This window comes from Hydra viridissima, unplaced genomic scaffold (assembly GCF_058129835.1).
Source record: "Hydra viridissima isolate aposymbiotic clone 2 unplaced genomic scaffold, HvirCarnegie_v1 scaffold_5, whole genome shotgun sequence".
In the NCBI taxonomy this organism is placed as follows: domain Eukaryota; kingdom Metazoa; phylum Cnidaria; class Hydrozoa; order Anthoathecata; family Hydridae; genus Hydra; species Hydra viridissima.
This window is the reverse complement of record NW_028324304.1, coordinates 11,769,919-11,842,007: the sequence shown is the minus strand read 5'-3', so window position 1 is coordinate 11,842,007 and position 72,089 is coordinate 11,769,919. Positions and strand designations below refer to the sequence as shown.

The 72,089-nt window shown below is 30.6% G+C and overlaps 6 protein-coding genes, 2 long non-coding RNA genes and 4 pseudogenes across 13 annotated transcripts in view; 1 reads left to right on the top strand and 11 right to left on the bottom strand.

Annotated features, from left to right (window-relative positions):
* LOC145189436 (inositol polyphosphate multikinase-like) overlaps positions 1-15,257 on the bottom strand; it is a 15,685-nt gene extending 428 nt beyond the window's left edge. The window contains exons 1-6 of one of the 2 annotated variants that reach the window (XM_090087863.1): positions 14,968-15,211; positions 13,320-13,490; positions 12,620-12,792; positions 12,357-12,456; positions 1,947-2,033; positions 1-471 (exon numbers count right to left, since the gene is read on the bottom strand). The exon at positions 1-471 is cut by the window's left edge and continues 428 nt beyond it. In XM_090087863.1, the coding sequence (XP_089943989.1) occupies positions 1,981-2,033; positions 12,357-12,456; positions 12,620-12,792; positions 13,320-13,490; positions 14,968-15,046 (576 nt within the window). In that variant the 5' untranslated portion in view covers positions 15,047-15,211 and the 3' untranslated portion in view covers positions 1-471; positions 1,947-1,980. Of the gene's footprint in view, positions 472-1,946; positions 2,034-12,356; positions 12,457-12,619; positions 12,793-13,319; positions 13,491-14,967 lie in introns of both variants that reach the window. The other variant, XM_090087862.1, reaches the window with a different exon arrangement.
* A 4,213-nt stretch (positions 15,258-19,470) lies between these two features.
* On the bottom strand, positions 19,471-24,438 carry LOC149888711 (uncharacterized). Its single transcript, XM_090089112.1, has one exon. It carries the CDS (start codon positions 24,436-24,438, stop codon positions 19,471-19,473), a length of 4,968 nt encoding a protein of 1,655 aa, XP_089945238.1.
* A 1,736-nt stretch (positions 24,439-26,174) lies between these two features.
* On the bottom strand, positions 26,175-29,619 carry LOC145189248 (peptidyl-prolyl cis-trans isomerase FKBP14-like). Its single transcript, XM_090088659.1, has 4 exons — positions 29,464-29,619; positions 28,372-29,299; positions 26,834-28,062; positions 26,175-26,539 (listed from the first exon to the last, which is right to left on the bottom strand). The coding sequence occupies exons 3-4, from the start codon at positions 27,333-27,335 to the stop codon at positions 26,235-26,237; spliced, it is 807 nt and encodes a 268-aa protein (XP_089944785.1). The 5' UTR covers positions 27,336-28,062; positions 28,372-29,299; positions 29,464-29,619; the 3' UTR covers positions 26,175-26,234.
* Positions 29,620-30,257: 638 nt separating this feature from the next.
* LOC149888710 (uncharacterized) lies at positions 30,258-32,301 on the bottom strand (annotated as a pseudogene). Its single transcript, XR_016452900.1, has 4 exons — positions 32,180-32,301; positions 30,882-31,034; positions 30,672-30,740; positions 30,258-30,526 (listed from the first exon to the last, which is right to left on the bottom strand). The product of XR_016452900.1 is annotated as an uncharacterized LOC149888710 (transcript).
* Positions 32,302-33,196: 895 nt separating this feature from the next.
* Positions 33,197-36,144, bottom strand: LOC145186763 (uncharacterized). The gene is made up of 3 exons (XM_090088656.1): positions 35,682-36,144; positions 34,997-35,303; positions 33,197-34,813 (listed from the first exon to the last, which is right to left on the bottom strand). The coding sequence occupies exon 3, from the start codon at positions 34,629-34,631 to the stop codon at positions 33,642-33,644; it is 990 nt and encodes a 329-aa protein (XP_089944782.1). The 5' UTR covers positions 34,632-34,813; positions 34,997-35,303; positions 35,682-36,144; the 3' UTR covers positions 33,197-33,641.
* LOC149888708 (uncharacterized) lies at positions 36,133-39,807 on the bottom strand (annotated as a pseudogene). Its single transcript, XR_016452899.1, has 4 exons — positions 39,234-39,807; positions 38,991-39,056; positions 38,708-38,795; positions 36,133-38,387 (listed from the first exon to the last, which is right to left on the bottom strand). The product of XR_016452899.1 is annotated as an uncharacterized LOC149888708 (transcript).
* LOC149888707 (uncharacterized) lies at positions 36,133-40,795 on the bottom strand. Its single transcript, XR_016452901.1, has 4 exons — positions 40,587-40,795; positions 40,038-40,208; positions 39,806-39,868; positions 36,133-39,661 (listed from the first exon to the last, which is right to left on the bottom strand). It is a non-coding gene; the product is annotated as an uncharacterized LOC149888707 (long non-coding RNA).
* LOC149888709 (uncharacterized) lies at positions 36,238-38,163 on the top strand (annotated as a pseudogene).
* A 6,436-nt stretch (positions 40,796-47,231) lies between the features above and the next one.
* On the bottom strand, positions 47,232-54,297 carry LOC145189528 (uncharacterized). 2 transcript variants are annotated; one of them, XR_016452897.1, is made up of 7 exons: positions 53,888-54,297; positions 49,690-49,770; positions 48,399-49,139; positions 48,195-48,306; positions 47,831-47,931; positions 47,552-47,633; positions 47,232-47,441 (listed from the first exon to the last, which is right to left on the bottom strand). XR_016452897.1 is itself a non-coding variant. In XM_090088655.1 (7 exons), exons 1-7 carry the CDS (start codon positions 54,224-54,226, stop codon positions 47,362-47,364), a joined length of 867 nt encoding a protein of 288 aa, XP_089944781.1. In that variant the 5' UTR covers positions 54,227-54,291; the 3' UTR covers positions 47,232-47,361. The 2 variants fall into 2 exon arrangements, 1 of the variants encoding a protein (XP_089944781.1); XM_090088655.1 differs by having other exon boundaries at positions 48,399-48,470; positions 53,888-54,291.
* On the bottom strand, positions 51,239-53,129 carry LOC149888706 (uncharacterized). Its single transcript, XR_016452898.1, has 2 exons — positions 53,015-53,129; positions 51,239-52,354 (listed from the first exon to the last, which is right to left on the bottom strand). It is a non-coding gene; the product is annotated as an uncharacterized LOC149888706 (long non-coding RNA).
* A 5,696-nt stretch (positions 54,298-59,993) lies between the features above and the next one.
* Positions 59,994-60,506, bottom strand: LOC149888705 (uncharacterized). Its single transcript, XM_090089111.1, has one exon. It carries the CDS (start codon positions 60,504-60,506, stop codon positions 59,994-59,996), a length of 513 nt encoding a protein of 170 aa, XP_089945237.1.
* Positions 60,507-68,283: 7,777 nt separating this feature from the next.
* On the bottom strand, positions 68,284-71,704 carry LOC149888704 (uncharacterized; annotated as a pseudogene). The gene is made up of 5 exons (XR_016452832.1): positions 71,312-71,704; positions 70,842-71,191; positions 70,493-70,670; positions 70,052-70,404; positions 68,284-69,786 (listed from the first exon to the last, which is right to left on the bottom strand). The product of XR_016452832.1 is annotated as an uncharacterized LOC149888704 (transcript).
* Between the last annotated feature and the right edge of the window lie 385 nt (positions 71,705-72,089).

Here is a 72,089-nt window from a genome sequence, read left to right as displayed (position 1 = left end):
CAAGTGCAGTGGGTTCCATATCTATAAAACTATGACCAAAATCAATCATCCGAATAGAAGAGCAATAATCCATTTTATTAGTTAAAGATGTCACAGGAGTTTTTGGAATACTTGTAAATAAATTATTTCTGACTGTTTCTTTACTGGCATTCTCATGACAACGATGTAACAGTAAAGGTATAGTATTATGGTTTAAACAAACATTAAAACATCCCCCATGTTGATGCAATGGGCAGTGTGATAATTCATAGAACTTCATGGAGTCATATGCCACCAAAATTGAACTTGAAAAAAGGTTTACACGCTTTTCATTTTTCATGTACTCCAATAGTACTTTTAAGAAACTAATTATTTTTTGTAGCAGTGTATGGGCAGCCAATTGATGTTGATGCCAGCAATCAGAACATATTGAGTTTACTAAACTTCTAGACATGTTATTGCGTTGATCTTTATAACCAAGAAATATTTTCACTAGAATGCAAAAGCATAAAAATTTAAACCAATAGTAAAGACCAATTTATAATCAAAAACATATAAAGTTTTTTTAAAAACTAACCTTTATTAAACATTAAATATTAAAAATTAATCTTTATTAAATAATACTTAGGAACCAAACTATGAATAATTATTCTCCTCAAAACTAATAAAGACCAAGTTGAATTGTTAACTCTTCAGGAATGGAATTCTTTAATAGCATTGTTTTAAAACATGCTATCAAAGCTATTAATAAAAAAATCCACTATAAATTATTTTGGTTACATTTTTTATAATAATATCCATCATAGCAATTCAAATAATATTGACTACTGTTACTAAGATCTATTTGCTACTAAAAGAAAACATGCTAAAATTATGTTTTGTTTGATTTTAAAGACCTTGGAATATCTTTGAAGTGGTATTTGACTTTATCTGTAATTTTGACCACATAGCATATGAAACTTGTGACATTCAGCCTCTAAAACTGCTGTAAGTAGGAGAATTTTTTATCTTTATCAAAGAGTAAAAAAAAAGTTTCACTAATTTTTGTTAATAATAAATGCTGTTAAGATAAGGGACTCAACTTGATCTGAATTAAAAACTATAACACAACTCTTGATTGAATCCATTTTTGTTAAAACGAGATAGTAATAATAAACTTTCAAAAAATCATATTAATTTTTTAAAATCTTTGCATAAATCTTTTTATAAAAACTTTCCAGGATAATATTCCTCATAGTTAAAGACCCATGAAAGTGGTTAATAATTGGTAAAAGTGAAATAAAATCTCAATTTTGAAAATGAAGCTAAGTTAAAGCAGAAATCGCAGACTTTCATATAATAAGTTTAAAATAAATAAAAAAACTAGACCAAAAATTTTTATTTGCTTTACAAATTAGAAATTCACTTTATGAAAAAGCTTTCTAGACATTTAAAGAAAATCATTTTGTTTCAATGCAACTTTTTTTGGCTGTTTTATGTAAATTAAAGCAAAAGCTATCTTTGAATAATAAACCACTCTCTTAAAGCATAAACAAAAAAGTAATCTCATTTTATACAAAGGGTTAATGAGAATGTTGAATTCCTTTTAAGCATGTAAAAAAAATTAAATAACTTACAAATTTAATGATGAGTAGGCAAACAAAAAATTGGGTCATAGGAAACAGGTATTATTGACTTATAATTACACTGTTCATTAAAGCAAAGTAACTGCCTTTGTGAATAATTTTGCGATTACTGCTCAGTATCTTATTAATTTGATTCACTATTACTAAAATTAGTCCACCAATACAAGAAAAAGCACCAACACAATAAATAGCATCAATTTAAAATTGAAACAAAAAACTGCTGCAACACATGGAAGCACATTAGAGTATTCAGAAAATAAAATTAAAAAAATTAGACTCAGAATCCCATTCTCTAGGCCCTTTTACTTCTTATAATAAAAGAACAGAGCTAAAGTCCTTTACCTCCCAACAATGGACACCTATTCCCAAAAATAAGTTAGGCATGGATGTCCCCACTCCTCGCTCTCTGTACTCTCTTCCCTCTTGTGTCTGTGTAAAAATAGTTTATATTAAAAAATTCACAAAAAATTACAAAGAAATTTTTTTATTTTGAAATGAATTTATCACCTGATCTTTGCCATTATAATACTCCAAAAATTTTTTTAATGAAAACAAGTGAATACTGAAGTATTGTACACTGTTTGTTCAATAAAAATACAGGTATAGAAGAAAAAACCAGTTCTACAGTTAATTCTGCAAGTAAAGGAGTTTACTGTATAGTATACTGTATAGTAGGGTGTCCCAGCTGCCCCACAAAAATCAAAATTTGGTCCTGGATAGCTGTTCAAGTTTTTGGTAAGGCATTTGGGCCAAAAAACAATAGCTATTAATTTTTTTCTGCAATCTGATCACATATGAGTTAGCACAAGCAACATAAAGTTTGATAATGTGAAAAATATACATTTTTTGTAATAATATCTTATGAATATTTATTTTATCTTTGTTTAGTATTGTTATTTAACTAACTTTGATTATTTTTCAGATTACTAATGATTAATATATAATATAAATGTATCATAATGGAAACTAGACATAAAGATCGATATATAAAAATGATATTAGGGACCATTCCTGGTATCAACGATAAGGAAATCAAGGGACATAAACTACCAACAAAAAAGCAAGTAATTCTTTGCCTGCTTGCAAACCTTAAGGGTTTAAACTTTAATGATGCATTATCTCTTACAATTGATAATGTCCTGAAGCATTATTTGAAGTTAAATATCCCTTCAATAAGTGGAAGAAACAACATTGGCAAAATAATTAAAGGAGAATATAATGAATTTATGAAGTTAATGAAATACAATGAAAATCGAAGACATTTGGATAACCCAGGAATCAAGATATTTATGTCAACATTAGATGCTACCATGAAATTTTATAAGAAATCTGTTCTCCAAGATATGAAAGTTCAAAAACGACATAAAACAACAAAGGAAAAAGTATCCATCATTGCAGACATTGCTTTCATGAAAAGCATGATAACTGATAGGAAAGCATCTTGTTCAGGAATTGACAAAGCCCATTCAAAAGTTTTTGAGAAAAGGCAGAAAAGAACCTATGATAAAGCTTTTCCCAAAAGAGACCATTCAATAATGTTCAAAGAAACTGATGAGTTTGAGTTAACCAGTAGTTCTTGTGATGAATTGGTTAGGGCAGAGGTCGGCAAATTGTGGGCCGCGACCCAATTGTGGGCCTTTGCTACACAATTTGTGGGTCCCAAGCCACCTAACTGCATAATATACAAAGTAGTGTAGTTGTGGGCCTTTTAGTTGTTTTCCAGGCTGTAAAAATTATAAAGCCTCCTTATAAAATACTCCCTAACACCAGATCTTGTCATTTTAGACAAAGTAAAAAAATAATTTTAATGCACTCTAACACTGTAGCACTTTAAGACTTCAAATAAAATCCTTATACTTAAAAGTTAAATCATGCTAAAATATTACTCTACAAAAATAAAAACATTCGAAAAACACGTCAAAAATAATTAGAACATTCAAATTTGTTCAGATGAAGTAACTCAAACAACAATTTAATTAATTTAACGCTGTAAAAACTATTTCATATCAAATATACCAGTGGTAAAAGTTATTGTCTTTAGAATGTTTTTCATACTTTTCTTGAATAAAAATACTACATTGTTTATATTTTTTACGAAATTAGTATTATAAAAGAAATAGTCGGCAAATCTTTGATGTTTTAAATAACCGGTTTTTTAAGACGCAATATTTGGAAATTGAATAACCAAAAATTACTCGAGTATAACCAGTTATTGAGTAACCGGTTATCGAGTTTGGATGCTTTACTTAGAAGTTGCAACTCTGATAAATACACACATTAACTTGCAAAGATATGCCAGGTAAACATGACACGAAGCGTAAATATGCACGTCAGTGGAATGAAAAATGGGAGCTGATTTATTTCTTCACTGAGGGACCAAGTAACAATGCTCTATGTTTAATATGTAATGAGACTGTTAGTGAACTGAAAGGAACCAAGCTTGAACATCATTTCGTACAATACTGAATTGTACAATACTAAATATCCTCTTGATTCAACAACCAGAAAAATAAAATATGACTCATTGAAAAGCTGTTTAGAAAAAAAGAAAAATTTTTTTCAACAAATGTCTAGCAGTGTTGATTGTGAAACTCATGCCTCTAATATGGTGTCATGGATATTAGCAAAAAACCTGAAACCATTTACTGATGGTGAAATAATCAAAGAATGCATGATTGAAGCATCAAAATTTCTTTTCCCAAATGATAAAAAAATTCATGACAAATTTCAAAGTATGCACTTGTCCGCGCGTACAGTTACTCAAAAAATTGAGAAAATGGTTGTTAATGTTTATGAACAATTGTCAAACAATCTGTCAGAAGCTGAATTTGTGAGTATCGCTCTCAATGAGTCTACTGACCTTGTCGGTAAAGCACAACTCTGTGTTTATGCACGTCTTATCACTACGAATTGTTGTTTATTTGAAGAACTGCTTGGAATTGAACCACTGGAAACAACTACAACTGGACAAGACATTTATGACAAATTGTTCAAAATATTAAAAAATAGGAAAGTGCCTCTTCAAAAAATATCTTCAGTTGTCACAGATGGCGCTCCTGCTATGATTGGAAGAATTCGAGGAGTTGTTACTTTGCTGAGAAATAGTGGTGAGTTTACTAACAAATTTATGTCATATCACTGTGTGATACACCAGGAAGCACTGTGCGCTAAAGTTGCGACAATTGATGATGTAATGACAGCTGTAGTAAAAACAATCAATCATATACGTTCCAATATACTCAAACGGCGTCAATTTCGTGTGCTAATGGAACAAAATGAAGATTAACATGGTGATCTTCATCTTCATTCAGAGGTATATAGACAAAAAATAAATAATTTACCATTACAATCAAAAATAAATGTTTGTCTATTTTTTGCAGGTTAGGTGGCTATCAAGAGGAAATATTCTTAACAGATTTTGGGAGTGTTTGCCAAGTGTACTGCAGTTCATGGTAACTCAAAAATTTTCATTCATTACAATGTCTATTGAAGAGTTTAAGTGTAAACTGGCTTTGTTTTGCGACATCACAGCACAATTCAATGTTCTGAATAAGAAATTACAAGGCTGCCGTGTGCTGGTTTGTGATTTGATCAACCACATCACTGTGATGAAGCCAAAACTTAATTTGTACAAAACTCAATTTGCATCTGGTAGTTGTACTCATTTTCCTACTTTAAATGAATGTCAACCATCAAGGGAAATGTTATCGTCATTTTCATTAATAGTGACTGCTCTGTATGATCAATTTGAAAACAGATTTAATGAATTTGAAGACTTAAAAAAGCATATGGTTTTTTTGTGTTATCCATTTGACTTTGATATGAATGATATTAGTATTCTAAAGGACTTTGAAGAAGTCCTTTAGAATACTAATATCATTCATATCAAATAAAATATCATTCATTTAAAATATCATCCTGATATTTTAAAAGCAGAGGATGAACTAATTAACTTTCAATGTGATGACGAGTTGAGAAGAAAGGCACCAAAAAAAGATGAAGCAGGCACTTTTGGTGAAAATTTAATTATTTTCTGGCATGCTGTCATGAAGGAACGTTTTCCAGTTCTTAAAAAACATGCAAATAGACTTATCTGAATGTATGGCACTAGTTACCAATGTGAACAAACATTCTCAGACATGAAAATAATAAAAAATGTTTACAGAACAAGACTGACTGACACTCATTTGAATGACCTTGTGCTAGCTGCAACAACAAAATACTCACCAAATTTTTAATTGTGTTTTATGTGTTTTTTTTCTTAAGTATGTATTTTGTATTGATACAATTATTAGTTCTATAATTTAATTCTATACTATATTCTGTTATATAGGTAATATAACCTATTTTATATATAATTTATTTATTGCTGTGGGCTGAAACTAAAACAAGAATTTTGCAAGTGGGCCCCTTTGGAAATATGGTGCCGACCACTGGGTTAGGGGGACTGCTGGACCCAGCTCGGCCTGCTCTGAAATCGAACGGCAACACAAAAGGCAAATTAAATCTGGTGAACACATATTTGTCCCACATGATATTTTCAAGAATTCAAATGTTATTGCCTGGAGTGTGAGGAATAACATTAGTAATACTAAGATGAATTCATTCCTACATTTGATGATATCTGTCAGCGGAGGAGATGTTTCAAAAAAAAATCTAAGTTCCAGTTCAGCCCATCGATATCGAACATCAGTACTGCCTCATCAGCCAACAAATAAAAGACAAATGGAATCCATCTCCAAAAATGGTGTTACATTGGGACGGAAAACTAATGGCTTCCTTAGACTACAAAGACACCGATGATCATCTACCTTTTGTTTTAGTATCGGGAGTAAATGGAATTAACTTTCTTAATGTGCCAGCCCTTCCAAGTTCAACCACAAAAGCTGATCTGAAACATGGTAACGTTGTCTCTGTTGCAACAAAAAATCTGCTTGTAGATTGGAAATGCGACAAAAACATCATAGGCATGGTCTTCGACACAACATCCTCGAATACAGGTTAGGCTTTAACATAGCAACTATTGATTAAATTTTGTGAAATGTTAATAATTTATTAAATTTCAAATCAACAAATCATTTTTGCACAAACTCTAGGATTACAAATACTGTGGAGGTTTTAGTAATGGACTAATTGTAAGGCTATTAGGTATAGTTTTATTAAAGAATTAATTAATTCACTCTTTACATCACAGGACAGCATACTGCAGCATGTTAGGTTTTTATCTTCAATAAGGTAAGCCTAATGTTTTAACAACATCATTGAAAAAAAAGATTTTTTTAATTGATTAAATAGACTTGCTTTAATTAGTGATGATGATTATAATTTGTTGCAGATTCAAGAGCCACCACTTACAACTTCCACCAGTTAATAAAGCAAACTTTTACTATCCTGAACTTCCTAGAGCAACTGAAAAGAAACAAGAAAGCTTAGCAAATTGCTTCCATGAGTTCCTAGTGTTAGATTTCACTCGAGGGGATTACCAAGAACTTATTGAACTCAGCCTGTTATTAGTTACAAAAGGATCCAAACCTCAGAAGTTTAGCATAAAGCACCCTGGAGCTTTGCACAAAGCAAGATAAATAGCAAAACTTCTGTACACTATGAAAATAGTATTATTGTCCAGAAAGATAATTGAGCAGTTTCCCAATTCAGAATTTGCAAGCAAATTCCCAATTCAGAAGTTGCAAGCAAAAATCAAATCAAGAAATTAGAACGTTTCTGTGTGTTTGCTGTAAGTATCTACATGCAATGGTGGATTAAATGCCCATTTGCAGCTGATGCCCCAGTCAACGATTATATTTTAGTCAAGAAACTGAAACAGTTTACCAGGGTGTTAACTAGCCTGATGGCACCGCGTATAACGCGGAATTCACAAATTTTCAAAATTTCCCAAAAGTACATAAAATCATTTAAATAAAACGACCTTAAATTAACAGACTTAGATTTTAAGTGTTACGCAAGAAACGTAGAAATACTTAGTAAACGAAGAAAATAATTTAGATGATCGAAAACAATTACTTTATTTACAAAAGAAAAAGCGTAGCAAATCATTCAATTCAAAGCCTTTTAAAAAGCGTAGCAATTTATTTAAAAAGAAATAAAATGCGTTATTTTTTAATTGACGTCAGTTGTTCTTTAGATTTTTCATTTCGCTTGTTTTTTATTTGTTTTTTATTTTAGACTTTTTATTTTCACTAAACCAAAAAATGAAGGACCTTTTTTTTTTTTTTTTTTTTTGCTCGACAGCCGAAAGGAAATTACCAATATTATGATAACGCTGTATAAATTTTATTCCTGGGTAACACACTGTTTACATACCATGATTCTATAATTGCTGGCAAGGGAGTAAAAGCTCTTAGCCGACATAGTTGGTATATGAATGAAGAGCTTGTTCCATTGGCTCTTTTCTCACAAATGGTATCTGACAAAGACAAAGAGAGTATTAGGCTCCAATTGAAAGTGCTGGAAGTACTAAAGATCGTGTTGGAGCATCCTTCGGAAAGCCTAACCTTAAACCAGTTTCAGAGGAGATTAAGTCACTGAGTGATTTGATCAGCCCTGGATTAATGAGGTTTTTCCATATTGTGAATGCTCCCTATGAGTTTGAACTGAAGACAATTGTTCAAAGTCTTCAAGTTGTCAACAAAGCTGCTGAAAGAGGAGTAAAGCTATGTCATGATTTCTTGGGTGTAACAATTGACGAAGATAGGTTTCAAGATGTACTCAAAAAAAGTTTCAAAAGTTCGCAAAAAAAAGTTCCAGATCAGCGGAAACTATCATCTTGTTCTCAAGAGAAGTCACAGTTCCGAGCACTTGATGATGATTGATGATTAAATACATAAATGAGGTTTCGATTTTTATAATAAACAATGAACATTGTACACGATATTACATCATTCAATGGAAAATATTGTGTTTTTCATCCTTTAATTTGTATTTTAGTCTAAAAAGATGAAAATTCAATAATATAATGTAATCTTCAATTTGATTGTGCTGGCTCAATTTTTTGAAAATCATAAAAACACATATATTTCCAGTGTATATATGATGAAACACAGTTGCATAATTTTGAACAGCGATTTTGCAAAAAGTTGGGATGGCTGGGACACCCTACAGTATACTGTATAGTATACTGTATAGTAAAAATCAAAATTTTCATCTATCACTTCTAACTTTAGAAACCTAAAATTAAAAATTTGCAGAACTATAGGTTCTAGAGAGTCGGATTAGCTTCTGAGTCTAGTTTTTTTTTTTAAGCTGATATTCTGAACACTCTAGAGCACATGGCTCTTTAGTTTTAGCTAAAAGCACATGGTTCTTTAATTAGTACCAAATGCAACAGGTTTTCTTTTAAGGTAGTGATTCTGATAAAGATAGTGACACCTAAAGACTTTAAATGCTCCATTTTCCATCAATAAGGTTAAAGAACTTAATTTCAGCAAAAAAAAATTATACAAATAGCATCCAAGGCATATGGTCTAGTTTCAGTTTCAATTCTAGATTTAAGTGATTTAAGAAATTTTGAAATATTATGCAGTAGCTGAAGACAAATTCTTCAACAAGTTATAAAGAAGGAAATAGTGACTTTTTATACAACTGATATTATTCATCAGGTGGCCTCTCATGAGCATTCTAAATACTTCTCTAAGCATGTTCAAACCAAATTGTTGCTGATGCTGCAATATTATTTCTTGTCATTTGTTTTTCTCCAAACACGTTGTAGGGTTCATTTTTCCAGCTATCTTCTAGTTTCTGAAAATCTGCTAACACTTTTTAGCGTTAATTCAAAATCTTAAATACATTTATATCCCATTATTAACAAAAATCATAAGCCCAACATTATCTGGTTCAATCCTCCTTTCAGCAAAAATGCTTGAACAATTATAGTAAAGCAGTTTTTAAACCTATTTGACCACCATTTTCCATTCCACCACAATCTTTACAACTCATTAATAGAAACACTGTCAAAGTGAGCTACACATATATTCCAAACATGAAAGACATCATAAATTCACACAACCACCACCATTTACAATAAAATGTAAATATCAGAGAAAAAACTTATACACAACTAGATTGATAAAGCAAGGCATCTCTTACATGAGCAATATCTAACAAGAAACATCATTTACCAAGCAACTGTCACTTCCAACAACCCCGAAATAAAAGAAAAAATTTATTACAATATCATGTGATAGCAACTTATCGAAAGAGGTATGGAAGATGAGGCAAACTTGGCGCTTATAGTTAAATGGAAAATTATAAAGTGCTGTAAACTCTACAACCTGGCCACAAAAAGTTGTATGCTAAGCCTAAAGCTAAAAGTAAGATCATAATTTTACATAAAAGTAAGCTAAAACTACAAGATCATAGTGTATGAACACAGAAACTTACTGAACAAAAAGATTGAAATGGTTTCTAAATGGTTTCTAATATTATCATTATAATGTTTAATTTATAGCAGCAACAACAACAACAACAACAACAACAACAACAACAACAACAACAACAACAACAACAACAACAACAACAATAACAACAACAATAACAACAACAACAACAATAATAATAATGATAATACTAATATTAATAATGTTTGTGGAAAGTAGTTATTTAAGTAAGTTTCAATAATAAACAAGTTTCTTATTAAAAAAAAAACAAAAAAAAAATGTGTGTTTAATACTTAGAAAAATTCTAAGTGTTAGCGTCCAGGAAAAAATTCCAGTTATTTGAAAATGTGAGGTTAACAATGGTGAATTAGTGCAGATTTTAACTAAAAGTAATTATTCATCAGAACAATCGAAAGATACTAGCACTTTCATGTCTGATTGACATAAAAGTAAATTTTTAATGCCATAATTGGTGATACATTTACAAAAACTTTAAATATTTAAGGTAATGACAGTAACTATCAACCATGTTTAAGATAACATCATTAAGTACAGTTAAGTTGCTAAAATTCAATGAAAGTAATTTAGATCAAAAGTTAGATAAAAACTTCTTAAGTGCATCATTTGTTAACAAATTAAATCCAGATAATGCAAAATGTTGAACTTTTGAGGAAATTGCTTGTTCTCTGCAGATAAGTCATGGATTTCCTTTCAAATCATCCATAATAAATTTAGCTTACACAAATTCTGTGGGAGATGGGTTAAAGGTAGTTTACCAAAGAGCATAGGCAAATATGTTTTGAGGTCTGTCAAATTTTGTTCAATTGCTATAACAATGAGTGCAAGAACTTTGAGTCCATCATTATAAACTAGAATCAAAAATTCTTAATGATAGCTAAACTTTTTTTGAGACCAAAAAAGATCCATTACTTGAAGATTAACATGAGCAAATAATCAACAGCACAAGATACAGTTATTTACTTGCCAGTAAGCTGAAACCAGCAACTTGCACAAAACATTGAGATCTATTGTCAAAAATAGGTTTCTTGTTGCATGAAAATGCATCCCCACACATGTGTGCTTATACCCTTCAAACCATTACCAACAATCATATCTTCTGACCATTTAAAGATGGTTTACAAGTTCAGTGATTTTCTACTGATGACAATGACTAACTAAAACAATCCTCTTAGCAAGAATATGTAAGTTTGTTGACTTATAAGTTAAGTGCATTAAAAAGCAAGGAGATTACATAAAATTAGGCATATATTCCAACAAAAACTTTTAATTCTGTTTATGAACACATAAGGAAGCTTCACATTGAACAACTTTGTGATCTGTTTGGTATTTAACATCAAGATGCATTATCCCTTACAAAAAACAAAGACAGAAAGTTTTTTAAGGCCCAACTGCAGAGGGCTCAAAGAGGCAGTATTGGAAAAATAGACCAATCTCTGCTTCTTAAGAAGCATATTGCAAAGAAAAGCTTCCATAATAAATTGAGCTGCCAATGCCACGCTGACATTGTACACTGTTGATGAAGTTATTGTTCTTACAGCAAATTATCTTCTAAGAGGTCAAGAGATAACAACTTAGCCAATAGGGTGTGTCATTTTTTTTTTTTAACTGTGTTACTAAAAGTTTCAGAATTTAGTGGAGAATCCAAATCTGGTTTTAAAATTTGAATTAACAAAAAATTTGCTTAGGTGACTTGTCTTTTTATATTTCAGTAAAATCTTGACCTGATTCCTCAAGAAAACCCAGTTTTTATTTAAATATTAATGAGCTTTTTTAAATTCATTAATATATTTTCCTTAAGAATTTGTGTAAAATTCAAAAGGAAGACTTTTATTTTAAAATTAAAAAGTCTTATTGATTAACTGAATAAAAATTTAGTATTCTTTTATTTAAAGAAATTCCAAAAATACTTTCATCAATTAAATATCTCATTTTTGTTTAAAGATTCCTACTTAAATAACATTTTCCAAAAAAGCTAATTTGGGTAATCTAACTTGACGTGAGTAATCAAGTTTGTAAACTTCATATGTAAATGATAATCTGTAATTTGCATAAGTATTTTGCGCTTTATCATTATTACAAATTGTAAAACTTATTATGGATTGTTTAATTACTGGCAATAGATTCTTTATTAGTTAAAGCAATATTCCTTATTGGCTAAAGTCAAGATTGTAAATGTCAAAAGCAAATCACTGAAGCAAAATCATGAAAGTATATATTGGGGTTATTACAAATATTGCTATTACCAGGCAAATATCTAGCTAAAAATTACCTAACTGCAGTTTTCAAGAAAATATTGTTAAAGAAATCAGTGCATAAAAATCAATTAAATCAAACCTACAATAGGCTGTAACTTTATCTTCATCAGAGGCATAGCAAGTACAAGAACGAAAACCACGCCCATCAATTGAGTAGTAGCAGTTTGAATCTTCATTGTACAACTAAAGATATGCATATTTTTTGCATGGAATTAATTATAGTTTTTGAAAACAAAAATGATTGTTAACTTAATCAAAAAAAAACTGCAAAAGTAATTTTTTAGAACTGAATAATATAATCTATATAGCTTTCCACATCTAGGAATTTTTTTAACTCTAAAAATACCTTCATGCCAGAAATCCGAAAACCAATTTTTGTTTGAGCATTAAACTTTCCTTCTTCTCGAATAATTTTTTCCAATGAGGCAAATGGATCATAAGTAACTCTGCCTAACTTGATATCCACTATATTTGGGTAATTAAAATTTGCAAGAAGATTCTCCAATTTTAAATAAGTATCTGTGATAGTATAAAGGATTTGTAAAAATGTTCTTAAAACAAAGAATATTATATATATATTTTTAAACAAGTTTAAACATAGGATCTTTTCAAACACCTTTTGTATATTTTGAGGTCTACATTATCTATACTTTATATTTCTTTATATAAGTTTTCATATTTTAGGTTTCATAAAATCAAGATTGAAGAACAATATTGAATAACTTTTGCCATTTATTCATTTTCCTCAATGCTCTGAAAATGTTAACTTTCAATACTTAAAAGAAAATCTAATCATTTATATTGAGTTAAACAGCTACTTGTTCTCATGTTAAACATTTTTAACAATAATAACATCTGATTTAATGAAGTTTCTGCTCCAATAAACCAGGAATCAATAAATCAGCCTTTCAACATGTTGCCAATTATTTTTAATTGACATTTTTTTAAAAACCTATATCAATTTTTTTAGCCTCTTTTTACAGCACTTACAAAAAAAATTAATAAACAAAAAAAAGTAAGTGAATTTAAAAAAAAACAAAAGATACATTTGACATCTGCCACAACTGTTTTTTCACCATAAAATCTGGGCAAAAATTGACAAAATTCATTAAAATATTCTTCAGAAAAAACTGCTTTGTAGAAAATCTCCTCATTCTTTCCACTTTGAGAATCATTTATTGATTTAAGCACATTGCCACTGGCATCTGTTAGCATATCTAAAATTGTAGAAAATATTAACAAAATGGAAAAATCTTTATAAAACCATTATGTAAAAACTCTCTGATGAGAATAAGTTAATAATCCTTGTTTTACATTTTTTATTATTATTATTATTACTATTATTATTATTATTATTATTATTATTATTATTATTATTATTATTATTATTATTATTATTATTATTATTATTATTATTATTATTATTATTATTATTATTATTATTATTATTATTATTATTATTACTATTAGAGTGTCATTGATGATAAGAGTTAGATAAAAAAGAATGCCAATGTAGTGCTCCTCAAAACCAAGAAAGAAAATGTCTTCTCAGTTTATTAAAAGAATTCACAAATAATGATACATGTTGGGCTAATGTTAAGCAAGATTAGCTTAATCAATTGTAAAAATCTAGAATAACGATGAATACAATTCAAGGTGAAGATGTTTTTTTCCTCGAAGGTTTTCTACTTACTAATACATGGCTTGGAAAAATTGTAAAAGATTCATTAACTTTTCTTATTGATTTTAACTATTTTGCTATGACATAGAACCAACATTTTGATTACCTAGTGTGTAACATTTTGTTAGATATAAAAGACCATCTAATCAATTGAATTTTTACTTGTTTCTTACTCACATCTAGATCAGCACATAGATCTCAAGTCTGGTCATATATTTCAATAATTTACAGCTGTACAAGCAGTTTAAACAATATACAATAAAGAATCAGGTTTCATCTTAGGTTAAAGTTTTGATCAACAGCATAATTGATGCTGCTAAAGCATCTGTAGTCCTAATGCCAGCATTTAACAAATCAATTGTTAAGAAGAAGACAGAGATGCAAAGGCTCACTCATGTGATCAAGCAACATAGAAAATACAACCTGATTTGTCTAAAAAATAAAGTTGCGTAGAGCAAACTCTAAAATTACTTTTAAATAGTTATTTTTTTGCAATTCAGTTTGTTTCAAAGCAAAGGAATACTGTTTAAAAACACACACAGACCCCAACATTTCTTTACCCAGCTTTGAAACATTTGGCTGACATAATCAGTAAAAAAAATTGATTTGTTTGCAATTTAACCAATTTACACTTACTGAAGGTTATACAAATGGGACTATTTATGACAATACTTTGAAAACCAGCAACTTTTACACTGAAAATGAAAGATTTATTTATCAAAACAAAACTTCATTTTATTATTTTATTTTATGAAATTAGAATCTAAATAGAAAGCTGTACGTATTTTTATTTTTGAGTATGAAATTAAAATTTGTAAACATTAATTTATGCTTACGTATGTTTAAACCTAAAAGAATGCATACAGTAATGTATACTATAACTAACTATACTACAAATTTTCTTACTATTTAAGAAACAAGATAAATAAAGTATACAAAACAAAAAAATTAATTGCAACAGTAAAATAATGCATATTTTGTTTTTACACAATAATAGTGCCTAATTTACATACATCTGACTCCTTTTTTCTTGTAATGACCACCAGCTTGGTGTATTAAAGCAGTGTATTGAAGATCTTCAACAGGTGGCATTAAAAATGTCTATAAATCATATAAATACTGGACATAAAAGCATGTACACAAAGTGTGTATATTGTAGGATAGTGTGGTTGTGTAAGTATGTCTATGTAAGTATATATGTACTACATATATAATATGTAAAACTACTATATATAGATATACAATAGTAAATAATGCAATAAACCAAACTATGTTCAGCACATGCTGCATGCTGCTTGTTAGTGGTAACTTAATTCCATCATAACTTAATTTATAAGTAATTGCATATACAAATTACACATAAGTGAGAAAAGCATACTCAATTCCCCCTCCCCCTTCCTCCTACAACACCCAAAAAGTTATTCCAATTTGTTTTTATTTTCATTTTGTTTCAAAATAACAATATTCTTTGTTGGCTACCATTTTCAGATCTAGTGTTTTTATTCAAATTTCATAGGTTCACAGAGATAAAAGGAATTGAAAAAATCAAAATGAAAAAGTGAAAATAACATTAAAGAATGAAATAATTTTATTATAAACATTGTTGGAGAAACATATTTTTGTAAAATAGAACTGTAACATGATTAAAATAATGATATTATTTAAATATATAATCTATAAGAACCGTTGTTAAAAAATATTTGAAATCAGATTCATCGTTTAAAACAACTTTATTTCAAAATAAATGAAACTATTTGAATACATTGTTTAATTACAGGTTGCAAATCAATAAATTATGAACTACAGAGAAGTAGTGTTATTTAAAATGATAATGCCTCATAAATAATTAAAAGTAGAACTAGGCGAATAAACGAGTAAGTTGAACAATTAGCATCAAGTTACAACTCGAAAACAAATCTGTGATTTCGTGGATGCTTTAAAAACTTCACTTGTCTTTGTCCTGATCAGTCAATTTGTCACCTGAGAACAGTGCCGACAAGTCGCAGAATTTGTGAGGGTTTCAGTTTGAATAGGCGCTTGGGAGTAATTGTTTTTGTCACGGACGGAGTTTTAGAACTTAAATTTGACCATAGCTATTTTTGTAAAGCTGAAATAGGTCATAATTTGTAGATGTACACTGCAAGTCAAAAGTTACCGGACACTTGATATTTTTTATATAAAAAGCTAAAATCTATCCTGTATCATTAAATTAATCAATAATATTAATTTATAATACTTAAACTTACTAATTTTAAGTGTTTATGTAAGTTTGAGGTCAGTAATTAGGTATTACTGGCCTCAAATTTACATAAATAAGTTTGTTTTTTTAATTGCTTATTTTAACTTGATATATAGCATTTCATTACTCTTAAGAGTTTGGTCTTGTTAAAGTTATTTATTTGTTGAAACATGAAGGAAATATTTATAATATAATGATATCCGACTAAAATGATTAAGAATATTTAGTTTTGTTTAGTTTTCATTTGGTATTAATGACTGTTGCATTAAAAAATCTTCAAAAAAATTTTAAAATTTTATAATTCGACTATTTAATTAAAAATATGGGTAAAAAACCTTTTTTAACGGTTGCAAAACGTTCTGAAATAATTACATTACATAAAGAAAGATAATTAGTTCGTGAAATTTGCAAAAAAGTACAAGTTGCCAGAAGTACTTTACAAGATACCATCAAAAGATGGAAAGAAACAGGCATTTTTGAAGACAAAAAAAGATCTGGTAGACCACGGAAGACAACAAAAGCTGAAGATAATAGTATAATATTGATGAGTAAAAGAAATCGAAGACTTACGGCCCCGGAAATAACTTCAGGCAACAATAGGAGTCGTTCAAAATCTATTTCATTAACCACTACGAAACGACGTCTTAGACAAGCAGGACTTTCTGGCCGTATAGTGGTCAGGAAACCGTTGCTGCGGATTGAAAATAAAAAGAAAAGGTTACAATGGGCCACCAAAATTGGACAGAAGAAGACTGGGGAAAAGTACTATGGACCGACGAGTCCAAATTTGAACTGTTTGGGCAAAGGCGTAGAATTTACATCAGAAGAACAACAAAAGAAAAAATGATCCCAGAGTGTTTAGTGCCGACAATCAAGCATGGTGGTGGGTCAGTTATGGTATGGGGATGTTTTTCTTCAGCTGGTGTAGGTGACCTAGTTAAAACTGAGGGTATTATGAAAAAAGAACAATATAAAATAATTCTAGAAAACAATGCTATACCTTCTGGCTTAAGAACTATTGGTCGTGGTTTTGTTTTTATGCAGGACAATGACCCTAAACACACCTCAAAGTTATGTAAGAATTATGTAAAGGAACAAGAGGATAATGGTGCCCTCAAAATGCCCAACATCCAAAGAGCACCTGTGGCAAATATTAGAAGAATCCTAGTTATCAATTACACCCGAAATAATAAATAAATTTATAAATAGGATGCCACGGATCGCAAAAAAAGTGATAAAAACTCGTGGGTTATTTTTTGACGAAAAGACAGTGTAATAAGAATAGTGTTCTTAGTATTTTTTTTATTTCATTTTTTGGCTTTTTTTTTTTCTTAAATAGTAACTATATGTATCTTTAAAAAAATAAATATGATATTTGAATTTTATTGAAATAATTATGGGAGTTTGAATTAAAAAATTAAACAAAATCCAAGTGTCCGGAAACTTTTGGCCTGCAGTGTACACTTGGGTGGGGTGATTCTTGAAAGATAAAAATGTTATGAATAGCGTTGGCCAGTGTTATAAATTACACAGAAATGTTGAGTCTGGGTTCCGGCATACCTAATTTTTATTTCTTTTTTACTATTATTTATTTAAAAAACATTTACCCGTAAAAGTTTTTTATCTTTCATTTCTTTTATCTACTTACTTTGAATTTGAATTTATTATAATAGAAGATTTATTTGCGAGAAAACCATTTAAATCAAATGACTATTGCAAAAGAATATATAAAAAAGTTTAGTAATTATCATTTCTCAGATTTCTTCGGTGATTGCATGGACTTTCTCGAATAATACTCCCGTATCATACTCTTATTGTATTCATATCTTGATGATAAACGTTCACCTTTTTCTTCCGAAGGGCTCCTATGTTAACTTTAAATTGGTCCTAATGAAACATGAAACATGCACTTGAGTTTAAAGTTATCAAAGTCCATCTTCCTTAATGAAAATTCAAGAAAATGTTTCGGAAAGCTTTCTTTACACGCTTGTTAAAACTTTCTTCTCAGTAGTAGAAATTTCTGCTTTACTTTTGAGTAGGTTTAATTCTCTAACCAAGTCTTTTGAGTTAATTAGCTGAAGTTCACATCTTACTTACAACTGTGAATCACGTCAATGAAATACTTGTTTTCCACTTCCTAACACTATTGAAAGGTTGTTAAAGTTACTATTCAGTTTAAACGATTGAATTTAAATCCTCAGCATGAACCCAGTGGAGTTGACAAGTTAAAGTAATACTGATGCATGATCAAACCTTTTCCACTTATCATTATTTTATCCAAAAAAAAAATGATGGTGGTGGATAAAATAATGGGGAAAAAAGTGTTTCGAAGTGTTTAACCAAAAAACCCAAGTGATTGTAAAACGGCTGAAAGATGAGGAGTATCTTACAAATTTTTGTGTTATACGAATCTAGAAAAGAAGAAGATCTGCTAAAATATGGGGACGTACTATTTATTACAATAGATTCCGAATTTATGTAAAAAGATCTTTTAATAACATGGATTTAACTAACACGTAAATAAAAATCAAAGCTCTTTAAGAAAATATATAATTTATCTAAACTTTTATTATTTGAAAAAATATATATATATATTTCTAAGTCAGAGACCTTAAGAAAGCGGTTGTACGAGTCTTATAAAGTGCATAAACCATTTTAAAGCAGAACTTTTACCAAAATGAACTACCTATACTATAATAAGACGTATAGAAAGCGGAGCTAGCAGTCAAAAAGCAACAGGAAGTGGTTGTAAACCTAAAATAATGACCAACAAGAATGTCAAGCACTTAAAGGAAACGTTTGATCACAGGGATGGAACTTCTCAAAGACTGGCTGGCCGAAAGTTCGATTGCAGCCAAGCTTACTATAGAATCTTGAAAGTGATCTACTAAGCTAAAGGTAAATAGATATCAAATCTACGCGATATTTATTAACATCAAGGTTATAAATTGTAAGCTTCCATTTTACATATTTTTACTTTACAACAAGAAGCCGTAAATTCGGGCCGTCTTAAAATATTCTACACAACTAAGTTCCTGGAGGATACAACACTCCCCCGCCTTTAATGTTTGATTACAAGAGGAATATCATTTTCCTTTACGAATGTTACTTTAAGTTCATTAATGCCTTCTCTTTGATTCGCATATTCAACAGGAACAAGTTTATTTATGGGTCTATTTACATGCCTAAAAGATCCATCTCCTTGTAAGTACTTTACTGTTGCCGCACGTGAACAACCATCACTTGATGCCAAGATTTTTTCGACTTTTGCAGTTTTCTAGAGCGAACGTGATTTTTTGTCTTCTTCTATCAGAACAATGTCGCCGACAGTTATTTGCACGCTACCAATACTTCGTTTAGATTTATGGAATTCCATCAGTTCTGTTAGGTATTCACTCTTCCATCGTTTTATAAAATGTTCAAGTACTGTTTGGAAATGATTATGTCGTTTATTTAAGTCATGTTCAATATAACTATCACTATTTACACCATTTAAGTTTAGCTTTCGCCCAAAGACAAGATGATTTGGTGTTAAGGCTTCTATGCAGGGTTCATTATATACATAGGTAAGGGGTCGATTATTAATTACAGTTTCTATTTCTTGTAACAATGTTAACATTTGCTCAAAGTTTAAACGAGCTTTACCAACGACTTTCTTAAGACATCGTTTTACCATCCTTACCATCCTTTCAAACAGCCCACCCCACCACGGGGCAGCTGGGACATTGAATTGCCAAGTAATCGATTTGTCACTTGCAAAGAGTTGTGTTTGTTCTGCAATAAATTGTGTACCATTATCAGATAGAATTTCGCTTGGTACACCTCTTCTAGCAAAGAAACGTCTTAGTCCACGAATACATGATGTAGATGAAAGGTCGGAAACCAAATCCAAGCATATAGAACGGGTACTAGCACAGCTAAATAAATAATCTCCATAAATATTCTTGACAAAAACAGGACCAGCATAATCAACAGCAGTATGCATAAATGGGTAGTCATCACATAAACGACTCAAAGGTAGAGGTGGAGAAGGAGGATATATATAAGGCTTTCCCTCAAAATACTGACACAGGAAACACTTTAAAATTATGTTGCGAACCAGTTGTCTACACTGAGGAATCCAAAACTTAGTCCTCAGCTCTGAAAGAGTCTCTTTCAAACCATTGTGTTTCACCAACTTATGGAAATAAACAATCAATAACTTAGACAGCTGACTACTACGAGGAACAAAAATTGGAAATTTAGCTTCTTTTGGAATTGGAGCATTCTGCATTCTTCCATGACATCGAACAATTCCATTGATGACTTGAAGTCCAAGATCTCTTCTGAACTGTTTGTAATTTTTGCTTTTCATGACATCACGTTGTTCATATCGCACCCACAGTATCTTTGCACATTCAATTTCCTCAGCAGATAATGTTGGTGTCATTGTGACATGTGTCTTCTGAACATGACTCTTTAAATTGTTTACAAATCGCAGAATCCAGCCTGTTACTTTGTTCAATTGTTCATAACTACTAAAACGTTTAATACCAATAAACTCAAGATTAATGTTAATGGGGTTGGTGGCAGCTAATAAACACAATTTACTTTCATTATCTTTATGTTCAATTAAATTGTAAGAGGGCCATGGAACTGAAACATCATTAAGATAATCAGGGCCTTTAAACCAAATGTCATGATCAATAATATATTTGAAGGAGCATCCACAGGATATAATGTCAGCAGGATTTCGTGTAGTCTCCACATAATGCCAAAATTGTATAGGAAATAAATCACGAATTTTTATCAATCGATTTTGTACAAATGTCTCATAAGTTTGATTCATATTATTCAACCAATGAAGGCAGATAGTAGAATCAGTCCAACAGAAAATGTCATTAATGTTCAAGCTTTTAAGTTCCTTTCTCACAGCAGACATCAGAGAGGATAATAAACACATTGCTCTTAACTCCAGTCTTGGAATAGTTGATTTATTTACAGGGGCCACTCTAGATTTAGAGGCAATGAGCGAGACAAAACAGTGTGATTCATTAACAATACATCTAAGATAGATACAACAACCAAATGCTTTTTGGCTTGCATCAGCAAAGGCATGAAACTCAAGTTTAATATTAGTGTTGGATAAGTAAGAGTCAGTTAGAATCCATCGAGGCAAAGATAATTTATTTAATGAACGAAAATCTAGTATGATGTCGTTCCACTCATCTAAAGCATGTCCAAACAACAAGTCATCCCAAGAAAACTTTTCAACACACAATCTCTGAAAGAAGCACTTACATCTAACAACAACAGGATTAATAAGTCCCATTGGATCAAAAATACTGGCAATAAATTTCATAACATCTCTTTTTGAAGGAACTTTTTTAACGCTCTCAAGAATGTCATTAAATGAATATGTCAATTCGTCTGAATCTTTATCCCATGCTTGACCAAGTACTTTAGTTGTATTATTTCGTTCATAACTATTTGACTGAATCATTTGTTCAAGTTCAACTGAGTTTGATTCAAACTTTCGAAGATTGAAGTTTGCTTCTTGCAAACAATTTCTAGCTTTATTGAAGAACTCTAAGCATTGGTTTAGATCATTGCTTCCAGAGTTTAAATCATCGACATGTAAAGAAAGCAACATCTTTTCAACAAATTCTTGATCAATTTCAGTGTATTTTTGAAGGTGAGTCACTAATGTTGCACTGAGTAGGAATGGTGACGATGTTACGCCAAACAGAACTCTGCATAAACGATATGTAACAATTGGAGATGATAAAAGGTCTTGTCCATTTACAGAATCTAGATTGTCAACCCATAAAAATCGAACAAAATCTCTATCTTTTTCTTTTAAAGATATTTGCAAAAATGCTTTTTCAATGTCTGAGATAAATGCATACTTGTTACATCGAAATCGCAAAAGTACACCAAACAAAGAGGTTGTTAAGCTTGGACCTGCATTTAAACAGTCATTTAAGGATGGTCCATCAATAGTTGCACTAGCATCAAAGACCATGCGAACTTTAGTGGTCGTCTTGTCATCTCTTATTACAGGGCGATGTGGTAGGTAATGTACATCTCCATAACTAATTTCATGATTGTCTACTTTTTCAATGACACCTTGAGTTAACTGTTCTTTTATAATCGCATTGTAGCTTCTAAGAAGTTTGTTGTCTTTGATGAGTTTTTTAAGTACAGGTACCAGGCGTTTGATACAATAAGTGTAATTATCACTAATTAAATCATGGTTGAGTTTAAATGGTAACCCAACTTCATAGCGATTAGAATATTTATTAAATTGAATTTCGTTTTTAAAGTTCTCATATACTAAGTCGTTAATATCAGATGTTGTTGTTCCTACAGTTTCAGAGTCCCAAAAAGATGACATAGAACTATGAAAAACAGTTTTATCATTACAGAATTCAGAAGCAATTTTCAAAATATGAGAGTGAAGCACACCACAACTATCTGAAATGTCAAAAATATTTCCACTCAATAAAAAACCAACTTTGGATTTCAAAGCAACAGGACCTTCAACACCTCTAATTATCTCATTATCTACAATGGACCAGTTGAAATCAGCACCGATAAGGATGTCAATACGTACATTCCCTTCAGTAAAATGACTGTCTGCCAGCTTCAAACCCTTTAAATGGCTATAATTCTCAATAGCAGACTTAATGTTTTGACCATTAATAGGAGCACATATCTCCTTCACAAAACATGAAATGGGAATGCGAGCACCATTCATATCAAGAATACAGAATTGGACCTTATCTAGATTTTCAGTGATACACTGATTTCCAAATGTTTTAATAGATATTTTCTTTTGATTAATAGTTTCTAAATGAAGTCTTTCTCGAATAGAGGGTGAAACATAACTCAATTGGGAGCAACTATCAAACAAAATTCTGCAATTACGTAATTCAGTGGTACCAGATGTTATTGTAACTAAAGCAGTCTGTAACAATACTGACTTTCCTTTTGATACTCCAGCAACAGATGTTAGTTGGTTGTCTGGTAGTCTGAGCTGATTTTTCTTATCACACATGGCTGAATGATGTCTCTCTGAACATTCATAACACTTTATGCGAGATAAACATTTGGAAGAAATATGTCCTATGCGTAAACAAATGAAGCAACGCTTTTTGTCTTTTAAAATTTTTCTTCTTGCATCTAATTGTGTTACAGACATGTATTGTTGGGATAAATGATCCTTGTCACAGAAGGCACACTTAAAACTTTCATTTTTATTATGTTTATTGTAAGAAGTACTATTGTTTCTTCTATTGTTATATGTGGAGCTTGAATGAAATGTCTCAATAGATAAGGGTCTTCGATCATAAGCAGAAGCATTCAAAATTGACTTTTCATGAGCTTGAAGTTCAGATTTAAAAATTTCAAGAATTGTTTTTATATCCCAAGAGTCACAGCCTTGAAATTGTCTTGAGATAACGAGATTTAACTCTTCAGGTAATTTTTGCATGAGAATTGGTACAAGCAAGGGACCATACATAGAAGAAGTTATGTCCAAATTCTCTAAACTACGTATTTGAATTTCTAGATTGTCATAGGTTTTTCGAAGTTTTGATACGTCTCTAATATCAGTAACTTTATCTAATGTAAGCAAAGAGGTCATATGAGCTGATATGAGTAGTTGTTTATTATTGTACCGCTCTTTAAGTAGGTTCATGGCAACATCAAAATTGCTATTGGTTAAAGCAAGACCTTTAATAGTAGAAGATGCCTGTCCTTCAACTAAACTGCGAAGATATGTCAGCTTTTGGATGCCAGATAAATCATTGTTATTGGCAATTGCACATTCAAAGCTCTCATAAAATGACAACCAATTTTCAGGCTGACCATTAAATGGTTTTAGGGTTATTTTTGGTAATTTGACTGAGTATGATTTCGACTGACTAGAAATACTTGTATTTGCATCAGATTTAGAACTATTTACTTTTTCAATAAACTTTGTTATTAATAAAATGTTCTTACGAAAGTAGACACTGAACTCAGTAGAAGTATCTTCCTCAATCTCTAACTCAGCATCGTCCTCAATTTGGTACATAATTTCGTCATTAAACTGTTCAACTTTTTTAAATTTTTCAACAAGTGTATCTTGAAAACTAGACAGACTTTCAACAGCATCTTCAACAGAATCATAAGTGTTAATACAAGAAAAAGCTTTTTCAAACAGTTTTTTAATAGAATTGATATTAGTCGTGCGAAATCGACGTTTATTTGCTAGAGACATTATACAGAAATATGCAAACAGGTTTATTCTCAGTGATATGCAAAAAAAAAGCTGTTAAATTTTAAACATGTGACACACTTTAATCCGATTAAATCTTTGTAATCACTTATAATACAGCTTTAAAACTCAACAAGCAAGTTCAATGTAAATATCTATCTCTCTCTACGTGGGCTCCAATATAGAATCTTGAAAGTGATCTACTAAGCTAAAGGTAAATAGATATCAAATCTACGCGATATTTATTAACATCAAGGTTATAAATTGTAAGCTTCCATTTTACATATTTTTACTTTACAACAAGAAGCCGTAAATTCGGGCCGTCTTAAAATATTCTACACAACTAAGTTCCTGGAGGATACAACACTTACATTAGTAAAACGCTGGCAACAAAGACTGAGATCCGTTTGAGAAAAAAAAAAAGATTCCAAGCCCTACCGTTCAGAAAGCATTCGTAAGAACAAAATGCAGAAGACTGTATGAAAAGTTTCGAAATCGAGCTTTCATCTTAGGTGACGAGTTTTATTCTACTTTGGCTCATACTAGCATCAATGGAAACAACAGATTTTACACAAGCAATATAAATGACACCTCTACAAACGTAAAATACAAACATGTCGCTAAGTTTGATAAGAAGTTGCTCGTCTGGATATATTTTTCAAAAAATGGAATGATGTCTTTTTTTATTCCAAGCGGCCCTGCTATCAACCAAAAAAATTATTTAGAACATTGTATCAAAAAAAGACTAATTGCATTTATTAAAGAGCACCATTCTAATAATGAATATGTATTTTAGCCTGATTTGGCATCTGCCCATTATGCTAAAACTGTGGTTGATTACTTTCGAGAGAAAAAGGTTGATTTTATTGAAAATAAGACAACCCAGCAAACTTGCCAGAATGTCAAATGGAGAATTTTTGGAGTATTCTTAAAGGACTATACCAGTGGACTATACCAAAGAGCTATACCAGTTTATACAAGAACAATTGGCGAGCTGAAAATTTAGATCGATTAAAAAAACACATTCAGTTTTGTATTCATAAAATCAACGCAAAGAGCTTAGCTTAGTTGATTGTTTCTAAAGTTGATTTTGTCCGTAGAAATGGGGTAATCAAAAAAAGCTAATTTTAAATGATAAAAATAAATCAAAATCTGTCTTTGTTTAAATTTAATCTTAATTTTGAAGTGAGTTATGAATCTTCAAACACAGGCCAAATTAAATGTTATCACCTGTTATAATGTTATCACCCGTTACATGCATACATCATATATTTTCTCACATTTAGAAACAAAGTTGTTTTCTTTAACTTCACATTTCTTCCTGTCGTCTTCTCAGCTCTGGTATCATTAATTTTCTTTGTAAAATTTTTGAATTTAATTTGTAAAGATTAACATTTTACGTAAAAAAAAAAAAAACTAGTTTAAACTCATAATCCATTTTTTTAAATTTCTTCACTAAATTCAAATTATGACACAAAAGGTTTCTTGGAAAAAGATTCTGGTTGAATAGATTTTTGTTGTTGAATTGACCAATCAAAATCTTAGTGTTTTTTGTTTTTTCATTTTTATTAAAACCGGTATCAGAAATGATTTGTATTTTTTACCAATTCGTGAATGTTAAAAAAAAATTTAAACAGCCTCGTCACAGTTGCATAGACAAGAAATAAAAGTTATGTTGACAATAAAGTAAGAGGGTGAGGGTGATCGTGATCGTGAGGGTGAAAGTAAGAGGGAGAAGATGAGGGTAATTACTGAAAAAATAAAAATTACAAAATTTTACATTCAATAATAAATTGAATTTACAGTTCGTTATGATGCAGCTTTGAGCCACTAAACTCAGAATGTTGAATGTGTCCATCACCATTCAAATCTTCTTTTGCCATTATATCATCTACCATTTTTTCATGCTCTTCTTCAGATGGTGGAGGGGCGTTCTTATTTCTATAGGTTTTAGATTGATAGCGAACATAATGAGCTATTTCATCTCGTGATAAAACTTTATCATTATTGCGATCAAGTGATGTGAACAAGTCCATAGGTGCGTAATTAGGAGCAGCACGCCTTAAATCCAATAAATCAACCACAAAAACGAGAGTGGCATTCGCTGGAGGTAAACAATTTTATAAGTGTTAGTTTTTTACTCTCAAATGTACACAAATAATTTGTTTACTTAATTAAAAACATCAATTTCATATCATAATGCTGAAAGTATATTTGTATGTTTATAAAGTAAAATATACGTTTATATATATATACATATATATATATATATATATATATATATATATATATATATATATATATATATATATATATATATATATATATATATATATATATATATATATATATATATATAATATATATATACATATTCTGTGTGTTTAAACAAACTTACGTGGGATCATTCCTCGTAAACCTTTATTACCATAACCGATCTCCGGTGGAACAGTTATTCTTCTTTTTTCTCCTGGACACATTTCTAGTAAGCCTTTTTCCCAACCACGAATTACATAACCCGTGCCAATAACGAATTCAAACGGAACGTAACGCCTGCGTACATCAATAGTAGAATCAAATTTGCGTCCACTTTTAGCCAACCAGCCAGTGTAATGAACAACCATGAGGTCATTATTGGCTGACTTTCGCTTGCAATTTTTTGGAACATACAAATGTTCTATGAATGGAAGTACCTCATCTTTTCCAGTCTTTATATGTGCAGTATCGAATTGGTCTTCATGTTTAGAGTATTTTAAACTTTCTCTTACTTCTGGATCAAGAACTCCAGCTTGTTCGATACCATCGCCTTCATCAACGTTTTCAACTGGAGATTCTTCAGTGTCGCACAACACAAAAGAAACAAACAGTATAAAATGCAATAGGAAATTTAGTACATTCATTCCTATACGGCAATTAGTAGAATGTATTTACTATTATCTTTTTTTAAAACAAGTTTGTAAACGTGTGAATGATCTATTGACCCATATATCGACATGCTCAATAGCTCAAAGAAACATTCTCAAAAATGTTAAATATAATTGCAAAATTAAAACAAGTGCAGAAAAAATTGCTAAGGTGCTTACTAAAATATATGAATGCAAATTAACAGATAGAAAAAAATATCCAAGAAAATTAACTTTCTGCGTTTTCTTAAAAAATGCGTTTTTTTTTTTTTTTGGATCTCAAACCTGAATACTTTGTAATAACTCTGCAATGAGCTGATCATTTTATTGGTAAGAAATAAAAGGAGGTGGAGAATCAAAATAAACGTAATAAGCTCCGAAGTTTTCGTAAAGCAATCTAAATCTTACTTGTACGTAGTGAAATGACACCCCCCCCCCCGGTCATGGAAAGAAATATGCTACTGAGAAAGATTGTTTCTATAATGATGTGAGCAAATAGATTTCACTTGCTTGAGGAAATTCCGAGCAAATGTACGATGATTCCAGAGGTATTCATTTACATTCCATTTAAAGAATTTTTTATAAACGGAAGTAAATATTAATCGAAACGTTACTAAATTCTATAGGAGCATATAAACTAGTTGGTTAAAATTTATATTAAACTTTATTCAAATAGTTCAGAAATATTTGATATAATTCATGTATCATATAAGCAGTGGCGTATCTAGGGTAGGGCAGGCAGGGCACGTGCCATGGGCGCCAACCTAAAAGGGGCGCAAAAGAGGCTAAGCATAGAGCGAGAATATACCGAAGAAATTGATTTTGACAGTGTTATTAAGAAATTTGCAGCAATTAAAGCCAGAAAAAAAAAGTTGTAATATATGTTACATAAACAAATTGTTTATTTATAATGAATAATGAAGTTTTATTAAAAGTTTGTGTCATCATTTATTAAAAAGTTGAAGTTTATGTGGGGGAGGAGGGGCGCGAGATCGGTGTTTGCCCAGGGCGCTATTTACCCTAAGTACGCCACTGCATATAAGTTAAATATTACGTTAGGATGAGGATATATGAGGAAATTAAAAAATAAATAAGAAAATGGTACCTCAATTCTATAGACGCACTTGCAAATTATAATACAAAAGGCATAAAAATTTAATGTTTTTTAGTTTTAATACTTTTGTTACTATTCATTTGCATTTAATAACTTAATAAACTCTTGTTGGGATACCTCCAATTGCAGAACTTTAGTTTCCATATTTTCCCAACGCTCAAAAATACTTTTAGGATCTCAACGCTATCATGTTGCTTATTATTTGCATAAATTCGTCTCACAAGGACTAATTAACTTCTTTTCTAAATTAAACTTGTTTTCATCCGAAAATATCATCTAAAGTTTTTTTTATTCATAGTAGAAAATGCTTTTCATATTATTATTAAATTTATTATAATCTGGTATTTCATATTTTCAAGCTACCTGATTTCAGTCACAAGCCATATTTTCTGAAAAACGAATGTCTGCATTTAGGATAGGTGTACTCTTGAAAATTCGACGTTAGGAAGGATTTACCAACTGAAGTAGTATTCTTCTATTTACTCACATATCGTCGGTCACATGCTAAAGGTGCACACGTGCACTTTTTGTGACAATAAATCGAAAAATAAAGTTTCGCAGCGCATTATAAATTACTCGATTTCTAAAAAAAAAAAGGACCAACACGGCAACTGCATTAAATGTGACCACAAAAACCATTTGGTAAGCTTAACTAGTGCATCTAGGAACCCACTTACGACTTGTATGATCACACACGAGTATCACCATATGGCAATAGTATAGAATCTGAAGATAATGCAAAATCTTTTTTTCCGGCTGTCTTGGCCCCGGTCTCGGCGTTAGCGAACCATTTGCACAATTCCATCTCCTTTTGGGTTGCATGTTAATGGATTTCTTTTAACTGCATCTAAACGCACAAAAAAAATTATAAATACACGTACACAATTTCACAAGACAAAAGTCACAAAAAAAAAACAATTTTTAAATTGCACAAGTCTCACGAATATCATAACAAGTCTCACGAATATCATATGAATAGCATAACCATTTTGAGATAACACATAAAATTACCCTTTTAAGTGTAAATGGAGTAGTGGTAGAGCGTTCACCTTGTAAACACAAGGTTTGTGGTTCAACCACAAACCTTGCACCTCAGGAAGTATCACGCTCAATTAAAGGGCTCAGCGGAAAAGTTGTCTAGGCCACAATTACTTCATTTTTAGTAAACTATAAAAGACTTTAAGGATCTTTTTAAAAATAACAGGAAAAAGTATCATTATCAGAAAAATAGTATTTATTATAAAGACAGGTGAAAAAATACACTGGTATATCTACTAAAAAATTAGGACACTATATTACTGTGTTCTGCAATAACAAAAATGTTAGGCAACTTTGCCTCTTAAAAATTTTAAATATTGTTAATAGATGGATTATTTCTCGTACATCGTTGACATTCGTAAAGTTGGAGGCAAATAATTTCTGTACTGGTTGTCTTTTCTGCTATAGTGACATTAGTACTTTGGAAATAAGCGAATAAATCTTTGAAGATATTCTGTGTCTTCATCACTACTTTTATTTTGTGGAGCCGATTTACCTCTGCGATCTTCGATAGGTGTACCATCTGTTTTTTTCCTTGCTAAAATATTTGTTATTGTCCCATCAGGAATCTGCTATGTGTCTTTGAAGTAAGTTTTGCAAATCTTTTTAACATTTCCACATTCATCAGTTAGTTTATAGGAACGACTATTTGCCCTACGGGAGTTATTTGATGCAGTATACGTCCTATGTTTTTCTTTTACATCAACAGAACCCATCACAAAGGCGTTTTTTAAATCCCAGTTCATGGTGTAAAAGTTAGAAAAAATTTGATTACGGCGAGCAACTGTTATTTTACTGCTGCACTCTAGATTGTAACCACAATCTTTGTTAATAAAAATCTTTGGTTCAACTACTTTGCCCTTTGATGTGACATATCCCTTCCCTGCTGACTTTTTCTGTTTCAAAATAATTCTTTTGTGTAGTTCTGGATGGGCAACTCGCTTACGACTATGTCTATGACTATAGGTTTCTCCTTGTACTTCCTGGGAAAAGCTGTCGCTCTCTCCTACTTCTCCAACAAGGTTAACATTTGAATCTGCAATGAAAATGTTAGGTAAAAATGGCCCTAGCTAGTCTAATGCTAGGCCTAATACCAATGTAAACAATCAGTCCTAGGCCATATCAATGAACTAAAAAATTCCTTTTATAAGCCTATTTAGTTTTAGACAAATTGTACATACCATTAACTCCTGTTAGCATAGATATAGGTCTTGCGTTTTCTTCAACATATTTATCCCCAATACTTGAAACTAAAATAAAAAAGTGCATGTCAGTTTTGAAAAACTAGAAGAGGAAAACCTGCCTAAACAACATTGAGGCTAGAAACTATATTATTGTATGATAAACTCAATGAAAAGTATATCTTGATGCTGCTTTAATTATATACATACCTTCGCTAACATCATCCTCTAAAGAAGTGTTGTTATCTGCATCTGAATCATCATAATCACTTTTCATTAGAAACTCTTCCAAATCTGAGCAGTTCATTTTCGCCATGTTAATTGTTGGATAGGCAACATTTCCACAATTCAAATTTTATTTTTCTGTTAAAGTAAATATGATTATAGGTAGTAGCACTGTATGGATGGGCTTTGGGGTTTGGCACTTTTTCCACAACAAACTACATACTCAATGTACAGTTTGCAGTGATTATCTGGAAAATTTCAAAAATGTGGGTTAGACCACTTTTCTGCTGAGCCCCTCAATTTGTTTTTCAATGCAGCAACCTTGTGACAAGGCATTTGTCGAAATTAAGAGTTGAGAGACTGTTAATAAAAAATGAGTGGCCTCCATGACTACAGTGGCTTCAGCCTTGGGGAGGCAAATGCATATTTGCCTCTTTAACGCTGAAAATTTCTTTTTTAAAGTTTAGTGTCCATTGATCCACACTTATGTGGTTTGGAAGGGTTTCCATAATACCGTTTTCTTATTTTTATATGACATTATGAGATCAAGCAATTTTTTGTAACTAGTTGCCTTTCTTAGCATTAACCTGTTTTGCAGATTAGGACTGAATATTTTTATTGTTATACTACCACTAGGAGGATTAGCATTCAAGGTTTAAAACCTCCACAATTAAATTGGGAGTTTATCTCAATGTTTTCCATCTCCTAGGTAAGTTACCTTTTCCACAGCTAAAGAGACTTATCTAGCCCAATATAAGATTAGTTTAACATCATTACCAGGACAAGGGTATAATTATATTATAAAAAATACAGTTTACACATTTATATTATTAAATACACAGTTTATACATCGCTCATTTAATACATAAAACATAAAATAAACCATAAAATTATGAAAAATATTGTTGTTAGACATGGAAAATAAAATACTTACTAATGATCTCTTCATTGATCAAATTTTTAGCTGCTCAAATCATTAATATCTTTGATATTGAATCTCTATTGACAATTCATTCTTATTTTCCAACTGAGGTGTATTTATTTGTCGCATAATAGACTGTAGCATTAAAGAATGAGTTTTTAGAGTTTCTTTTATTTCTTCAAGAGTTGTTAATAATTTCTGCATAAGAACAGCTAAATCATATTAAAAAAATTTCATAATCTCAACTTTAAAATCCAAGCTAAAATCTCACTATTTAACTAATTTGAATTATTTTAATTTTTTTTTTTAAATTGTTAACCAGGGAACTCAGCAACTTACAACAAAAAACAAGCAAGCTTACATGAGTTTATCGAACTTAATACATGAGCTGATTTTTCCATTATTCTCTTTGACTGATTGGACAACATATCAGGTTGTATTATATTAGGCTGGTGGTAAGATGTACTGGATTGTGGAAGGTGTTTTGATACAGGCACATTGAGACAAAGGTGAGCATGAGCTTGATTGAATTGCCCTTAAGTATTGAGTTGGTGTTGATTTTGTAACTGTACAGATGCTTGAATTTCTGAAAAAACAATAAGATAACAAAATAGGTATAAATGTACTAGATTTACCAACTATATTCACATTTAAAACTATTACTGCCACATTCCATCTATTAAAGAACCAAGAATCATACATGCTGTAAATTAAAGACCTATCTGAAAATATGAAGTGAAAAAATAACAGAAAAATGAAATAAAAAAAACAGAAATCTAAGATTATTTCGATGATAACAATAAAATTGACTTTAAGGATGCAGGAAAAAAAAAATTAAAAGCAAAAATATGGTTTCAATTTAAATTGTATTAGTGTGCATAACAATAACAAAAATATTGTTATTGTTATGCACACTAATACAATTTAAATTGAAACATTTTTGACTTATCAATAACTAGTGTTATCACCTCCTGATGTTATTACAGTCTGACAGCGCCGTGGCATACTTTCAATTACAGATCTAATTGTTGTCACAGCTTGTCTAGGCTGTTAGGTGGTAAATGTCCAAAACTTGAATGTTAACATTATTTAAGTAAAACGTTTTTACTTTCTTGTGACATTTATCAATCAATGTATTTTGGAAAACGATATTACATCCACGGTCATTTACAAATAGTTATAAAACATAAAAATAGGGACAAAATCACAGAAAAAATAAAATTACACAACATTTAAACATAGAAATAAAGTTTAAAAAGTATATATTTTTGTTACATCTTCGACTTTTAAAATTTATAAAAACGTTACATGTTTTTCTTAACTTTGTTTAGCGTTTAACTTCTTTTTTTTTCTTCATACATTTTAATTTAAAGATATCTTTTTGTTGTATTTGATTGACTTTTTTTTTTCTTTTTTTTTCTTTTGGCTTAATTTTGTTAATGCTTTCATTTATTCTTTAATATATATGAATCGCTAACCGCAGAATAGCAACAAGTCCACAAATCCTAATTTTACAGGAAAGACAAAAAACTGTTTCGACCCTTTATTTTTAAACTTTGGGTTTTCAATTTTTTCCTAGTTATTCAACAGTTAGTAGGGGTTTGAAAGATATGTATATAATTTTTTTAATGTATTTTGTTATGAGTGTAGGACACATTTTCAAACATGGACATGATCCCTTTTTGCAGTAAACGAGGTTTAAAAATAAAAAATAAACTACTAAAATCTTAAAAAGTGATTTATTTAGGCTACACTAATTAAATAATGCTATTTTATTGTTTTATTATCATAATAAAATGCACACTACAACTTAAGAACGTTATTTATTCAGTTGGTTGATCTTCTTGAATGGGCACAGTACTTACAGGCCATAACGTTATTTCATTCCAAAATCGGAGCTTTTCAACCGGAATATAAACCAAAGTTTTCTTTATATCTACAATTTTTAAGTGGTTGATGGATAATACAGCTGAATAAGCTTTATTAGTTGGTAGTTCAAAGTCTCCTATAGTGTTTCGTAAGCGAAAAATGTCACTTATCAATCCAGCAATATGCATACTGCATTCAATCTCCGCAGGTTCATCAGAAGAAACTGACATCTCACGATATTTTGAGATTGAAAATGTTATTTTGTTAGATTTTAGTACCTTTTTTCCATAAGAGTCATTGCTTAAGCATGTTCTCTTGTAAAACTTGGGCCACCAGGCACCGTAGCCAATAAAATCTTCAAATGACATTTTTTTCACATTAAACTTTCCAGGAATGTTTGAAGAACTGTTAATCAGATTAATTACTTCATCAGTTTCATAATATCTCTCTACTTTTTTTAGTTTTCTCCTTATAATTCCAAAATCAAGGTCATTAGGCATAAAAGAATGTCCCCTAACAGGAAACACCAAATTTATTTTATCAAATCTCTTAATTTCACAAAGAGCCATCATAAGTCTAACAAGGGTGTGGTTCTTGTTTTGACCAGCACAGTTGTCACCAAAAAGGTGTAAAGTTTTAACTTCATCTGAAATTTTGTTTTTTACATACCACATAAGCATAGAGCATACTTCGTTTGAACCTTTACCTCCTTCGCCTTCATGATAAATAAAAACAGACATTTTTCGGGAAGCAATGTCAGGAATTCCAAAAACGTTTACTATGAGTTTCCTGAAATAATAAGTATCTTGTACTGGTATGCACGGTAATGTAACATTAGACATGTAATCTATACATAATCCAACTTGTTTAGCGTCTTTTATGCATTTCTCTGTGGTATCTTTTATTTTGTTGTAAAACTTTTTAGCCCTCCTATTGTGGACCATAAGCTCTGCTATTGCATGTCTTTTTTAATTGTCATTAAGAAAAGGACTTTTTATTTTCAACTTAAGTTCCTCACAAGCAATACATGCGTCTTTTGCAGGTTGACCAAAACGTAATGAGTAATTTTCTTTGAAATAATGCCAGAAAAATTTATATGACAGCCTTTTCTCACTGCCAAGTGTAGCTAAAAGGAAATATTTATGTTTGTTTATAAACATCTCATACATAGTTTTTACGTTTAAATTAGCTGGTAAGTATTCTTTATCTCTTCCAGTATAGTGTTCAGTTTCTCTAGGATATTGTTCAATATGAGCGCTCAAACAAGTGATTACAGTGCCAGGAATGGCATTACCAGAAACATTTCTACCTCTTTTATTTATTGGAGTTTTGCTTAGCTGTAACACTGTTTGGAAGTACATCCGTATGATTTCATAAATCCATTTTTACATATCTTAGTACGAACCCCATTGTGCATAATATGGTACTTCACTACAACAGATTTAGGTTTTGTAGAAGAAGAACCTGGTCTAGATCTTGGACGGTTAACTGGGGAAACCTCCATTAGTGACTGCAAGTAGACGTCTTGTTGTGTTTTAGTTTCCATATCATCTAGCTTGGTAAATATTGCCACCATGTCATCCGCCATGTAACTCTTCAAACAGTTTTTCTTGCAACTGAAATAAAAATGAAAAGGTTAGGTCTATCTATGTTTTAATATCTATGTTTGAAAACACATAAGCTAGGTTTCTACCAAAAACCCTAGGCATTTCCTAATTAATCAGAGAATTAGACTACTACTAGTAGTACTAGTTGTTGCATGGCTTTATTTATGTAGTTTTAATGTAACCTAGCTTTGTTCAAATATCATAAATGCAAAATGTTATGACACATAATCAAACACAGCGGCCAGAAACCTACAAATGTTGTGCATTTCCTTCAGCCAATTTATCTTATGCAAAAGACACGAAAGATAACAGTATTTAAAAAACTTTCTAGATGAATATTACTGAAATATTATAACAATTAATACAAATAAATCGATAACAGTTTACCTGCAAACATTAGATGCTGGTTTCTTGGCAGGTATTGTTTTTCCAACCATGTTTACATGTTCTTTTCCTGCCACTTTAGCCTTCTTAATTACATTCCTTTTATATCTTTCGGAATTAACAACTCCTTTCTTTCTTCTCTTTAAAGAATTGTCATCTTCATCTGAATAACTCATTATTAACAAAGAAATTTGTAAGTCACAAGCAAAATGTTATTATTTTATGTTACTAATGTTTACCGCAGAAAAGAAACAAGTCCCGGACGTGTTTCCTTTCTGCGGTAAACGCAAAATTCAAACTGGTGCCATGCCTATAAAAATTATAGCAGGTTTATCCCTTTTAGCAGTAAATAGTAAATAGTGTGTCTACCTTTTCAAAACTGATTTATGTTAAAAAGTCATTTTTGAATTTTTTGGACTTGTTTCCTTTCTGCAGTTAGCAGTTCATATATATATTTTTCTTTTTTACTTTTAACAGTTTTTGTTTTTTTCTAGATGATTTTTTTTTCTTTCTTTTTCACCGTTACAAAAAAGCGACCGCCATTTGTGATGTCATTGCAATGTCTTCATCATTCATATTTATTATGGTCTTTATCACTAAATTTGATTTGCGTTTTGGCAAAATGTCGGACGCTTGGAAACACTACACCTTAAACAAAGGGAAAACAGTTACTTGCAAAATTTGTGGAAATTCAAGTCAATACACAAGTTCCACAACTGGAATGTGGTATCACTTAGACAAGAAACATGGAATCAAAAAGGAAACACAGGAAAAAGTGACACCAAAAGCTGCATCACAATCAAAAAAGCCTAAGATTTCAACTTTTTTTCAAAAGCAATCAATCGAAGAAGTGATTTCAAGACTTATAGCACTGGATGGATTTAGTTTCAATGCCATTGTTAACAGCTCAGCTGTACAACGTCAAAACACTGTATCTGTATTTTTCATAACTTTATATGAAAATGATTTTGTAAAGTACGTTGGGCCGCCAACTTAACTTCATACTTATCACTTGAAACTTCATAATATGAATGACCTTAAAAACACTTTCAATTCTTTAGTGACAATGGGAAAACGCTTTTCAATTACACTGGATGAGTACACTTCTTTGAAAAATCGAAGGACATGAATATTAAAATTCATCAAAAAAACAATCACTGGAATCTGGGCTTGACTCGAATTTTCGGATCTCTGCCGGCTGAAAAAGCTACAGCTGTTGTCACTGAATAAGTGGCAGAATTTGGGTTGAAACTAGGCGACAGCATTGTCTGCTCAGTTACTGACGGAGCTTCCATGATGGTTAAGTTCGGAAAACTGGTTCCAACCGAGCATCAAACTTGTTATACCCACGGAATGCACTTGGCCGTTCAAGAAGTGCTGTACGAGAAGCCTTCTCAACAAATCCAACAAAACTCATTTGAAGAAACAAGCGACGACGACGAAGTCAGCAGTGACGAATGTGAATCTGACATCGAAGTCAGTTTTCTTGGTGCCGCCATGGATGAAAACATTCCTATTCCGAAAGTGAAAATTCACTTGCAATCTGTCATCACAAAAGTCAGAAAAATTGTCAAGTTATTTCGAAAATTGCCCGTCAAAAATGACGTCCTTCAAGAAGAAATTAAGAAAGAGCACGGAAAAGAGGTTTCACTTACCCTTGACTGCAGAACAAGATGGAACAGTCTGCTATCAATGATTCAACAGTTCCTCAAAGTCAAACATTCAATCAGAAAAGTATTGAAGGACATTTCTCCTCATTTGATTTGCAGTGATGATGAAGAAGACATTTTATCCGACATTGTTGCTGCTCTTGAACCAGTAAAATTAGCAGCAGAAGCACTTTGCCGACAAAATCCAACTCTTCTTACTGCTGAAGGAATTTTCAAGTTTCTTGTGAACAGGCTGAAACTACAAGATTCACCTCTTGTAGTTTCAGCCTGTTCAATGCAATGAAGAGTGCAATTTTGTGACGTTTTGAAGAGAGAAGGCAGAGCAATCTTGTAAGCTTGTACAGATATCTTTCCAATCCAGAATGCTTGTCCGACATTGAAGAGCATAAAATTTTCAATATGCCGCCAAAAACTTGCTGTCTAGGCTTTTTCCAACAAATCCAGATGACCTGGAGTTTATTCAAGAAGTGCATGGCTCAGAAACTCTTGACGAAAATCCACTTTCTCTTGAAGAGGAACTCGAGGAAGCAATTCAGCATTCGGCCAAAAAACAGCGACACAATTCAAACGACGAATTCAAGGCAATTTCAAAAGAAATGTTGGTCTATGAAGCGACCGGAAAGAGAACTGCAAACCTTGAACTTTTGTTCAATGCACTAGAAACCATCCCACTAACAAGTGTCGAATCTGAGCGAACCTTTTCTGCCGCTGGATTATTTGTGACAAAAATTCGATGCAGAATGAGTGACGACTTACTTGATACACTTTGTTTTCTCAAAGCTCATTTTTTATCCAAAAATAAATCTCAAACCTAACATTAATGTGTTTTATTTACTTATTACTGCATTTTATGGTCTTCTGTTTATGCCTTTTTATTTTTTACCGATTTTACCGGTAAATTTTGATTTTTTTACCGTTTTACCGGTAAATTTAAAAATCGGTAAAAGCTCAACTATATAAGGAGCATATTTCAAGCAGAAGGCTATAAACGTCCGAGTTTCTTTGTCTGTAGCTTTTGCATCACAGCGCTTAATCGATTCTAGAAAATAAATGCAAAAATATTCAAATTTGGTGAAGTAAATAAATATGCAGAGAAAGGAGGGAAGAAAATCTTCCAGTAAAATTATTTTATACAAATACATGAAGTTTTCAATTTTTAGTCGTTTAAACAGATTTATTTTATTTTTTGATGAACTTGTGCATAAAAAGTTTGACATCTATTTTTTGTGAAATCAACTAAATTTATTTATTTTCAACAGGCAGCCAATAAAAAGTAGTATACGAAAAAGTTTATAATAAAACAATATAGATTTGCATCTTGCCTAATTTTTAACATTTAAAATCTAAATAATATCCTACCAATTATAGCTTTATAAATATTCAACCTTTCCATAGGTAATTTCACAGTTACTTTTCCTTTCAAACCAACCAAATTAAACTTTGAACTCTGTTTGTCATAAGCCCAAAAGTTAGAGAATTGGTATATAACATTGGCAACACAAGATTAAACATGTCAAAAGAGACATTCAACATCTTTATAAAAATTTCAACATTTTAAAATCTTTCTAAAAATAAAAAAATTGGTGGAACTATTTTTCTTTACAAAACTAGTAAGTATTATTGATAAAAGAAATGTTTTAACCTGTTTATCATGTTTTATAATACTTTTCTTTTGATTGTTACCACGAATGGAAGATAGCTGCCTCACCTGATGTAAAAATAGAATACAAAATAATATCTCTATGAACAATGTGGCGATCCTGCACAATAGAAGATCTATATTCTCAATGGACATTTTTGGGAACATCCACCCAATACCCAAGATATAGATAAAATCCACCCAATGACATTAATCAATGGTACATTTTAATGAAAAATAACTCACAAACTTTTTAAGAACTCTTTTGTCAGCTCCAAGTTTTCAATCAAATTTATATAGAACATTAACATCATCAAATTGTATGTCAACCTGGGTCTCAAAAGAAGTGAAATTAAATAAAAATCTACAAAAAATAATTATTTTAAATAAGCCTACCATTACCTTTAAGATTTTTTGAGCTAATTAACTCGTCACGAGCACATGCAGAATCTCTTCTATTGTAATTCATGTAGGTTTGAGGAATACCAGCAGAAACATTGGTGAATGAGCTTTCTGATTACTAATAGTGGAATGATTGTTTAATGTTGGTTTGAGTCCAGAAAAACCTCCTCATATAAAAGAGGTAGTAGTTGACTTAAAGGGCATTGGTATGTTGGCTGATAAAGCAGTGAGTCCAGAATAGCCATCAGGTATAGAAAAGGTTGCAGTATAACCTTTAAAAACCAATTTAACATTAAAAAAGTTTAATAAAAAATTTACTACAGTAAACACCATTAATATGTTATTTTGAAGGTCTAAAAATTAATTTAAATGATTTAAAATAAAAAGTAAAACAATAGCATGAAGGGAAAAGGTACCAGATAAAACTTTTTGACTTGAATTACTCCTCATTGCTTTTTATGGAATATCATAAAAGGCTCCTAAGAAAGAAGGAAGGAAAATAACTAATTGGTGTTTCTTTCTTTTCTTTTTTTTATTTTATTAAAAAAGAACAACTTTGGTTGTTTTATTTATTGTAAAAGAAAGAAAGAAAGAAAAAAAAAAAAACTTAACAGCAAGAATAGTGTTATCAATAATATATTCTTTTACTTGTTTTCATTTTAGGTAGAACTGGCATTGGAATAGACGTTTCTGCTAGCTTAATAATTGCATGTCTCTTTTCAGATGAGCTGGTACAACTCTTAATTGTCATTTCATTGTTATCTAATTCTCCAGTTGTCACATTGTCTCCATACTCCTCACATACTTCTTTGTCATCATCTAGGATGGAATAATTTATGTTTACAATATGAAAGACTTATTTTAAGAAACAAAAATAAGGATGACCTCTTAATCTTAAGTAATTTTAACGAGTACTCATTAAATGTATGAAAAGACCTAGAAAAAATTTAAACACAAGTCTTTAACAAATTTATTTTAGAAAGAGATATAGGTGAAGCGTCTTAGGAGTATAGTGGACATTTGTGTCATTACAAATATGCAAATAATTTAGTAGAATTGAAAGAATATTGTGAATGTAAATAAATAGAGAGATGCTAAAGTGGTTATGTTAAAAGAGTCATTTAATAATAATAAATCCTTAATTACCAGTTAGCTTTATGTATTTCAGTTTGAATTAATACCAATCATCAGTTGGACTAGACATTTTTTTCAGCGATGACTCCACATTCCTATTAGCCCAAAATACGTTGTCAATTTACCCAGTTTGATGGAAGATTCTATTCAAATTCCTCTTATGAGCTATCCTTTGCATATTCGAAGTAAACTGCTCTGGTCCATGACACTTTGTTTGTCACACTCACATCATTCTTCAATATTTAAATTATTGTACATCTGTTTATCTAATTCAAAAGAAAAAATTAATCTATAAAAAATAAATTAGGAAAATATAATAGTAAAATGAATAAAAATATCAAAATAAATGTGTAAAAAACCCATTATTATAGGTTTCAAAGTTATTAATTTATTTTCTTATAACTAATATCACTAGTATTATTACTTATTATTATTTATTATTATTATATTTATTGTGTTATTATCATTACTTCTATTATTACTATAACAAATTTATCATAACATGTGTGTATATCATAACATAATGTGTGTGTATACATGTGAATAATATTTACATGTATTAGTATTGTTAGTATTGAGAGAACTCGTATTTATTGATGTTTATATATTTAAAATGGTAATACTGCAGTTAAGCGGCGTAAAATAATTTAATATTTTTGCTTTTATCGCTCTCGCTCGCAGAGGCTAAAAGTTTTTAAAATAATTTTAAAAAACTTAAGTAGATAAATTTCAAAGTGGTTATTTTTTTAAATACGTTTTTGTTTAAAATTTTTATTTTTTGTTTTTATTGTTAATATTTAACTATTTTATCATTTATATTTTTAATATTTACTTAATACATTATTAATTATGTAAAGAAAGTTAAATTTGTATATTTTATGATTGTACAATTTTAGATTGTTTTAGGCAAATTTTTTGTTACAATTATCTTAATAGGGTACCACAATAATTGTTCTTGCTAAATATGTTTTTAAAAAATATGTGGCTATGAAAATAGCCGTTTTATTTATCAACTACAGAGGATACTGACGAGACACACAAGATAGAAACGCCGAAAATATTGGAAACCCTTTAAATGTTTGACACCAGCAACACACGTGGTTCAGCCAGGATTTCATCTTTAGCAACAATAGTTATTGGAGCACTTGGTTTCCCATGACCAACACGTTACATAGCCATCTAAACAAAGATTTACCATGTTAACTAAGAAAAACTATTTACTTAATGTAAACTATTTATTCAGTGCAGAATTAATTAAAATTAATTTTTGTATATATAGTTACAATACGTATAATATATAATAGAAATGAAAAAATAAAAAAATTTAGCAGTGACTATTACTTTTACTTATCTTTTCAATGAGGCTTTTCTTTCTTTTCTTTTTAAACATTTCGAATTTTTCCATATTTCGAATGAGGTTTTCTTTCACGTTTCGCAACGTCACTTACAGATTAATTTTTTTCATTTTCATTATCGCAGAGTTTAATCAAGCGAAAATTAAAAATTATTTTACGCCGCTTAACTGCAGTATTACCTTTAAAATATATAAACATCAATAAATACGAGTTCTTTCAATACTAATTTATCGTTATAGGATTTTTAGCTTTAATTACAAACTAAAAAAACATGTTTGTAATTAAAGCTGTGTAAGATTTCTTTTCAATAATCATTACTAGTATTAAAATTGCATTAGTGTTAAAGTTACTAATGACGAAGACGCTAATATTCGCCATTTTTTCAACGAGATGACGAATTTTCAAAGTGGAAAGTTATAATTTAGAAATTAAACATGGTTTTTGCCGCTGCTTAACTTTTTAAATTTTAAACGGTTCATTCGAATGTTAATCATTACGGAAAAAGCGATATAACAATCAAGGAATAAAAACCAGGTCTTTAACTGCTACATTTAAATTGTTTTTTAAATTCGTTATCGCCATGAAAAAATGGCGAATATTTGCGTTTTTGCATTTTAAAATTTTTCAGATTAAGCTTAGAGTACATTAAGTTGGTCTAAAAGTATTGTTTCTTATACGTTTTCTTATCTTTAAACGAAGATCTTTCTTAATCTGTAAAAAAAAATAGGGGAATGCGAAAGTAAAATTCCAACGTTGAAGTTTCAACCTTGCTTCGACGTTGACACGACGTCATTTGCTTGCTGGGTCCAGTCTTCATGCATGAATTCGATTTTTTGAGATGGTATTGCACATTGCTAATAAAAAAGAAACAAGAAAGTGGCAAGCAAAATCTAAAGAACACAAAGAAAAGGCATCTGTAGCTAAACGAAAGATTCAGACTAATTTTATGAAAAAAATGGGGCTTGTTGCTGATTTCCCTAAAAGTGGTGGTTCTGGAACAAGCGATGATGGCAATAGCTCAAAGCGTGCTTTTGCAGCATATGAACAAACAGCTGAAATTCTGGGTATTGATCAAAACCTTATATTCAGATTTTACATTATCTTGGTAACACTCTCTTCAGGATATGAAATAGACTGCTTAAAGTTTAAGGATTATTGTTTGGACACTTTTAGACTATATGTGTCCCTTTATCCATGGTATTACATGCCTCAATCAGTTCACAAAGTGAACAATTGATACATGGACATGACATAATTAAAAGCCTTACATTACCCATCGGACTTATGTCAGAGGAAGCTCAAGAGGCTAAAAATAAAGACTTCAAATCTTTTAGCGAAATTTTCAACCGAAAAACATCCAGAAAAGCAACAAATACTGATCTTATCAATAGACTCCTAGCTTCCAGTGATCCTGTTATTTCATCACTGCGTAAATCAACATCACACCAAATAAATCATAAAGCATTTCCTTCAGATGTTTTACAATTACTTAAACAATCTTCAAACGATATTATTGTTTTATGATTTTTTGATGTAATTTAAAATTGATAATGTTTTCTTGCACTATTTTTTGCTTTATTATTCCTAAAACATTATTTATCTAAATACTCAATTGTTATTCAGTATAAGTGGGTCAAAAATCCGATAAAATATTCAAATATCAATTTACCACTTTGTAACTAAGAAAGTATCCGGTAACTAAGCAATATAAGTATTCATAACAACTAAATTTAAAAAATTATCACTTTTGTAAGAAATGTGATCTCATATTGGTACTAATGCCAAATTTAGTGAATATGGCACATAAAATATCTGCAGATAACAAAAGTAGGTTGTTGCTAAGCAAAATAAAGGTATCCATATCAATACGAAGGCACACTCATATATATATATATATATATATATATATATATATATATATATATATATATATATATATATATATATATATATATGAGTGTGTGCCTTCGTATTGATCAAATTAAGGAAACTCAAAAGAAAATCCTTGATCACCTTGAACCTTTTGAAAATAATGAGGTAGGACCTAGAGGATTCATAGCTGATAACATTTTTACAGAATCACTTGACACGTTAGAGAGGTTTGACAAGGAAAAACAATTAGTTCCAGTAAAGCAGCTAGGTTTCAGATGGTATTAGAAATAGGATTTTCTTTCATCTTAAATTCATAGCAGGAAGCCTGGTTTTTAAACTAAATGTTCAAAGAGGAGATTTTAAAAAAGACATTTGAAAAAAGTCAATTGATGATAATCTGTGAAGAAAGCGACGCTAACTGAAAGTTACTGAACTGCTAATTGTGGAGAAACCCCATTTGATTGCTAGATTCATTCCCTTAACGGCTGTTGCGAAGGAACTTGTACAACTATAAAAACGAGAACATTATGTAAGATAAATAGGAAATATCAATGATTATTAATAAACATATTATTTCTCCAAAACAAATTATGAATATCACAATAACAGCAAGACACACGTTGAAAACCAAATCCCGATAGCATTAAAGATGCAAACCGTATTCGAGACCAAGAATAATCAAGGAGAAGTCAGGGATTTATGAGGTGTGGAGAATGTTTTAGAACATTTTTAACCCTTTACTGGCCAAATTATGACAATATATGATAAAAAATATCATTTTTTGTTGTATAACCAATTTAAATCAACAAAATATATCGATGAAAAAAAAAAATTCAATTTCTGTAATTTTGGTCAAATTTGGGTTTGATGCCATATGGCATCATTGATCAATTAAGATAATTTGGAAAAAGAAAGTTATAAAACACTTTCATTGAAATATACACATATATACATATAAACACAGCAAACAAATAGGCTCTAGTTCAAAAAGCATGTTTATTTTAACATATCTAAGAACTAAGAAAACTCTAATTACAGTTTTATTCAATTGTGAAAGTTTACATAGCAGTCGCGATTGGCTACCAAGCAAAGGAAAACATCACATTTTGCACACATCATTCTGCTATAAGTCTGACACACTCTGCATAAATTTTTATCTTTTAGTGGTTTTGGCCAGTGTTCAATCTAATCATATCTAATATCATTAATAGGAATTGGTATGGCTGGTTTCTTTCTATTCTTTTGTTGAATCTTCTCAACACTGCTACGTTTAGATGGTCTTCTTGACACTGCTACGTTTAGATGGTTTAGAATTATAAATTCTGCCAATGCTAGGTGTTTGTTGATTGGAAAACCTAACTGCATATAATGCTGTTTGTATAAGATCCAGGCATTCACTTTGACCACATCTACAAAATACCAAAACACTTTGATGTACCATCGTCGTGTTTTTACTTCTGTGCCAGCGGTATATGGTACTCATAGGTGCTATGCCAAAACAATTAGATACTAAATGAACGTTGTTGTTGTCTAGCCATTACACAACAATTAATGAATTTTTATCAATACAATAATCAAGTGAACCTCTATCTTGTTTCTTGAGTTCTTTTGATGATATTATTGGGCACCCATGTAAACGACTTGGTGTGATGGCACCTGCAGCTTTTTTTTCCGATACATTTGAGATATAGGATCAAATCAAGTGTGGAAAACCAATTATCAAAAAAAATAATTTTGTCTTCATGTTTAGGTAATTCCTTGCACAAATAGGCCACTGATAAAGTGCTTGGAGATAAATGACCATACTCTGCTAGTATTCTATTTTCCTTTCAAGCATAAAGGTAAAAATTTTACATCATTCCAGACCGTCCAGCTCTGACCATGTTTTTAAAACCCCATTTTTCTTGACATTTTCAGCAATTTGAGGATATCGAAGAGAAGTGGACCAATACTAACTGTAGGCAGGTAATTTAACTAACCCCATCAACATTTGCATCCGAATTTACATGGAAATTTCATTAACAGTGGTATTGATGGACTTACCTGATTTTTGTGTGCTGTACAAGTTTGTGTTTTCAACAATCAACTGCAATAACTCATTAGTAAACAATTGTATGTATATATATATATATATATATATATATATATATATATATATATATATATATATATATATATATATATATATATATATATATATATATATTAACTAAAGTATCTGTATAAATTCGTTTTTTTTAAATTCAAACCTATAAATTATTTATGGTTGGTAATCACTGTAATATAAATTTACATTTATCAACATACCACATTAAATGAAACTAATCATTTCCAAGAGATATATTAGAAATACAACTCGTTTAGGCCAATAATACACAAAATACTGATCACTTCTTGAATAAAATACCCTCAAATTAATCTTTACATATATTTTTTAAAATATCATTTAATAAAGTATTGTATAAATGCGTTATTTTGACACACACACACACAAAAATAAAAATGAGATATTTGAGGTTTTTACATCTTTCCTCTACTACTATATTAAACCTCGTGTTTACTTTTAACAAGGTACATGTACCATTATGGATAGTTTTAGCGTGTGTTGAATGAAAACCTCGGTGTTGAGTAACAAAAGCATTCTCCTTCTTATAGGCTTTAGTAAGCCTATAATAAGGAGAATGAAATGAGATGAATTTAAGTGCCACATAGAGGTTCTTACAGAAGTCCTAAGTCTACCTTCATTCTTATAAAAAAGTTTATAACTGAACTAAAATTCGAGAATTCAAAGGAGAACATCTTTCCCAAACGAGATTAAAGATCTTCAAAATTAACAAATCCTTATTAATACTCTTGGAATTGATTAATTGAAAAATAATAAAGAATAAAATACCAACAATATTAGTTGGTATTTTATTCGTCTTTACTTGTTAAAAACTGGAAAACGAACCCCTGTGCATCATTATAACCAAATTCCATAATTTCGAAGTGGGTAAAAAAAAATTAGGGATTTTTACAATAAATAGGCATATTCTATTTATAAGATCACAACTGATGATCTATTAAACGTACAATTAAATGCAAAAGGTAACTTTTAATAAGAGTAAGATTGATCATTATTATTTACAAAAAGCCAAAGACGTATGCAGGAGTCATAGATAATGAGGCCATTAAACTTAAACATTATGCGCCATTATCTTAGTATATTGTAAGAAATAATAACTTTCTTAACAAAAAAAATTCTGACATTAAACGCCAATTGAAATCTGTTGCTTAAGATTTCACACAACTGACTTTGAATCAGAACCAGATTCAGCACTAAAAGTTTTTTATAATGATGATAATGATGCATAGTGAATGGAGACTAGATGACTAAAAAATTTATGTAAAAAGAAATTTAAAATTTTATGTGGAAAGAACTCTAAAAAATTTATGTGGAAAGATAAATAGATACATAGGTAACATAGAAAACATCTAGATATTTGAGAAAAAAAGTTCTTTTAATTAAAAACAACCAAGCGTATATGAATAGGTTATTACAAAAATAATTGATTTTAAACTTTTGCTGCAAAATATACTATCAATCTTCATTTGTACCAGATGAGCTGCCATTAAGGAGCTACAGCCTTTATATCTAAATCTAACTTTGGGCCAGGAGGGATCACCAGACTTAGACGTTGGAAAAATTGACCTAAAAAATTATATTTATGAAATCATAATATGGAAAATACTCTATTATTTAAAGAAAGATGCCGAGGCACTGCATAAGCAAGAACATACTTAGCCAAAATAACTACTAACCTTTTGATGTTAACTTGTGTGAGTCAATTGTCTTTAAAAATACTTTTATATTTTCTTTGATTTCATCTGGCTTAAAAGTGGTCTATAAAAAATAAGATTTCAAAAATTTTAATTAAGGAAATCTAACATCTGGTTTGTGTAACATGATAGTAATAAATTAGAAAGAGGAAAGAGGGGGGATTTAATGTCTATGAATCTATTAATTTTTTACCATTATATTAGTACTAAATTATCATTTTGTAATTGTGAACAACTTAAAAAAAAAAAAAAATTGCATACCAATGCAACTGTATGTCTTAAAAAACCATTGTTGTCAGCAATGTATGATTCTCCGTGCAAAAATACTTGAAGAGCTGCAACAACATCATTTGTTGCAGTTCCTAGATAAACAAAATTTACTTATAAGTTTAAAAAACTTTAAAACAACTGAATATTTTTAGTTGAGAAGAATTTTAAAAAACTTTAGGAGTTGAAAGCAAAGTTTTCTTCTCCTATATCAAAATGAACACAAATAACAGTTTCATAAAGAAAATTTTTTTAATGCTTTTTTTTCCTTCATTAAGTAGCATTGAGTAAAAACACAGAAAAAAAATTAACAGTTTTTTTTTTACTAAGAAAACTGTTCATAAAGAAATTTTTATACCTCTTCGAATGTTTGGCATTTTGTTTTTTAGTATTTTTGGAAGATGTTTAATGTTAGGAAGAAAATCTAATGTACTAAGACAGTGATCAAAGTGTAAAGTTCCTTCTTCAATCTGAAAAAAGCACACAAAAAAAGAAAAAGTACATAATAAGAACCTATTTCAAACATTTTTAATACAAGCATTTTGACAAGCATGAAACATACTTGTTTTATAAGTTCTGTCCCACCAACAATAATATCATCACCAAATGCTCTTGCATTTACAGCAGCCTCACCCTATTTTAAAATCAATTGTTGTAAGAAACAGAAAAATGTCAATTATATTAGGTAAAGTTATTACATAACATTTTTAATAAAAAACAAATAGCTTTTAATTATTACATCATGTTATTACATAGTATTTTGTAATAAAAACATTATTGTGGAAGATATGTTCAATTTCAAAATTAAAAACAAAAAAAAAAAAGAAACAGATAACCAAAAAGAAAAAAAGAATAATGAAGTTTACTTTACAGTTCAGTAAAAGAAGAAATAGAAGTAGAATAAAAAGTTACACAGATTTTAAGGAGTGACATAAAACATTAAAGCCAATCAAAAAACATGATAATGCATTTTTGATGACCCTTGGAATATAATTAGAGAAGTCAAAAAAATTGTTCTCCTGTGACTACTCCTGTTGTTGGTCCTAGGAATCAGGTCTGAAAATTATCAACTATAAGTTTTATACATCAGGTAACATGGGTTTTACATACAAATATTTTTAAAAAATTCCATAATAAATTGTACATTCAATGTATATTCAAAATAAACAATTACAATTTAAATGTATTCTACAAAACTTTACGAAATATTTTAGCAAGAATATAACAAAAATATTCATTTGCATCTTTTAAAATATCAAGTTGATAATTGTTCCCAGAGAACTTTACAAGCAATAATCATAATCTGTTAAAAAGAAAAAAGAAACTGAATTAAAAATAGGATTTGTAAATAAAAATTTGTTAAGCAAGTCATTCAATTGACTTCTTTCACTAAAAGACTTGATATTTAGCAAGTCTGATGCTAATAGTGAGGCTGCTTAATATTGTGGCACCAGTAAAAGTATATATGCAAGTTTTTAGGTTGGATTTAATAAGAGAAAAAATTACTCAAATTGAGTTTTGCTATTTTCAAATTATAAAATTAGAAAGAATTCATGTATTTTATAGTCATTTTTGTAGTTTGAAAATCTTTGTCTAACAGGAGTATTTTAGACAAAATAAATTTATTTCTGTTGATCATTTGTTAACGATTAGATATTTTACTAAACAACTGAAACTGCATGATTTGAAAATTGTTCATTTTTTAAAGCCCCAGCTAACAACTCCTGCTAATAATATATTTTAAAAAGTCTAGATTTGGCTGGTACAGGGCCCCCAATCATCCATTACTGTCATCCACACATGGCAGTAAAACAACTTACCTAACTACTAAACTTAAAAAGATCTTTATTTACCTCAGCAAATACAAGAACTTTCTGTGTTGGATTCACTGGTTTAGGTAAATGAATTAATCCTTTTAACGAGCCAACTTTGTTCTATAATTAAAAAAAATCAATCGTATAATTTTTCATGACAGAAAAAGTCTAGTCTGAAAACACTTTTTAAAACACACTTTAAATGAAAAAAACATCAATGTCCTATGAAAATTAGAAAAGAAATCAGGCAAAAAAAAAGGAGAGGATGGTTTTAATTTTCTCAAAAACATTGTAAATTTTAATTATTGCTAATATAATAGGCTCAATTGCTAACTAAGAGCTAAACATTGGTAACAAAGGGCTTCATGGTACTAGGAATTAAATAGAATGGGTTAGAAACTTAAAAAAATGATTGAGGTATTAAAGGTATATCTTTAGATGTGTGAACCATGCATTAGGTTTTTTCACTGCATTATCTACCCAATTGGTAAAAAGTCAGGTATGGCCTAGGTTTTTGCCTTGTTTGATTGTTGTTTAAAATAGTTACAACTAAATTTTTATATTGTAGAATAAATTTATTACAAAGAAATCGCAGCTTAGTTTTTAATTTATTGTTAAGCAATTTTAGTTTCTTAACTTTTCAATTAACTTGCTCACTACCGATTTAACAATATTTTTATTTTTGATTACTTTGAAGTGATAAACTTGAACAGTATTTCTATTTTTGATTGCTTGAATAACTCTTGGTATGTACTAAGAATAATATATGATAATAACTTCAATGGAAGTTGAGCTGCTTTTTGAAATACTAAACTCCATATTTTCACAAATCCTTATTTTAGAGTAATAGTAAATCAGTGATTAAAAGAACTAATAATGATAAATTGACATAACTCCAATCTGCAATAAGAAAATTTTTTTCCACTATTAATAGTAGTGGAATATTTACTAAAGAAAAGAGCACTGTAGGTACATCAGAAAACTTGCCTGAAAGAATTTAAAATTAAAAAAAAAAAATTGCTTTGAATGGTTAATGAATCACACCAAATTCATCTTAACTCTAAAATTTAAAAATTACACCAATTCGTGTAGGTTTTTTAAAAAAAAATTTGGACATTTTAAAAAAACTACATATTTATATAATTTGATTTACATTTGATGCTATAAGTATCTAATAACAAGTTAGAATGGTACACATTTAGACATTTTAAAAGTTTTAGGTGTTCTTTACTTAGTTTATGTAATAAATATTATTACTTAGTAATAAAGATAATTATGATTTTAAGAATCACACAGAAAAACATTAAGACATGTGCCAGAAAAAATCTGCGCGGACATTATAAAGGATATTTATTTAACTATTGTATTTTGATTTGAATATTATATATATTTTAAAAGTACATATATTAATATTACTAAATTTCACTTAAGAAAGTTAGTGAAGTTTTGCAGGTGAGAATGAACGCACCTTGCGTTTTACACTCGACATCAGCTTTTGCACAGTCTGCAGTTGGACTTTCTTGGAAGCTCTAATCCATTTGTTTTTGAAGTCTTTAATGTTTTTGGCTTCTTTTACATTGAACCTTAGTTTTCTTTTGACAAGAGTCCAATATCTTTCGATAGGACTTAGTTTGGGATTATTTGGTGGATTGCAGTGTTTTTCAACGAAATCTATTTTATGTTCTCTAAGCCAGTTTATAGTTGTTCCAGAGTAGTGACATGATGCTAAATCAGGCCGATATAATGGGTTACCTGTGTGTTCTTAAAAATGGCAAAAGACGTTTCTTGACACATTCTTTTATGTATATTTTGGTGTTAATTGTTCCCATAGTCACAAAACAAGAGCTTCTTTCACCACATTCACAAATTGCTTGCCAAACTAAGAATTTTTTAGCAAACTTTTGCATTCCAATCCATTTACAATTGGAATTCAGTTTCTTGCAATTAATTGCTGAATAATGATGGTGTACTGGAGGATATCAGAAATATGCAGCACAATAAGTCCCATCATCAATAACACAGGGCTGTGTTTGAAAAAAAACTTTCTGTTCTAGGGGGTTTCTTAGGTAATTCCTAATGAAATTGGCCTCCTAAACCCGAATATGACATTCATTTTGCTCAATCAGGTGAGGTTATTGAAATACAGTACACCTATTTTTTTTTTTTTTGAGAAAAATATAATTTTATAGAAATCTCTCATTTTCATCCTAGTAATGTGATACGTTGCAATAATTATTTGTGAACTGAAAAAAGGCTCAATTTAACTCCTTTACTAACTTTAAGCTTAAAAACAACTTGTGAAGTAATCAAATAATGTAAAGAAAAAATCTATTTCCCGAGGAAAGACGTTCTTGATGCCATTTGTTTATGAAGAGTTATTGGTTAGTCACGTTTAAGACACCAATAAAAGTCAGCTAACATGTTTATGTCCCAACATCCACACTGATGCAAAGAAATCACTAAGCTATTCTTTAAGCCACTTGTCATCAGCGGTTTTATGGCATTACCCAGTGACTGAAGAGGTGAAAATCTGTTGGAGATTTTCTTGTGAGTTAATCCTGTATTTAATCTTGGATTATGAGGGTGAGTTGAATTATAAGTGTTGTTGTGTCCTGGTCAAACAATCAGTTCAAAAACCATTGATCAAGCTTGCTAAACATATCTATTACCTGAAGGTCGTTGATTACAGTTCTGTAGGATGCACCTAGATGCAAGGTTAGTTAATGTTCAAAAGTGATTACCATGCTGGTGGGGCCATCACTCAAAATATGAGCGATCACCCCACCAGCATGATAATTATTTTTGAAATCTAACATGATAATAATTTTAAAATGTAATAAACAAATAAAAAATATTTGTAAAGGTTCTATTATCTACATATCTAAAGATCTCTGAATACTTTTTGTTGTGTAAGTAAAAACTAAAATTATCACCAAAATTTTATAATAGTTTACAGATAATTGCAAAAAAAGAATGATTAACTAAAAAAAACTATCATGTAATTTCAACTGAGCACAAACTTCAAACTTTTACTTTTAGAACCAATTGGAATGGGAAAAAACCTAGGGAATAGAACTTTTTAAATTTTCATATACTTATACAGATAGATCTTGCAAGAAAATTCAAATGCAGCCCAGCTTTGAAAGGAAAAGTACTTAATTCATAAAATGAAAACTCTAAAGCAATCTATTGATGGAGAAATTGTAGCAGTTTGTACAAATCTTCTTGGCTACTTCGCTATCAGCTGTAGGAGTTTTTAAATTTCTACAAAACCCCTCAGCAGCATTTGGAAATGATCTGAGCAAAGAAGCTTTGCAACAAATTAAAAAAGATTGAATGAGCATCACAATGTCAATTTAATTACTTTAATGGTTTATTTAGAAACAGGAATGTGCCAACATCTGACAAATTTTTTGAATACTGCTCCAAAGTAGAAGCAAAATGGTTTGCTAAGACATTCATAAAAAATTTATTTTCACCAATGTACTATCATGTGATCTTTATGGCACTGATGAATATTTGATTGTTTTACCAGAAAATATTCTTAAAAATCAGCTGAAAGAAACTATTCAACCAATTATCAAACATTGAAATCACAGCACCTAAAACAAATGTAGAACAAATGCATTTAAAAAAAGATTTAAATTTTAAAATGTATTTTAGAAGAGAACTGAAAATTTAAACTCAATCCAATTCAACTACCTCTGAAAGTGTTTCCTTTAAAATAATACTCTAAAATAGGTTATTTTAGAGTATTATTTTAAAATTTTGAAACACTTTAAGAGCTTACTTTTGGTTTTCCAAGCCATTAAATCAACTTTCCTAAATTTTAAAGTAAATAATTAAAAAATAGAGAACAAAGTACGTAAACAAAAGGTCAGGAAACCATAAAAGCTGTTGGAAAAAATGTCTAGCTCGCTCTCATTTTATTTATTTGTTAATTTTTTTAAACTATAATAGAATTACATAAACAAATATTGAAATTTACAAATTTACTTTTAAAAAACATTAAAGTGTAACAATAATTACAAACTACTTGGTAACTGATTTTGAATTGGAAGCTCAAAATTTACAAGATTATCATCTTAAAACCTATCAATAATGTTAAAAAAAATTAACAAATTCTTTTTCTTAGGGTTATTAGCCTAGGATGTAATGGTAATGGATAAACAAAAGATCTTTTGAGAAGATTTTTTGTTTTATTAAAAATTTGAAAAATGTAGAAGCAAAAGGTTACCTTTCCAGTATTTAAATCAACCTTAAGTAAAATATCAATCGGTTCTCCACCAAATAAATCATATGCCTTAAAGGTATCAATAGCTTCTTGCAATGAGTGAATTGGTAAAACTTGATCAAAAATAAAAAAGACATCATCCCTATTCACTTTATTGCGGTCTTTTTTTGTGCTTTCCAAAAATTTTTTGGGAATTCTATTGTATCGACGAAAATTTCTCGAGAGAAATAGACAACCACATCTTACAAATTGGTGAGATTTTTTGCATTCTATTATGTTAGTAAGACGAAAAATAGAATTTTGCAACGCCAAACGAAAACTTGGCATTTTCGTCGCAGCCATGTTTATTACAACAGAATACAGAAAATATATCGATATATCGTTTAAAACGATGATTTTCAAATATTCTTCCCAAAAAAAAAAAAAAAAAGATATCGCCGCGATATTTATTTTTCCATACCATCAAAACCGATTTTCCGTGAATTGGACCGAACCAACATTTTCCTCAAATAAAAAAACTTACTGTTGTTACGAAATTATTCGACTGTCGACTAAATCGATTAATGTATTTTTCAAAGTCGACCAAAATCGACTATTACATTTTAAATTTCTACTGCGCCGTCTAAAAGTCGATTTAGTCGAAATATTTCAATAAAATTTTTTTATCATAATGATATACTTAAATGATGCTTGACAATTTATTTTTTAAATGCTATGAAATAAATTTAACTAAAAAAAAGTAAGTAAAAAAAAAAAAGGTGGTATGTTATACTGTTATAATAACACATGCTGTTGTTATATCAAGAGCATTTTGTTAATTTTTAATTCATCAGATCTATTAGACAAAATAGATTAAATCTATTAAACATCATTACAATCACTAAGTAAAGAAAGAAAAAAAAAATACAGATGGGTATTGTATATCATTTTTAACAACAATTAGAGCAAAAAATTAACAAAAAATTAAATTAATAAAAAACACTAGCGTAGATAGGTAGGAGCAGATGGGGCGGCTAAACTTATTTTGGGGTGGCAGATTTGTTAAGCTTTTTCGCATCCTGAACTGAGAACCATACACATTACATAACATTGTGTTTTAAAAGGGATTAGCTGGTTACTATAATGAGAAAAAAAAGGAAACATATTAATGATGTGGTGGTAAATACAGTAAGGTAAGAGTTAAATTTATGTGATACAAATTAGTTTCAATGATCAAATATTTTCATTTATGAGGAAGCCTTTGAATTTGGGATCCAGGAAGTTCGCAAATTGTACTGATTCACAAAATAATTAAATAGTTATAAACTTCGTCCAACCATTGTAAACCTTGTTGAAATTCGTTTAGAACATTGTTTACTGTTCGTCCACATGAGGGAATCCTCAGCTTAAACGCCTCTTCTAACAGGTTGATGAAGATGTTCATAACTTGCGGTGCATTCGGCGGATCCTCTCAGAGCTGCTTCTAATCTGATGAAGGTATTGACCAGATGCATCGAGGTCTTTTCGAAGCTGAATCTTTTAAACACTCTTTTGATCGCCAGAAGTGGAACTCAAACGGCATCCAAACTGCTTTTCGGTTGCTCCTCTGGCTCGACTTGTGGACTGCAGCCGCCAACTTCTTGGCATTTTCGATGGCAGCGGTCAGCTATTCTGCTTTCAGGCCTCATTCACACAAATGTTGATGACATGATCAAGGCATCTAAAATAGTGATCGATGTTCCTAGAATCCCTCATACCTTTCAGCATGTTCAAGGCGACATCAGTTATCATTAACTTTTGAACGCTTGGTCCCAGACCATCAATTTCGTCGATCATCGAATCAGTCACCATTATAATGGCCTTGCCGATGTGCTGACCCTCAAACTTCTTTACCCCCAGAAGGTACTTCTGTGGCTTGTAGGAGTTGGCATAATGAGCGGTGGTGGTTTGGCATAACTCAGAAAATTGGGAAGTCCAGTGATCGGTGGTGAATGCTACAGAAGCTACGTCGAGAAGGTCAATTTCTATCTGGCGCTCCTCTTCTTCCAGGACATTTAGATAGAAGACCGTACAGACTAGGTTGGCAAAGACCTATGACAAATAAGATTAGTTAGTCAACTGTGAGGAGGGAGAAAAGTTAAAAACATAGAAAAGACGATACAGAGTTAAAAACAAAGAAAAGACGATACATAGAGTTATTCACCCTGTCATATAAATAAACGATAACACAATAAAACTTAGTGAAGAAAAAATTAAAAACAGCAATTAAGAAAAGACGTACACGCAGAGACTTATTTACCTGTCAAGTAAATTAATGATAAGAAGATATAGCAATGAAACAAAAAATAATGGAGAACTATAAAAGCTCAAAAATAGAGTTACGAAAGATTTCTTGATAAACAAAGAGAGAGAGAGAGAGAGAGAGAGAGAGAGAGAGAGAGAGAGAGAGAGAGAGAGAGAGAGAGAGAGAGAGAGAAAGACTTCTCATGAAATGAAGGAGCAAAAGGATTTCTGAATAAACAAAAAAAGAGTGAGAAGGACTTATTGAATAAACAAAAAAGAAGGAGGAAAAGTTCCTATATATAAATGAAGAGAAGAAGTCAAAGTTTTTAAGAAAGATTTTTAAGAAGAAATTTTAGAGAAATAGAGTTTTTATTATTGAAGAATTTGAAATTGTTGATAAAACAGAAGAAGTAAAGAAATAAATAGAAGTCAGAAGAAAAATTGATTGAAGAGAAGTAAGCAGAATTTTCGCCATTTTTATTAAAGGAAAAAATTAAGAAAAGAAGCTAGAAGAGTTAAAGAGGAGTTATTGATAAAAACAGTATTGAACACTAAAAGTAGAGTAAGAGAGCATTCTTTGTATTTTATAACGTAATGAATAAAAGAGTGCTAACCATTACACACTAATAAATTGCTTATTGAAATATATTTTGTAATAAAATATACTGAGGACGGCAAACACAATCTTAAGCTTTTTACATTAAACCTTGCCCATTCCTAACCAAACTTTCCACAAACCTGCCCATTCCTAACCAAGTACTCCCCACGCCATCAACCTTGTTCCGAACCTCCATATACCCTTCCACTCAACTCTACAACCCAGACCATCCCCAATTCCTGACCTTCATCATCTTACTCAAAACTTTAAACATTAAATAATTAAATTTTCATTAAAATTGCCGCCCTCACACAAATATAAACTATTTATGCTCAGTAAAAGATCATTCATTCAACGTTATTGGGCGAGGTTTTACGAAGTTATTTAATTAACTTACTTAACAAATCTAGGCAATTCCAATAGACTAAAGGGCAGCTTGCAAGCCACCAAAAACTTCATAATGTTCAAGTCACATCTAAGCTGTAAGTTGTCGGTCAGAGGGCACTTGTACCTCTGACTCGGAGTCGTCAGAGGAGTCTTTTTAAATGGGGTTCTTTTGCCTCTCCAAGTCTCGCCAAAAAGCTGAGACTGGACCTTGTTGAATCGTATTTCAGCAAGGTTTTCTCATCAGTCACTTAAAGAAAAACAAGAAACTTAATTTACGAACGGTTTTAGTCATCCGAAAAATTATAAAATGTTTAAAAATTTTCATCTTCTGTTTGAGCAGGGTTCCCAAGGCACCGCAGACCTTTGCCGCCTCATCGAGTTGAATAGGTTTGCGATGGCCGGCCATTCCTGAAGTTGATTCGTCAGGCCGATGCAGGGAGACGCCACATAGCAGGTATTGAGCCCGGTCGCCATCACCTTCTTCCTCGAAGTATTGCCACAAGCGGTGTTCCTGTAGGCGACACATCATTTCTTGCCTGACTTACGGGGTCCAACATCAGTAGCCAATTGTTTAGTAGTAGAGAATTGGCCGGCTTTGGATCCATACCCACTCAACACTTCAACTTCAGGTTCAGGTATCCGCCTTCCGGATTTTCAAGAGACTGTTGGGACATCTTTAGAGTGTATATTCCACGTCAACAACTTTGAACCAACTGAGATCTTTTTTAAGTAATGCAATATAAACCAAGCTAATTATTTAGTTTATATAATAACAATAATAATATATTCGCTCTACTTATTCTACGCTGTACTGAGCACTCTTACTGGAAATATTAAAATAATTTCGACAATACTATATTATTGCTCCTTCAAATCGAACACTCTCTAGTATATTCGGTTACATTAAATAATTACAAATTATGAAGAACCATTATTTCAACTATTCGATGAAGAACGTACCAGTACCATCCAAAAAGCAATACTTGAAATATTTAACGGAGAAAGTCGAGTGACTTATTAAACGTATGAGATGGAAAGCTTTGATGTGAAGACACTATAATGAGATGTTTCGTAGTCGCTTCATTGTGCCGCGACTACAAGGTGGTGGAGGTTCGGTAGGCATATGGGGTTGCATCACTTATGACGGCCCAGGTCTCTGCTACTTATACAATGGTCGTATGGATCAACATAAATATATCGAAACGCTTGAAAATCATTTAATCCCGACTAGAGACATCTTTTTTAGCAATGAGTCAGAGTGGCAATTTCAACAAGATAACGCTCCTTGTCACAAGGCAAAAACGGTGACTATTTGGTTTCAAGAAAACAGCATTAAGGTACTTCAGTGGCCAGCTAGATCACCTGACCTTAATCCAATCGAAAATCTATGGACTGTACTGGACCGCAAACTCACTAAAGCTCCCGTAACATCAGCTGAACATCTTAGGGAAAGTTTGAAAGAGTCGTTCGACAGCTTATCAACTGATTATTGCCGAAAACTTTTTGATTCAATTAAAAGAAGATGTGAACTATGCATAAAGAACAAAGGTGGACATATCCCTTATTGATCTTGCTATTAAAGCAAACTTAAATCCAGGTGTGCTAAACTTATGAGCAGCTTTTTTTAAACTTTTTTTTTATATATTAACAAAGTCAAATAAATATTTTTTGTTTTTTAAAAAACCTTGAATTTCTTATTTTTTACTTTTATTTCATTTTTAAAGAAAAAAAACGCAACTTAAATCTAATGTGTGCTAAATTTTTGAGCAGTATTGTATATTACTGATGCGGTTAGAAATCATTTTCGGTATCGATTTAATGATATTAGGTGGGTGATTGGAGTTGACGTTGATATACATAGGGTTATCTCCTTGTTTTCTGTAAGGTTGAAAAGTACTTAAAAGTCAAGGAGATTAAGTGTGGTGTCGAGGAAGTTTACAATTTTTAAATTAGATTTAATAGTAATAGTAAGGTTGAATTTATCTTTAATAATGTTGACAAAATTTTTCTTTATTTTTTCTGACTGAGGGCCGCTGACATTATAGAAGCAGCATAGACCATCATCTCTGTATAGTTCTGTGGTGTTCAGCCCGTATTCACTGGCAATAGCATATAATATGTATAGGCCTACTAACTCGTACAGTTCGGCTCCGTCAAAACTTCCCATAGTAACATCAAAATCAGGGTCGCCTGATTTTTTGCTTCACATATTATTTCCTGCGAAAAGTAAAGTTTTCCTAGTATGGTAGATGATGTTGATTGATTCATCAGGAATTATGGTGAACTTCTTAGCGTGTATTAAAGAATCTTTAAGCAATTGTTTTGAAATAGAAGGATAGAACTCGTTAATGTCGTATTGAATAAAAGTACATAATTTTTTGTCTGGTATGGACTTGAACCATTCTATTACTTCTTTTGTATTATGCCATTGGTGTACGAGGGTGGCCTTTCTCACTCTGCTATTAACATCATCTAATAAAACTTTACTAATTTTCCCGAGTTCTGGTTTAGCGAGTTTTATTAAACGACACTCAGGATTGTTGGCAAAATTATCCTTGTGGTCTTTAAGGGGAATAAATGCTGAGTTCATTGCTAGACATTCTATTCTATCGTCTATGTCCAAATTTTTCGCAATTATTTTAGCCTCTATATTAATACTGTTATGCTGTATTATATCAGATTTTTGGTAAATTTTAGTAATATTTTCCGCATAAAGCTTCTGATAAGAAGGCTTATCTAGTTCATATATGTTTCTAGTTTTATCTGCAAAGATGAACAAGTTATTTGAAGAATTGACTTTTTCAATGTCGTGATGCAATTGTCTTTGAAAATCATTTTGAATATTAGTAAATGAGATATTCTTTATTGGATAATCACTCTGTTCTTTCGGTTAATAACTGTAAAGTTGGATTCATCACTGAATATTATTCTTCTTAGTTCATAATTAGTCATTTTCAAAATAGCTCTACAAAATTCGATACGTTTTAACCGATCAATTGGTTTAAGCAGTGGTTTTCTGGCAGCAACGTAGCAACAAAGTTTTCGATCAATCAATCTTCTATTTACAGTTTGTCTTGAGATATGATTTTTTAGAGCCAAGTTCACTTCTTGTGCAATCTCTTTGGCTGAGTATTTAGGGTTTTTTCTTGCAATTCTATAGATACTGTTATCATCGGTGATGCTTGTGATTCTTGGTCGTCCAGATCGGTTTTTGTCTGCAGTAGTACCAGTTTTTTCAAATCTCTGAATTGTTCTGAGTACACATGAACGAGGTACAGACTTAAGAGTTCCAGCAATTTCAGAGCTGTTGAAACCACCAAGGTGTAGTCCTACAATACGCTGTTTTATTTCAGAGCTAAATGATTTTTTTCCCATCTTATTGGTCACATTATGGACAAAATTTAAGCGAAAAATACCAAGTTTATTTCAAATGAGGTAATACATACTATGTATATCTTTGAAACTCTTGTTCAGTTTTGTTTATGTAAAAATGGATAGTTAAATTTACTTTTTAATAAAATTTTGACGTCAAAAAGTAAAGAGCGGCAGTTAAAAGACAATAGAAGTGCAAGTGTGCTAAACTTATGAGCAGCTTTTTTACACCGCTTTAATTAGCGGTCTCTGTTTAAGTTAAAAATAGATGGTAAAATTAACGTAATTTTTTTTCAATTTTTTTTTCTATATAAGGTATGTTTTAATTAACTATAAATAAAAAAAATTGAAAAGGCATAAGAAGTTTACCGCCTAAAAGTTCAATTAAAAGAAGAAAAATGAAACTTAAATCTTATGTGTGCTAAATTTTTGAGCAGTATTGTATCTTCAAACAAAGAGGTTTTTGATAGAGTCGCACCGTTTTATAACAACGCTCTAAATTCTTGTGGATTTAACCCTAAAAGGACGGGAAAAAAAAGTTACGTTAAGGACGGCTGGGGTATTAAACTACTCCAACTGAAAATATAGGTTTTTATACAAAATATGTTGAACTTTTTAAATTAAAAGACGTGCTTTTTACAAAAATATTAAATTTCTCAATTTTTTTTAAAATAAAAGTGATACTTGATACAATTTATTTAAATAAAAACAAAATATATCTTCTAAATAAGGCAACTATTGCAAACAATTTTGCTATGAGCCTTGCAAACAGAATGACTACATGATGCACATTGCAGACGGGTTTTTCTGTCATGAACATGCGGACACATATAGCATTTTTTTATGTGCTGCTCTTGAATTGGTTGACCTTGATTTAATAGGTGATTTTGTGCAATTACTTGGCCAAGATTATTATTTGCAACTATTGGTGGAAGGTCATTTGCATCAAATTTTTTAATAAGACTTTTTAATAATTCTTTTAAAAATTCTTTTCTTCTATGAGAAGCCCCATTTTTATAATTTGGGTGAATTGACAAGAATAAAATCAAAGCATTCTATGCTGCAATATCAAAACATTGTAAATGGCCATTGGTTACTCTTTCAGCAACTCAAGTAGCACCTGACAACCTGGTCTAACGTGTCAACTCCACCTTTATATTTTTTGTAATCTAGAATAATACGTGGTTTTTCATTATGGTCCATAACGATGTCATTACTGTAATGGAAGGTTGATAATAATATTACTGCTTTGTTTTTCTTAGGTACATAAGAAACTATAGTAGAATCATTTTGAAAACCAAAACTGCTTGAGTAAATTGGTCGATGTAAGGCTGGCAAGAACTTTTTTGGTATTTCTCCTTTATTTTTTTAATGGTGCCAGTATATGTCATTTTACGTCCTAGCAATGCCCGTGCAAGATGAATGTTTGTAAAAAAATTATCAGCTGTTATATGTCTACCACTTCCATTTAAGTGATCTGTTAGTTCAAGAACTACTCATGTACCTTGTCCAACATCACGTACTCCATTTACTCTACCAATATATGGTTGCAAGTTTATGCAGTAAGAGGTTTCAGCATCACATAATATCCATATCTTCATTCCATACTTTCCTGGCTTAGTAGGTATAAACATCTCAAATGGACAACGTCCTCTAAATGTAACTAGTTGCTCATCGACAGTAAGATATGCACTTGGATTGTAGTTGCTCTTACATTAAGTAATAAACATTTCCATTATGTTTCTTAAAGGTGCAAATTTGTCTTCAAACTGTCTTTGATTTCTTGTTTCTCTCTCATCAAATTGAATGCATCGTCGCAAGTTAACAAACCGATCTCTTTGCATTGAAGCTGAAAATATTGGTATGCCATCTAATCTACTCCAAAGTTCTTTTATGCTTTGGTTTTTAGAATGGAACACTTCAGCTAGGAGGAGAACTCCAATAAACTCATAAAGCTCATTTACCGTCGTGTCAACCCATTCTTCTAGTTTTATTCTACGAGCTTCAGCATTAGCATTAGTGCAGTTGACAATAATTCTAATTATTTCTGGGGTTAGAAAGAGTTTAAAGGCAGTATCCACACTTTGGCCGCAAACCTGAGCTGCAAACCTTGTTGGGCCAGTTGGTTGTCGAATAATATTGTGTGCACGTGGCTGAGCAGCATCTACACATGGAAGTTTACTCCAAATTTCCTCATCATTCTTTGAGATCATGTTTTGATTTAAAATGTGATTTTCCTGAACAACCTCTTCATCACTTTCATCAAAAATGATAGCATCTGATTCATTGTTAGCTGTAATATTATCTTCTTCATCATCTGTAAGGTTTTCATCAGCTGAGTCATCACTTGAAGATAACTCATTTAAACCAAAAATAATATTATTAGCCTCGACTGCAGCATTTCTTCTTGGGCGACTCATTATATTAATTATGTTTATTCTAAAAAAATAGTTTAAGTGTTTATCAAACCAAATATGTGAAAAATATATAACAAACATTTTAGGCATTATTATTTTGTATCAATAATATAAATATTTTTGACATAAAAACAAAATATATGCAACATGAGCACACTATTGTTGTTACAGTGATTGTATATATATAATTAACATATGGTATAATTTACTCATAAAAAAAAAAAAGTAATACCCTATACCTATTAAAAAATAACTAAAACACAAGCAAGTGTTAAACTAAACATAATTTATATAACTATTTATTGATTCACTAACTAAAAAATGAGAAAACTTGCTTGGGGTATAAAAATACCCCAACCGTCTTTAACGTAACTGGGTCAGATCATTATATTTCAACCAATTTCAAGAAAACTTTGTGGGGCACCATCTCTGATTTTCCTGATTTTTACATATCATTATCTACACAATGTAAATAGGTTAAATGTGCAATTTCAGAGTTCCAAGTGCAGCGGTTTAGAAATTATAGCCTTACAAACACTCTCAGGTAGCCCCCCTCGGTTCCTCGAATGGTAAAAACAGACAACTTTAAGGCCTTATAACTTCTTTCTAACTTTCAACAAGTGGCTCATTTTTTCTAGAACTATTTTCTAGATATTTCTGTCTTAAAAATAGTGATTTTCATTAGCTTGTGTCATGTTAGAAAAAAACTACAGCCTCCTCAACTTTGGAAAAATTCTGAAAAATCCTAAAAAAAGGCAAAATGAAGTTAACCGTAGTATTTTTCTATTCATCAACAAGTCCTTACATGTAAGTTTTCTGATTAGCTACAATTGTCTGCAACAAATGGGCAAAATATAAGCAGCTTGTTACATTTTAGAAATCAGTTTTATCTAAAAATATATAGTCCACTTGACTAAAAAGTCCCATTTTCAGCCATTTGGGGATAGCTCGTAAATTTTTCTAACACTTTGTATTGATCTGATATTAACAGCAAATAAGGCCATTAGATCTAACTTTATAAAAACGTAAACATTACAAACTTGTCATGTTCACAACAAAAATGGCAGCATATTTTAATAACCCTATTTTTCAATTATCAGGGTTGAATAGCGTTATTGGAAACCAGTGCCCCTCCAACCTGCCTCCTGGCCCATATGAGAGATATAACCTATCGTAAGTCATTTCTTAAAAAAAAACGATATGGTTGGTTACTTTCTCCCTGATCTGGACTTTACACTGGATAGGAGCACAACTAAAGGGGTAATAACTATATAGAGCCTGCATTATTGTTCAAAGGTGATACTCAAAAAAAAATTTAGTTAATCACAAAATTGCAATTTAATCTTTATTATGTTGATTTTTTTATAGTTGATTGAATTGCTAATAATTCAAGGCAAAAGCAGGACAGTGGGTTCATACATTACTGGCAATAAGAAGTAGAACAAGACTAATCAAACCATTATAATATTAATTTGATGTTTTGTTTAAATAAATAAATTTTTTTTACAAAGTATGAGTTTCAATTTTATTAGTTAATTTTAACTATTTATCTAAAAATCCAATGATTCTATATACTATACACATATAAAATCTAAGGAGGAACTTTTGAGCATACTAATTTGTAGCTCATCTCGTTCAGATGCATTGAAAGATTCATTTAGCAACTTAACTTTCTTTTTTATTTTATTGTCTATTTGTAGCATACTCATGCTGGATGATCTTTTAACAGGAGACATACCAAATTTAATAAGACAAGGATTTATATTATCAATTTGGATGACAGAGTTATCAGGTGGTATATAATCTGGGTCATGTCTCTTGTCAACTTCTTCAATGCTCTTGATTTTTCTTACACAACCAAAACATATCTTTTTCCTAGGAATTAAATTAGAGTTCAGTTGATTATGCTCCAGAGTGACAGTTGTCAGGTCTCCTTTAACAATCTTTGAATGAATTGAGAAAGGGTCACAACATGATTTATGGTATATTGAATAGTAATTAATAAATTGAAACCTGTGGTGAGTGCAAATTGTATGCAGGTGAATATTTTTTATTCCAGTTATTTATCTTCATTTAATATTTCTGAAATTTCAGACTGACTGCAGTATGTATTTTTATGACAATCTAATTTTAGTTCAATACCAATAGAACAAGTATTCATGTTTATCTAAAATATTTAATCAAGATGAAATATTATTGAACCTTCTTCTGTATAAATTTATGTGAAGTTAGGAGAAGTAGGTTCAGTAATGATTTGATTCTACATACATACATACATACATACATACATACATACATACATACATACATACATATATACATACATACATACATACATACATACATACATACATACATACATACATACATACATACATACATACATACATACATACATACATATATACATACATACATACATACATATATACATACATATATACATACATACATACATATATACATACATATATACATACATACATACATACATACATACATACATACATACATACATACATACATACATACATACATACATACATACATACATACATACATACATACATACATACATACATACATACATACATAAGATCCAACAATTAATAACAAAGTTTATTAAACAGAAAAATATCAAGGTAAGTTATTTTGAGTTATAAATGCTTATATATTTACATTTGCAAAAAGGTATAGTATATAGAATCATTGGATTTTTAGATAAATAGTTAAAATTAACTAATAAAATTGAAACTCATACTTTGTAAAAAAAATTTATTTATTTAAACAAAACATCAAATTAATATTATAATGGTTTGATTAGTCTTGTTCTACTTCTTATTGCCAGTAATGTATGAACCCACTGTCCTGCTTTTGCCTTGAATTATTAGCAATTCAATCAACTATAAAAAAATCAACATAATAAAGATTAAATTGCAATTTTGTGATTAACTAAATTTTTTTTTGAGTATCACCTTTGAACAATAATGCAGGCTCTATATAGTTATTACCCCTTTAGTTGTGCTCCTATCCAGTGTAAAGTCCAGATCAGGGAGAAAGTAACCAACCATATCGTTTTTTTTTAAGAAATGACTTACGATAGGTTATATCTCTCATATGGGCCAGGAGGCAGGTTGGAGGGGCACTGGTTTCCAATAACGCTATTCAACCCTGATAATTGAAAAATAGGGTTATTAAAATATGCTGCCATTTTTGTTGTGAACATGACAAGTTTGTAATGTTTACGTTTTTATAAAGTTAGATCTAATGGCCTTATTTGCTGTTAATATCAGATCAATACAAAGTGTTAGAAAAATTTACGAGCTATCCCCAAATGGCTGAAAATGGGACTTTTTAGTCAAGTGGACTATATATTTTTAGATAAAACTGATTTCTAAAATGTAACAAGCTGCTTATATTTTGCCCATTTGTTGCAGACAATTGTAGCTAATCAGAAAACTTACATGTAAGGACTTGTTGATGAATAGAAAAATACTACGGTTAACTTCATTTTGCCTTTTTTTAGGATTTTTCAGAATTTTTCCAAAGTTGAGGAGGCTGTAGTTTTTTTCTAACATGACACAAGCTAATGAAAATCACTATTTTTAAGACAGAAATATCTAGAAAATAGTTCTAGAAAAAATGAGCCACTTGTTGAAAGTTAGAAAGAAGTTATAAGGCCTTAAAGTTGTCTGTTTTTACCATTCGAGGAACCGAGGGGGGCTACCTGAGAGTGTTTGTAAGGCTATAATTTCTAAACCGCTGCACTTGGAACTCTGAAATTGCACATTTAACCTATTTACATTGTGTAGATAATGATATGTAAAAATCAGGAAAATCAGAGATGGTACCCCACAGGCCATTGGTTGAAATATAATGATTTGACCCAACTAAATTTTCAACAAACAATATTATTGTCAATTGATTAGTAACAAAAACATTTTACACTAACAACTTCCTTAAATGATAATAAAAGATGTTCTGAAGTGGCAGTTTAAATAAACAAAATTTGTTGATGTGGCAGTTAAAAATAAACTCCTCTGGGGTAGTAAAATACCCCGCTGTCCTTTAAGGGTTAAACGAAAAATTTTTTTCAATCAAAACAAGCCAAAACGTGATGCAGGATCTCGAAAACGAAACGTTATTTCATTTAACCCTCCGTTTTCACTGAACGTTAGAACAAACGTAGCAAAGATATTTTTGGGTTTAATTGATAAATGCTTTCCTAAAGACCATAAATTTCACAAACTTTTTAACCGGAACAACGTAAAAGTTAGTTACAGCTGCCTCCAAAATATTAAGAAAATTCTTACTGCTCATAACAAAAGAATTATATCTAATTCTACTGACAATAATAGCCAATCATGCAATTGCCGACAAACCGCTGCATGCCCACTAAATGGAAAATGCCTTAAGAAAAACCTTATTTATATTTGCAAGGTAAAAACTCAGCAGCAAGAAAAGGGGTATTATTATTTTGGGCTCACTGAAAAAACCTTTAAAGACAGATGGTATAAGCATAGAAATTTTTTTCGTTATGAAAGTAAGGCAAACTCCACTGAACTTTCTAAATTTGTATGGGAGTGCAAAAGTAAAGGCTTAGAACCCATCCTTACGTGGAACATTCTCGATCAGACAGAACCATTTAAACCTGGTGGTAATTACTGTAATTTGTGCTTGACCGAAAAGTACCACATTATTACATCGAAACTAGACTTGCTCAATAAACGAAGTGAACTAACATCAAAGTGCCGCCACGAAAATAAATTTTTAATAAAAAACTTTAATGCCATCATAGCTGACACTCCATAGCACTTTTTTTCGTATTTTTTGTCGTTAAGTTTTTTTACTGTTTATAACATCTGATAATCGCTATTGCGTGAAACTTTAAGTAATGTAATATAAACCAAGCTAATTATTTAGTTTATATAATAACAATAATAATATATTCGCTCTACTTATTCTACGCTGTATTGAGCACTCTTACTGGAAATATTAACATAATTTCTATAAAACTATACATACATATATATATATATATATATATATATATATATATATATATATATATATATATATATATATATATATATATATATATTATATATATATATATATATATATATATATATATATATATATTAGGCCATGCCAAAATGGCACGATTTTCAGAAAATGAAAGATCGCCGTATAAATACCTGTTCTATACATAAAAAGAAGTATATAAACCAAATTTGACCTCTCTTAGGACCATATTTAGTGCTGGAAGATGATTTTAGGTTTTTACGCAAATACGAGAAATCATTGTTTTTTTCTGAAAAAAAATATTCTTTTTGAAAATGAAGAAATAAATAAGTTAGGAAAGGTATTTTTTAGTTTAAAATCAAATATTGTTACTATAACAGACTTTTTACAATTTGGTCAGTGCACTTTGGTCAGCTTCTAATGATATTAACGCCCTGTGCTCTCGGACAACTAGCAGTATATCTTGCCTTTTGTCCTCCTTTAATGCGCTACTGATTTATCTTTATATTAGATTGATATTCCGCTCTGCTGGGTTATTTGTAACATTTACAGATTTTGCAAACTCACAAAATGACACATAGGAATCATTTTCCTCCAGCTTTCCAGCAGCTAAATCTGTTTTCCAGGTAGGAATTTTGTCCTGTATGCCTAGAACAATGAACAGAGCCCAACTTTCCTCTGTAATCAACTCTGTTACTCAGAGGTGGGTAAAACTAGGACAGCATCAGGTTTACCATTGGGAATAGTGTTGATATCTGGTACCTCAAAGGTCAACAGCTTGTCTAGAACTGCAAGCTTCTCTTCAACATCTGGATCTGCCAGTATTAACACAGCAACCTTTGGGGCAAGATACCAAGAATGCTGCTGAAAAAATTTCAGAAAAGCATTGCCAATTTTGACATCGAACTCTTGTTGCATAACATAAGCTGACTTGAATGACAGGTAATCATTCTTAACAGCATATTCTGCTTTGTATGAACATAAATACCATGGAGCATAAAAAGCTGCACATATAAAAGCTGACTTTTCCAGGTGAGGTAACTGATCTTTAGGCAGAAAATCTATTATACCTGATGTCATAACAATAGATAAATTGTAAAGACTGTCAGCCATGAAACGAGCATTGTGATTAGCTCCTGCTTGATGAATTTTAAAACCATTTAGCTTTGGTGATGAGACATTTAAATAAAATGCAGCATACTTGACTAGGTGATTATAATCATCTCTTGGAAACACTTCGTGATTAAGAGCAAACTTTAGATATTCCTGAGCTTCCAGGTAAAGTTTATAAAGTTCAGATCCAACTTCCAGCTTCTTCTCATCAAATTTCTTAAACTCAGACAGGTCAGCTTTTTGAATTATGGCGTGATACACTTCCCAGTCCTTCTTGAAATATTTATAAAACTGTCTATCTGGTACAGCAGTAAGTCCAAGGACAATTACAATTACTATTTCAAACATGTGACGTCTGCATAACAGCCAGAGAACAGGTTTTCCCAAAATATAGCAAAATCTGATTATAATTCCTGCATGGGCTCCTGTATTAACATTGGTTGTATCTGCAACAATTGCAAAAATTTTATTGCATATTTCAAAGGACTCAAGTAAATTGTGAATAATTTCTGTTTCATCAACAGCTTTGCCAGACTCTGCAGGTAAATCACCAAGTAAGAGATCGTTTTTAATCTCAAATTCAGGGCTAGTAACACTGACAGCAGCTCTATCTCTTACAACAGATTGCAAGGTATTTTTATCTAAATGTTTTAACAGTTCGCCATCAAAGTGGAGAACAAGGTGTTTTCCAGCCATTATCTCTCTGTAATTTTCTCTGATGGTATTACCTAAAAAAAGATCATCTTTTAATACAATACATTATTATTATGATGGTTTATTTTTAGGTAAATACTTCACTCTTTAAAGGTATAGTAAGATTTTGTATCATAACTTTCATTTATAATAGACTTACATTACAAATCAGGGACAAGAAATTTGGCATCTGAAGAAATACCTTTTGATTTGAAAAAAAAACTTAATTTTGACTGGCAAAAAGTTAGCATAAAAGTTTTTTTCTTTAGGTGTAATATCCCTTGTCCCTTTAAAAATTACCTTGATGTTCAATTACTTTCGCTCTTTCTCTTGAAATACTGGATTTAGAAATGCCCATCTGATTAACATCTCCTCCCAGATAATTAACAACAGACGACAACAGCCAGGTTTGTAATTCAATGCTGATTAACCCTCTAGCACAAATAGGTGTAGTTACTGCCATCAGTTTTTCTCTTGTGATCTTTTTATTTACTTGCATTGAGCCTTTAGGTAAGACTTTTGGGGTTTTATCATGAGCAGCACCATATTCAAAGTCATCATCACTACCTTCGAATGATTCTTCTTCTACAGCAGAATCTGAATCTGTCAAAGTTGAGTCAAACATATCCAAACTGGCTGGAGCAGACTGGTATCTAAAATGTTTACATAAATAAGTTAGGGTTTCATTTTTAAGAAAAAAGTTTTTTAACAGTTTTAAAGTAATTATGACACTTGTTTTACCTTTTCTTAGCTGGCGTCAAGTTTTCATCACTTTCATCAAGTAGTGGGGGAGCTGATTTACATCTTTCTTTCTCCTTTAGGTACTTCATTCTCATTTTTGTTCTTGTCTTTTATACCTTTCTAGGCGTTTCTCAATAATGGTAGCTAGCTCTTCATCTGGCTTAGAAATAAACTACTTATAAAATCAAAAGGTATAACATTAGAATGCAATAACTTACTCTGATGGACGGAGAGATGAATAGCTGAAAGACAGACGGACTGAATGCCCTACATAAAGTAGCTGCGCTACTAACAATTTGATTAATATAGAGAAATTTACAAAAAGGCTACTTTATAATTGATATTCTTACCTGTCTGTTTGCTGGTCTAGATAGAAATTTAGGTTGTCTTCAATAGCAGCTTGTGTTCCTGGTATTATTTTGTCACTTCTCATCAGTTGCTCTAAGTTTTCTTTGCCTATGTCAAACAACTGTTCCATTGTTGAAATGAATTCATTCTTAATTTTTTCTCTAGTATCTTTGGTATCTTTCAGAGTAACACGTTTTTTCAAAAGTTGATACTTCTTGTGTAGAGCTTGAAGTTTGTCAAGAATTGAATATTTTGAAATGATGTATGCTTCAAATCCTGCTTTGGTCCAAATGTTGACTATTTGTCTAATCAAGCAGTCTGATTGCGCCTCAAGGTCACAAAAATCTCTACCTAACTTAGATTTTTAAAAAATATTTCATTTATTTAACATTTATGGCACCTGAAAAAATAATTATTTAGTCCTCTTAAATCTAGGAATATAAATGTTTATGTTTTATAGTTATGTCTTACTTTTGCATACCAAGTTCCTTGTTCCTTTTTGCTTCCTACATTCCATGTTAATTTGTGTTTTAATAAATCTTTTCTTCTTACTTGAAATTAGATATTGATAATATCTTAAAATACTGCCATTGGTTGTATTTGGTAACTGTGAAATTAGGTTAGTTAACAGATATAATGGTCTTCTGACACTTTCACTTGTATGCGCATTTTTCTTCTTTTTCGGACCCATTTCTTTCGGAAAAATTAATGATATTTTAACTATTTTTAATTATTAAGCTATAAGAAATTATTAACAGTTTATAATAGATGTGTCATGTAGTGATTGTAATCTTAAACCAAACACGAAATGGTGCAATCTTATTATTTCGCCATCCTTCACGTAATTTCACCATACTTTGCGTATTTTCGTTCAATCTTGATTTCATCTTCTGGCACCTAGAATTGAAATAGAACAATAAAAATTCATATTTTTGCTTATTTTTATGTATAGAATAGGTTTTTAAAGCGCGACCAAAAATTTTTTTTTTTGGCATGCCCTAATATATATATATATATATATATATATATATATATATATATATATATATATATATATATATATATATATATATATATATATATATATATATATATATATATATATATATATATATATATATGCCTTCCAGCGCGTAAAATGTAAACCGACATTTGATTTATTATAGTACTATATAATGTGTGTAAACAATAGTTTTCTTCTGTTGAATTTAATATCCTCTTTTTGTGGAAAGGAGATAGAAGTATTAAA

Bases quoted from the DNA above. Each gene is read 5' to 3' on its own strand.
- LOC149888705 (XM_090089111.1), bottom strand. From the start codon at position 60,506: ATGGGAAAAAAATCATTTAGCTCTGAAATAAAACAGCGTATTGTAGGA.
- LOC145189248 (XM_090088659.1), bottom strand. From the start codon at position 27,335: ATGAATGTACTAAATTTCCTATTGCATTTTATACTGTTTGTTTCTTTT. The intron at 26,540-26,833 runs GTAAGTTTGTTT...GTTTACCTCCAG, and splicing joins TTTACGAGGAATGATCCCAC to CGAATGCCACTCTCGTTTTT.
- LOC145186763 (XM_090088656.1), bottom strand. From the start codon at position 34,631: ATGGTCCACAATAGGAGGGCTAAAAAGTTTTACAACAAAATAAAAGAT.
- LOC145189528 (XM_090088655.1), bottom strand. From the start codon at position 54,226: ATGGCTGCGACGAAAATGCCAAGTTTTCGTTTGGCGTTGCAAAATTCT. The intron at 48,471-49,689 runs GTAAATAAAGAT...ATTTTAAAATAG, and splicing joins AAGTTCTTGTATTTGCTGAG to GGTGAGGCTGCTGTAAATGC. The intron at 47,442-47,551 runs GTTAGTAGTTAT...ATAATTTTTTAG, and splicing joins ACACAAGTTAACATCAAAAG to GTCAATTTTTCCAACGTCTA.
- LOC149888711 (XM_090089112.1), bottom strand. From the start codon at position 24,438: ATGTCTCTAGCAAATAAACGTCGATTTCGCACGACTAATATCAATTCT.